Genomic DNA, 72,089 nt, shown 5'->3' with positions numbered 1-72,089 from the left:
ATGTTTTGAAAACATTTATAATTTTGCTTGTATCCCCCACCCCTGAAAACATTGAAAAACACGAAAAAAGGCGTAGGGGTATGAACTCACCGGACGAGGAATGTATCGGCTAGGATGCTAAACGTCAGTTCAAGGCTTGAAAATGCACGTTGTTCGTATGTAATGTGAATGATACACAATTGTATCTAATTAGACTTTGAACCACTACTTAGATAAGATTATACATTCCAAGACGCGAAAACACTTCAAACTAAGTGTTTGGAGTGACCCGGGTGACATCTAGGGACGTATATGACTTGGATATGGAGTTTACCCTTCAAGAGTAAACTCATAAAAGGGTTTACGGCCCTAATGAACCACTCCACATGATTTTACGGCCGTAAACTCATGGTGGGGTGTTTTATGGTGCTAAATGGTCTTATATCACTTGGGAAAATTGGCTAGAATCAAATCTAGGGCATAGGAATGGATTAAACCAACATATGGAGCACCTAATGGAGTTTACGGCAGTAAACTAAGAGTTTACGGCCGTAAACTCCCTCACACACATTCCATTGTTGTTTTGGTGGTCCTAGGTCCTTACATGTGTTTCTAGTTAATTCTACAAGCCATGGAATGAGTTTAAGGCACCATTTGACCATGTTTTAGGAGTTTACCGCCTAAGAACCCATTCTTGAGGGGTTTATGGCCGTAAACTTCTATGGGGGTATTTTTAGCATGTTTAAGGCTCTTAACTTGATTGTGGTTGCTTCTAGACTCATTTCTAAGCTTTTTGGAGGTGTTTAGGGGCAAACTAACACCTTAAAATGAGTTTACTCCCCATGAATAGGTGTTTACGGTCGAAGCATGTGCTTGGGCCTTAAATTTATGTTTATACCCTAAATCATGAGTTTAAGGTGTTCTAAGTCGATGCAAATAAGTCCTTAGGTCATATCTAAGCTCCAAATGAGGTTTGGAAGGGTTTTATGGCTCAAAAATCCCATTTATGTGAGTTCACAGCCTAGGGATGTTGTAGGACCGTAAACTCATGCTAATGGTCCTATTTCATAGATTAACCACGAATTTGAAGGCTAAGGATGTTATACTAGGAGCTAGGATAGTTACCTTGATGATTTGAAGCTTGTTTTGGATGATTTTGGCTCAATATCGGATTTTAGAGAAAGAGAGAAAGTAAAGAGAGAAAGTAGAGAGAGAGTGAAAAGGATTCAAATGAGGCTTTCTCAACTTTATACATGCTCAAAGTTTGGGACACGGTGGGATTCTACCCAATACTAACGTTAAGCGAGGCTTTTGGTCGTACCCGATTTAATTATTTTATAACTCGACGGAATAAAACAATTATGTTTCCAAATAATAATTTGGGGCGTTTCCATGCGTTTCTAACGTGTTTGGATACTAATTAAGTCATAATGGCAAACTCAAAATTAATGACGTAATTTAGAAACGAAATGGAAATAATTCAAGACGACAAATTTTTAATGACGGAATGGGTTACGAGGACGGAACGAACTTCGGGTTGTCACACGATCATCTTACTCATCCGTTTAGTTACTCGGTCTACTTAAGGACTGTTCAGTTATCCCAGGAAAAACCCTTATTTTTCTAAAATTTAAGTTTAGTTAAAGTTCTGAATTTCCGTTAAATACAACAGTGTATAGTTTAATACGTAAAACTATATTTTGAAAATCATGGGATTACTATCCCGTACTAGATATAAGATAGCCTTGATACAAAAAAACTATAGATTGAAAGTCATGGGATTGTCGTCCCGTACTAGATATAAAACCATGGGAATACTATCCCATACAAGGTATAAGATACTTTGATATAGACAAAACTATAGATAGATATAGATTGAAAACCATGGGACTACCATCCCGTACTAGATTTAGATTCAAAATCATGGGATTACCATCCCTTACTAGATATAGATTCAAAACATGGGATTACCATCCCGTACTAGATATAGATTCAAAACCATGGGATTACCATCCCGTAGTAGATATAGATTCAAAACCATGGGATTACCATCCCGTTCTAGATATAGATTCATAACCATGGGATTACCATCCGGTACTAGATATAGATACTATAGATAGAAAATAGATATAAAATCAAATTCGTGAATAAATTTATATTAATACGTATTGTGAGTCAGGTAACCATGGTAATGCGACATCGAGACCTCCTTGACGTTCGTCAGACGTCAGACGATTTCCAGAATCTGTTACCCCAGGCATGCCTGCCTAACTGTAGCTAGCAGTTAAGGTGTGGGATTGTCAGTCCCGAATAGATCTATTCACAAATTCCACGCTCTCCCTCCAGGAGACTCTGGTTACACTTCCGGGGAGGATTTACTGATAACCCAAAGGGTTTAGTAATGACGAATCTCACAAGCTAGTATCAAATTATTCACGGTGTTCTCAGACGTTATCAAACATACTAATCGTTTTGAAACATAATACAATATAAACAGTTTAACACAATGAAATTATCTGGCATACTACTCTAAATTAAATAGAGATAAACTGAATTAGACATAGTTTATCTATTTATTTTACATAAATATGTGCTCGTAAAACAAGAACTAAAGATCCCAAATTATACCCATAATAATTTGATTGATTTGATTATTTCCTTTACTGAAATCCATGTAGTTATAATCGATAAAACATCCCTTATGCTCAACATAATACATAAGGGTTAAAGATATCTAAAAGTTAGATAGATATTTATAGAAAATACATCACTTTTATGTTTTGAAAACATTTATAATTTTGCTTGTATCCCCCACCCCTGAAAACATTGAAAAACACGAAAAAAGGCGTAGGGGTATGAACTCACCGGACGAGGAATGTATCGGCTAGGATGCTAAACGTCAGTTCAAGGCTTGAAAATGCACGTTGTCTGTATGTAATGTGAATGATACACAATTGTATCTAATTAGACTTTGAACCACTACTTAGATAAGATTATACACTCCAAGACGCGAAAACACTTCAAACTAAGTGTTTGGAGTGACCCGGGTGTCATCTAGGGACGTATATGACTTGGATATGGAGTTTACCCTTCAAGAGTAAACTCATAAAAGGGTTTACGGCCCTAATGACCCACTCCACATGAGTTTACAGCCGTAAACTCATGGTGGGGTGTTTTATGGTGCTAAATGGTCTTATATCACTTGGGAAAATTGGCTAGAATCAAATCTAGGGCATAGGAATGGATTAAACCAACATATGGAGCATCTAATGGAGTTTACGGCAGTAAACTAAGAGTTTACGGCCGTAAACTCCCCCACACACATTCCATTGTTGTTTTGGTGGTCCTAGGTCCTTACATGTGTTTCTAGTTAATTCTACAAGCCATGGAATGAGTTTAAGGCACCATTTGACCATGTTTTAGGAGTTTACCGCGTAAGAACCCATTGTTGAGGGGTTTATGGCCGTAAACTTCTATGGGGGTAGTTTTAGCATGTTTAAGGCTCTTAACTTGATTGTGGTTGCTTCTAGACTCATTTCTAAGCTTTTTGGAGGTGTTTAGCGGAAAACTAACACCTTAAAATGAGTTTACTCCCCATGAATAGGTGCTTACGGTCCAAGCATGTGCTTGGGCCGTAAATTTATGTTTATACCCTAAATAATGAGTTTAAGGTGTTCTAAGTCCATGCAAATAAGTCCTTATGTCATATCTAAGCTCCAAATGAGGTTTGGAAGGGTTTTATGGCTCAAAAATCCCATTTATGTGAGTTCACAGCCTAGGGATGTTCTAGGACCGTAAACTCATGCTAATGGTCCTATTTCATAGATTAACCACGAATTTGAAGGCTAAGAATGTTATACTAGGAGCTAGGATAGTTACCTTGATGATTTGAAGCTTGTTTTGGATGATTTTGGCTCAATATCGGATTTTAGAGAGAGAGAGAGAGAGTAAAGAGAGAAAGTAGAGAGAGAGTGAAAAGGATTCAAATGAGGCTTTCTCAACTTTATACATGCTCAAAGTTTGGGACACGGTGGGATTCTACCCAATACTGACGTTAAGCGAGGCTTTTGGTCGTACCCGATTTAATTATTTGATAACTCGACGGAATAAAACAATTATGTTTCCAAATAATAATTTGGGGCGTTTCCATGAGTTTCTAACGTGTTTGGATACTAATTAAGTCATAATGGAAAACTCAAAATTAATGACGTAATTTAGAAACGAAACGGAAATAATTCAAGACGACAAATTTTTAATGACGGAATGGGTTACGAGGACGGAACAAACTTCGGGTTGTCACACGATCATCTTACTCATCCGTTTAGTTACTAGGTCTAGTTAAGGACTGTTCAGTTATCCCAGGAAAAACCCTTATTTTTCTAAAAGTTAAGTTTAGTTAAAGTTCTGAATTCCCGTTAAATACAACAGTGTATAGTTTAATACGTAAAACCATATTTTGAAAATCATGGGATTACTATCCCGTACTAGATATAAGATAGCCTTGATACAAAAAAACTATAGATTGAAAGTCATGGGATTGTCGTCCCGTACTAGATATAAAACCATGGGAATACTATCCCGTACTAGGTATAAGATACTTTGATATACACAAAACTATAGATAGATATAGATTGAAAACCATGGGACTACCATCCCATACTAGATTTAGATTCAAAATCATGGGATTACCATCCCTTACTAGATATAGATTCAAAAACATGGGATTACCATCCCGTACTAGATATACATTCAAAACCATGGGATTACCATCCCGTAGTAGATATAGATTCAAAACCATGGGATTACCATCCCGTTCTAGATATAGATTCATAACCATGGGATTACCATCCGGTACTAGATATAGATACTATAGATAGAAAATGGATATAAAATCAAATTCGTGAATAAATTTATATTAATACGTATTGTGAGTCGGGTAACCATGCTAATGCGACATCGAGACCTCCTTGACGTTCGTCAGACGTCAGACGATTTCCAGAATCTGTCACCCCAGGCGTGCCTGCCTAACTGTAGCTAGCAGTTAAGGTGTGGGATTGTCAGTCCCGAATAGATCTATTCACAAATTCCACGCTCTCCCTCCAGGAGACTCTGGTTACACTTCCGGGGAGGATTTACTGATAACCCAAAGGGTTTAGTAATGACGAATCTCACAAGCTAGTATATAATTATTCACGGTGTTCTCAGACGTTATCAAACATACTAATCGTTTTGAAACATAATACAATATAAACAGTTTAACACAATGAAATTATCTGGCATACTACTCTAAATTAAACAGAGATAAACTGAATTAGACATAGTTTATCTATTTATTTTACATAAATATGTGCTCGTAAAACAAGAACTAAAGATCCCAAATTATACCCATAATAATTTGATTGATTTGATTATTTCCTTTACTGAAATCCAAGTAGTTATAATCGATAAAACATCCCTTATGCTCAACATAATACATAAGGGGTAAATATATCTAAAAGTTATCCAGATATTTATAGAAAATACATCAATTTTATGTTTTGAAAATATTTGTAATTTTGCTTGTAACCCCCACCCCTGAAAACATTGAAAAACACGAAAAAAGGCGTAGGGCTAAGAACTCACCGGACGAGGAATGTATCGGCTAGGATGCTAAACGTTAGTTCAAGGCTTGAAAATGACGTGGTTCCTATGTAATGTGAATGATACACAATTGTATCTAATTAGATTTTGAACCACTAATTAGATAAGATTATACACTCCAAGACGCGGAAACACTTCAAACTAAGTGTTTAGAGTGACCCGGGTGACATCTAGGGACGTATATGACTTGGATATGGAGTTTACCCTTCAAGAGTAAATTCATAAGACGGTTTACGGCCCTAATGACCCACTCCACCTGAGTTTACGGCCGTCAACTCATGTGGGGATGTTCTATGGTGCTAAATGGTCTTATATCACTTGGGAAAATTGGCTAGGATCAAATCTAGGGCATAGGAATGGATTAAACCAACATATGGACCATCTAATGGAGTTTATGGCAGTAAACTAAGAGTTTACAGCCGTAAACTCCCCCACACACATTCCATTGATGTTTTGGTGGTCCTAGGTCCTTACATGTGTTTCTAGTTAATTCTACAAGCCATGAAATGAGTTTAAGGCACCATTTGACCATGTTTTAGGAGTTTACGGCCTAAGAACTCATTCTTGAGGGGTTTATGGCCGTAAACTTCTATGGGGGTAGTTTTAGCGTGTTTAAGGCTCTTAACTTGATTGTGGTTGCTTCTAGACTCATTTCTAAGCTTTTTGGAGGTGTTTAGCGGAAAACTAACACCTTAAAATGAGTTTACTCCCCATGAATAGGTGCTTACGGTCCAAGCATGTGCTTGGGCCGTAAATTTATGTTTATACCCTAAATAATGAGTTTAAGGTGTTCTAAGTCCATGCAAATAAGTCCTTATGTCATATCTAAGCTCCAAATGAGGTTTGGAAGGGTTTTATGGCTCAAAAATCCCATTTATGTGAGTTCACAGCCTAGGGATGTTCTAGGACCGTAAACTCATGCTAATGGTCCTATTTCATAGATTAACCACGAATTTGAAGGCTAAGAATGTTATACTAGGAGCTAGGATAGTTACCTTGATGATTTGAAGCTTGTTTTGCATGATTTTGGCTCAATATCGGATTTTAGAGAGAGAGAGAGAGAGAGTAAAGAGAGAAAGTAGAGAGAGAGTGAAAAGGATTCAAATGAGGCTTTCTCAACTTTATACATGCTCAAAGTTTGGGACACGGTGGGATTCTACCCAATACTGACGTTAAGCGAGGCTTTTGGTCGTACCCGATTTAATTATTTTATAACTCGACGGAATAAAACAATTATGTTTCCAAATAATAATTTGGGGCGTTTCCATGAGTTTCTAACGTGTTTGGATACTAATTAAGTCATAATGGAAAACTCAAAATTAATGACGTAATTTAGAAACGAAACGGAAATAATTCAAGACGACAAATTTTTAATGACGGAATGGGTTACGAGGACGGAACAAACTTCGGGTTGTCACACGATCATCTTACTCATCCGTTTAGTTACTAGGTCTAGTTAAGGACTGTTCAGTTATCCCAGGAAAAACCCTTATTTTTCTAAAAGTTAAGTTTAGTTAAAGTTCTGAATTCCCGTTAAATACAACAGTGTATAGTTTAATACGTAAAACCATATTTTGAAAATCATGGGATTACTATCCCGTACTAGATATAAGATAGCCTTGATACAAAAAAACTATAGATTGAAAGTCATGGGATTGTCGTCCCGTACTAGATATAAAACCATGGGAATACTATCCCGTACTAGGTATAAGATACTTTGATATACACAAAACTATAGATAGATATAGATTGAAAACCATGGGACTACCATCCCATACTAGATTTAGATTCAAAATCATGGGATTACCATCCCTTACTAGATATAGATTCAAAAACACGGGATTACCATCCCGTACTAGATATACATTCAAAACCATGGGATTACCATCCCGTAGTAGATATAGATTCAAAACCATGGGATTACCATCCCGTTCTAGATATAGATTCATAACCATGGGATTACCATCCGGTACTAGATATAGATACTATAGATAGAAAATGGATATAAAATCAAATTCGTGAATAAATTTATATTAATACGTATTGTGAGTCGGGTAACCATGCTAATGCGACATCGAGACCTCCTTGACGTTCGTCAGACGTCAGACGATTTCCAGAATCTGTCACCCCAGGCGTGCCTGCCTAACTGTAGCTAGCAGTTAAGGTGTGGGATTGTCAGTCCTGAATAGATCTATTCACAAATTCCACGCTCTCCCTCCAGGAGACTCTGGTTACACTTCCGGGGAGGATTTACTGATAACCCAAAGGGTTTAGTAATGACGAATCTCACAAGCTAGTATCAAATTATTCACGGTGTTCTCAGACGTTATCAAACATACTAATCGTTTTGAAACATAATACAATATAAACAGTTTAACACAATGAAATTATCTGGCATACTACTCTAAATTAAACAGAGATAAACTGAATTAGACATAGTTTATCTATTTATTTTACATAAATATGTGCTCGTAAAACAAGAACTAAAGATCCCAAATTATACCCATAATAATTTGATTGATTTGATTATTTCCTTTACTGAAATCCATGTAGTTATAATCGATAAAACATCCCTTATGCTCAACATAATACATAAGGGTTAAAGATATCTAAAAGTTAGATAGATATTTATAGAAAATACATCACTTTTATGTTTTGAAAACATTTATAATTTTGCTTGTATCCCCCACCCCTGAAAACATTGAAAAACACGAAAAAAGGCGTAGGGGTATGAACTCACCGGACGAGGAATGTATCGGCTAGGATGCTAAACGTCAGTTCAAGGCTTGAAAATGCACGTTGTCTGTATGTAATGTGAATGATACACAATTGTATCTAATTAGACTTTGAACCACTACTTAGATAAGATTATACACTCCAAGACGCGAAAACACTTCAAACTAAGTGTTTGGAGTGACCCGGGTGACATCTAGGGACGTATATGACTTGGATATGGAGTTTACCCTTCAAGAGTAAACTCATAAAAGGGTTTACGGCCCTAATGACCCACTCCACATGAGTTTATGGCCGTAAACTCATGGTGGGGTGTTTTATGGTGCTAAATGGTCTTATATCACTTGGGAAAATTGGCTAGAATCAAATCTAGGACATAGGAATGGATTAAACCAACATATGGAGCATCTAATGGAGTTTACGGCAGTAAACTAAGAGTTTACGACCGTAAACTCCCCCACACACATTCCATTGTTGTTTTGGTGGTCCTAGGTCCTTACATGTGTTTCTAGTTAATTCTACAAGCCATGGAATGAGTTTAAGGCACCATTTGACCATGTTTTAGGAGTTTACCGCCTAAGAACCCATTGTTGAGGGGTTTATGGCCGTAAACTTCTATGGGGGTAGTTTTAGCATGTTTAAGGCTCTTAACTTGATTGTGGTTGCTTCTAGACTCATTTCTAAGCTTTTTGGAGGTGTTTAGGGGCAAACTAACACCTTAAAATGAGTTTACTCCCCATGAATAGGTGTTTATGGTCGAAGCATGTGTTTGGGCCTTAAATTTATGTTTATACCCTAAATATTGAGTTTAAGGTGTTCTAAGTCGATGCAAATAAGTCCTTAGGTCATATCTAAGCTCCAAATGAGGTTTGGAAGGGTTTTATGGCTCAAAAATCCCATTTATGTGAGTTCACAGCCTAGGGATGTTGTAGGACCGTAAACTCATGCTAATGGTCCTATTTCATAGATTAACCACGAATTTGAAGGCTAAGGATGTTATACTAGGAGCTAGGATAGTTACCTTGATGATTTGAAGCTTGTTTTGGATGATTTTGGCTCAATATAGGATTTTAGAGAGAGAGAGAGAGAGTAAAGAGAGAAAGTAGAGAGAGAGTGAAAAGGATTCAAATGAGGCTTTCTCAACTTTATACATGCTCAAAGTTTGGGACACGGTGGGATTCTACCCAATACTGACGTTAAGCGAGGCTTTTGGTCGTACCCGATTTAATTATTTTATAACTCGACGGAATAAAACAATTATGTTTCCAAATAATAATTTGGGGCGTTTCCATGAGTTTCTAACGTGTTTGGATACTAATTAAGTCATAATAGCAAACTCAAAATTAATGACATAATTTAGAAAAGAAATGGAAATAATTCAAGATGACAAATTTTTAATGATGGAATGGGTTACGAGGACGGAACGAACTTCGGGTTGTCACACGATCATCTTACTCATCCGTTTAGTTACTCGGTCTAGTTAAGGACTGTTCAGTTATCCCAGGAAAAACCCTTATTTTTCTCAAAGTTAAGTTTAGTTAAAGTTCTGAATTTCCGTTAAATACAACAGTGTATAGTTTAATACATAAAACTATATTTTGAAAATCATGGGATTACTATCCCGTACTAGATATAAGATAGCCTTGATACAAACAAACTATAGATTGAAAGTCATGGGATTGTCGTCCCGTACTAGATATAAAACCATGGGAATACTATCCCGTACAAGGTATAAGATACTTTGATATACACAAAACTATAGATAGATATAGATTGAAAACCATGGGACTACCATCCCGTACTAGATTTAGATTCAAAATCATGGGATTACCATCCATTTACTAGATATAGATTCAAAACATGGGATTACCATCCCGTACTAGATATAGATTCAAAACCATGGGATTACCATCCCGTAGTAGATATAGATTCAAAACCATGGGATTACCATCCCGTTCTAGATATAGATTCATAACCATGGGATTACCATCCGGTACAAGATATAGATACTATAGATAGAAAATAGATATAAAATCAAATTCGTGAATAAATTTATATTAATACGTATTGTGAGTTGGGTAACCATGCTAATGCGACATCGAGACCTCCTTGACGTTCGTCAGACGTCAAACGATTTCCAGAATCTGTCACCCCAGGCGTGCCTGCCTAACTGTAGCTAGCAGTTAAGGTGTGGGATTGTCAGTCCCGAATAGATCTATTCACAAATTCCACGCTCTCCCTCCAGGAGACTCTGGTTACACTTCCGGGGAGGATTTACTGATAACCCAAAGGGTTTAGTAATGACGAATCTCACAAGCTAGTATCAAATTATTCACGGTGTTCTCAGACGTTACCAAAAATACTAATCGTTTTGAAACATAATACAATATAAATAGTTTAATACAATGAAATTATCTGGCATAGTACTCTAAATTAAACAGAGATAAACTGAATTAGACATAGTTTATCTATTTATTTTACACAAATATGTGCTCGTAAAACAAGAACTAAAGATCCCAAATTATTCCCATAATAATTTGATTGATTTGATTATTTCCTTTACTGAAATCCAAGTAGTTATAATCGATAAAACATCCCTTATGCTCAACATAATACATAAGGGGTAAATATATCTAAAAGTTATCCAGATATTTATAGAAAATACATCAATTTTATGTTTTGAAAATATTTGTAATTTTGCATGTATCCCCCACCCCTGAAAACATTGAAAAACACGAAAAAAGGCGTAGGGGTAAGAACTCACCGGACGTGGAATGTATCGGCTAGGATGCTAAACGTTAGTTCAAGGCTTGAAAATGACGTGGTTCCTATGTAATGTGAATGATACACAATTGTATCTAATTAGATTTTGAACCACTAATTAGATAAGATTATACACTCCAAGACGCGGAAACACTTCAAACTAAGTGTTTAGAGTGACCCGGGTGACATCTAGGGACGTATATGACTTGGATATGGAGTTTACCCTTCAAGAGTAAATTCATAAGACGGTTTACGGCCCTAATGACCCACTCCACCTGAGTTTACAGCCGTCAACTCATGTGGGGATGTTCTATGGTGCTAAATGGTCTTATATCACTTGGGAAAATTGGCTAGGATCAAATCTAGGGCATAGGAATGGATTAAACCAACATATGGACCATCTAATGGAGTTTATGGCAGTAAACTAAGAGTTTACAGCCGTAAACTCCCCCACACACATTCCATTGATGTTTTGGTGGTCCTAGGTCCTTACATGTGTTTCTAGTTAATTCTACAAGCCATGAAATGAGTTTAAGGCACCATTTGACCATGTTTTAGGAGTTTACGGCCTAAGAACTCATTCTTGAGGGGTTTATGGCCGTAAACTTCTATGGGGGTAGTTTTAGCGTGTTTAAGGCTCTTAACTTGATTGTGGTTGCTTCTAGACTCATTTCTAAGCTTTTTGGAGGTGTTTAGCGGAAAACTAACACCTTAAAATGAGTTTACTCCCCATGAATAGGTGCTTACGGTCCAAGCATGTGCTTGGGCCGTAAATTTATGTTTATACCCTAAATAATGAGTTTAAGGTGTTCTAAGTCTATGCAAATAAGTCCTTATGTCATATCTAAGCTCCAAATGAGGTTTGGAAGGGTTTTATGGCTCAAAAATCCCATTTATGTGAGTTCACAGCCTAGGGATGTTCTAGGACCGTAAACTCATGCTAATGGTCCTATTTCATAGATTAACCACGAATTTGAAGGCTAAGAATGTTATACTAGGAGCTAGGATAGTTACCTTGATGATTTGAAGCTTGTTTTGGATGATTTTGGCTCAATATCGGATTTTAGAGAGAGAGAGAGAGAGAGAGTAAAGAGAGAAAGTAGAGAGAGAGTGAAAAGGATTCAAATGAGGCTTTCTCAACTTTATACATGCTCAAAGTTTGGGACACGGTGGGATTCTACCCAATACTGACGTTAAGCGAGGCTTTTGGTCGTACCCGATTTAATTATTTTATAACTCGACGGAATAAAACAATTATGTTTCCAAATAATAATTTGGGGCGTTTCCATGAGTTTCTAACGTGTTTGGATACTAATTAAGTCATAATGGCAAACTCAAAATTAATGACGTAATTTAGAAACGAAACGGAAATAATTCAAGACGACAAATTTTTAATGACGGAATGGGTTACGAGGACGGAACAAACTTCGGGTTGTCACACGATCATCTTACTCATCCGTTTAGTTACTAGGTCTAGTTAAGGACTGTTCAGTTATCCCAGGAAAAACCCTTATTTTTCTAAAAGTTAAGTTTAGTTAAAGTTCTGAATTCCCGTTAAATACAACAGTGTATAGTTTAATACGTAAAACCATATTTTGAAAATCATGGGATTACTATCCCGTACTAGATATAAGATAGCCTTGATACAAAAAAAACTATAGATTGAAAGTCATGGGATTGTCGTCCTGTACTAGATATAAAACCATGGGAATACTATCCCGTACTAGGTATAAGATACTTTGATATACACAAAACTATAGATAGATATAGATTGAAAACCATGGGACTACTATCCCATACTAGATTTAGATTCAAAATCATGGGATTACCATCCCTTACTAGATATAGATTCAAAAACATGGGATTACCATCCCGTACTAGATATAGATTCAAAACCATGGGATTACCATCCCGTAGTAGATATAGATTCAAAACCATGGGATTACCATCCCGTTCTAGATATAGATTCATAACCATGGGATTACCATCCGGTACTAGATATAGATACTATAGATAGAAAATGGATATAAAATCAAATTCGTGAATAAATTTATATTAATACGTATTGTGAGTCGGGTAACCATGCTAATGCGACATCGAGACCTCCTTGACGTTCGTCAGACGTCAGACGATTTCCAGAATCTGTCACCCCAGGCGTGCCTGCCTAACTGTAGCTAGCAGTTAAGGTGTGGGATTGTCAGTCCCGAATAGATCTATTCACAAATTCCACGCTCTCCCTCCAGGAGACTCTGGTTACACTTCCGGGGAGGATTTACTGATAACCCAAAGGGTTTAGTAATGACGAATCTCACAAGCTAGTATCAAATTATTCACGGTGTTCTCAGACGTTATCAAACATACTAATCGTTTTGAAACATAATACAATATAAACAGTTTAACACAATGAAATTATCTGGCATACTACTCTAAATTAAACAGAGATAAACTGAATTAGACATAGTTTATCTATTTATTTTACATAAATATGTGCTCGTAAAACAAGAACTAAAGATCCCAAATTATACCCATAATAATTTGATTGATTTGATTATTTCCTTTACTGAAATCCATGTAGTTATAATCGATAAAACATCCCTTATGCTCAACATAATACATAAGGGTTAAAGATATCTAAAAGTTAGATAGATATTTATAGAAAATACATCACTTTTATGTTTTGAAAACATTTATAATTTTGCTTGTATCCCCCACCCCTGAAAACATTGAAAAACACGAAAAAAGGCGTAGGGGTATGAACTCACCGGACGAGGAATGTATCGGCTAGGATGCTAAACGTCAGTTCAAGGCTTGAAAATGCACGTTGTCTGTATGTAATGTGAATGATACACAATTGTATCTAATTAGACTTTGAACCACTACTTAGATAAGATTATACACTCCAAGACGCGAAAACACTTCAAACTAAGTGTTTGGAGTGACCCGGGTGTCATCTAGGGACGTATATGACTTGGATATGGAGTTTACCCTTCAAGAGTAAACTCATAAAAGGGTTTACGGCCCTAATGACCCACTCCACATGAGTTTACAGCCGTAAACTCATGGTGGGGTGTTTTATGGTGCTAAATGGTCTTATATCACTTGGGAAAATTGGCTAGAATCAAATCTAGGGCATAGGAATGGATTAAACCAACATATGGAGCATCTAATGGAGTTTACGGCAGTAAACTAAGAGTTTACGGCCGTAAACTCCCCCACACACATTCCATTGTTGTTTTGGTGGTCCTAGGTCCTTACATGTGTTTCTAGTTAATTCTACAAGCCATGGAATGAGTTTAAGGCACCATTTGACCATGTTTTAGGAGTTTACCGCCTAAGAACCCATTCTTGAGGGGTTTATGGCCGTAAACTTCTATGGGGGTAGTTTTAGCATGTTTAAGGCTCTTAACTTGATTGTGGTTGCTTCTAGACTGATTTCTAAGCTTTTTGGAGGTGTTTAGGGGCAAACTAACACCTTAAAATGAGTTTACTCCCCATGAATAGGTGTTTACGGTCGAAGCATGTGTTTGGGCCTTAAATTTATTTTTATACCCTAAATATTGAGTTTAAGGTGTTCTAAGTCGATGCAAATAAGTCCTTTGGTCATATCTAAGCTCCAAATGAGGTTTGGAAGGGTTTTATGGCTCAAAAATCCCATTTATGTGAGTTCACAGCCTAGGGATGTTGTAGGACCGTAAACTCATGCTAATGGTCCTATTTCATAGATTAACCACGAATTTGAAGGCTAAGGATGTTATACTAGGAGCTAGGATAGTTACCTTGATGATTTGAAGCTTGTTTTGGATGATTTTGGCTCAATATAGGATTTTAGAGAGAGAGAGAGAGAGTAAAGAGAGAAAGTAGAGAGAGAGTGAAAAGGATTCAAATGAGGCTTTCTCAACTTTATACATGCTCAAAGTTTGGGACACGGTGGGATTCTACCCAATATTGACGTTAAGCGAGGCTTTTGGTCGTACCCGATTTAATTATTTTATAACTCGACGGAATAAAACAATTATGTTTCCAAATAATAATTTGGGGCGTTTCCATGAGTTTCTAACGTGTTTGGATACTAATTAAGTCATAATGGCAAACTCAAAATTAATGACGTAATTTAGAAACGAAACGGAAATAATTCAAGACGACAAATTTTTAATGACGGAATGGGTTACGAGGACGGAACAAACTTCGGGTTGTCACACGATCATCTTACTCATCCGTTTAGTTACTAGGTCTAGTTAAGGACTGTTCAGTTATCCCAGGAAAAACCCTTATTTTTCTAAAAGTTAAGTTTAGTTAAAGTTCTGAATTCCCGTTAAATACAACAGTGTATAGTTTAATACGTAAAACCATATTTTGAAAATCATGGGATTACTATCCCGTACTAGATATAAGATAGCCTTGATACAAAAAAAACTATAGATTGAAAGTCATGGGATTGTCGTCCTGTACTAGATATAAAACCATGGGAATACTATCCCGTACTAGGTATAAGATACTTTGATATACACAAAACTATAGATAGATATATATTGAAAACCATGGGACTACTATCCCATACTAGATTTAGATTCAAAATCATGGGATTACCATCCCTTACTAGATATAGATTCAAAAACATGGGATTACCATCCCGTACTAGATATAGATTCAAAACCATGGGATTACCATCCCGTAGTAGATATAGATTCAAAACCATGGGATTACCATCCCGTTCTAGATATAGATTCATAACCATGGGATTACCATCTGGTACTAGATATAGATACTATAGATAGAAAATGGATATAAAATCAAATTCGTGAATAAATTTATATTAATACGTATTGTGAGTCGGGTAACCATGCTAATGCGACATCGAGACCTCCTTGACGTTCGTCAGACGTCAGACGATTTCCAGAATCTGTCACCCCAGGCGTGCCTGCCTAACTGTAGCTAGCAGTTAAGGTGTGGGATTGTCAGTCCCGAATAGATCTATTCACAAATTCCACGCTCTCCCTCCAGGAGACTCTGGTTACACTTCCGGGGAGGATTTACTGATAACCCAAAGGGTTTAGTAATGACGAATCTCACAAGCTAGTATCAAATTATTCACGGTGTTCTCAGACGTTATCAAACATACTAATCGTTTTGAAACATAATACAATATAAACAGTTTAACACAATGAAATTATCTGGCATACTACTCTAAATTAAACAGAGATAAACTGAATTAGACATAGTTTATCTATTTATTTTACATAAATATGTGCTCGTAAAACAAGAACTAAAGATCCCAAATTATACCCATAATAATTTGATTGATTTGATTATTTCCTTTACTGAAATCCATGTAGTTATAATCGATAAAACATCCCTTATGCTCAACATAATACATAAGGGTTAAAGATATCTAAAAGTTAGATAGATATTTATAGAAAATACATCACTTTTATGTTTTGAAAACATTTATAATTTTGCTTGTATCCCCCACCCCTGAAAACATTGAAAAACACGAAAAAAGGCGTAGGGGTATGAACTCACCGGACGAGGAATGTATCGGCTAGGATGCTAAACGTCAGTTCAAGGCTTGAAAATGCACGTTGTCTGTATGTAATGTGAATGATACACAATTGTATCTAATTAGACTTTGAACCACTACTTAGATAAGATTATACACTCCAAGACGCGAAAACACTTCAAACTAAGTGTTTGGAGTGACCCGGGTGTCATCTAGGGACGTATATGACTTGGATATGGAGTTTACCCTTCAAGAGTAAACTCATAAAAGGGTTTACGGCCCTAATGACCCACTCCACATGAGTTTACAGCCGTAAACTCATGGTGGGGTGTTTTATGGTGCTAAATGGTCTTATATCACTTGGGAAAATTGGCTAGAATCAAATCTAGGGCATAGGAATGGATTAAACCAACATATGGAGCATCTAATGGAGTTTACGGCAGTAAACTAAGAGTTTACGGCCGTAAACTCCCCCACACACATTCCATTGTTGTTTTGGTGGTCCTAGGTCCTTACATGTGTTTCTAGTTAATTCTACAAGCCATGGAATGAGTTTAAGGCACCATTTGACCATGTTTTAGGAGTTTACCGCCTAAGAACCCATTCTTGAGGGGTTTATGGCCGTAAACTTCTATGGGGGTAGTTTTAGCATGTTTAAGGCTCTTAACTTGATTGTGGTTGCTTCTAGACTGATTTCTAAGCTTTTTGGAGGTGTTTAGGGGCAAACTAACACCTTAAAATGAGTTTACTCCCCATGAATAGGTGTTTACGGTCGAAGCATGTGTTTGGGCCTTAAATTTATTTTTATACCCTAAATATTGAGTTTAAGGTGTTCTAAGTCGATGCAAATAAGTCCTTAGGTCATATCTAAGCTCCAAATGAGGTTTGGAAGGGTTTTATGGCTCAAAAATCCCATTTATGTGAGTTCACAGCCTAGGGATGTTGTAGGACCGTAAACTCATGCTAATGGTCCTATTTCATAGATTAACCACGAATTTGAAGGCTAAGGATGTTATACTAGGAGCTAGGATAGTTACCTTGATGATTTGAAGCTTGTTTTGGATGATTTTGGCTCAATATAGGATTTTAGAGAGAGAGAGAGAGAGTAAAGAGAGAAAGTAGAGAGAGAGTGAAAAGGATTCAAATGAGGCTTTCTCAACTTTATACATGCTCAAAGTTTGGGACACGGTGGGATTCTACCCAATATTGACGTTAAGCGAGGCTTTTGGTCGTACCCGATTTAATTATTTTATAACTCGACGGAATAAAACAATTATGTTTCCAAATAATAATTTGGGGCGTTTCCATGAGTTTCTAATGTGTTTGGATACTAATTAAGTCATAATAGCAAACTCAAAATTAATGACATAATTTAGAAACGAAATGGAAATAATTCAAGACGACAAATTTTTAATGATGGAATGGGTTACGAGGACGGAACGAACTTCGGGTTGTCACACGATCATCTTACTCATCCGTTTAGTTACTCGGTCTAGTTAAGGACTGTTCAGTTATCCCAGGAAAAACCCTTATTTTTCTAAAAGTTAAGTTTAGTTAAGGTTCTGAATTTCCGTTAAATACAACAGTGTATAGTTTAATACATAAAACTATATTTTGAAAATCATGGGATTACTATCCCGTACTAGATATAAGATAGCCTTGATACAAAAAAACTATAGATTGAAAGTCATGGGATTGTCGTCCCGTACTAGATATAAAACCATGGGAATACTATCCCGTACAAGGTATAAGATACTTTGATATACACAAAACTATAGATAGATATAGATTGAAAACCATGGGACTACCATCCCGTACTAGATTTAGATTCAAAATCATGGGATTACCATCCATTTACTAGATATAGATTCAAAACATGGGATTACCATCCCGTACTAGATATACATTCAAAACCATGGGATTACCATCCCGTAGTAGATATAGATTCAAAACCATGGGATTACCATCCCGTTCTAGATATAGATTCATAACCATGGGATTACCATCCGGTACAAGATATAGATACTATAGATAGAAAATAGATATAAAATCAAATTCGTGAATAAATTTATATTAATACGTATTGTGAGTTGGGTAACCATGCTAATGCGACATCGAGACCTCCTTGACGTTCGTCAGACGTCAAACGATTTCCAGAATCTGTCACCCCAGGCGTGCCTGCCTAACTGTAGCTAGCAGTTAAGGTGTGGGATTGTCAGTCCCGAATAGATCTATTCACAAATTCCACGCTCTCCCTCCAGGAGACTCTGGTTACACTTCCGGGGAGGATTTACTGATAACCCAAAGGGTTTAGTAATGACGAATCTCACAAGCTAGTATCAAATTATTCACGGTGTTCTCAGACGTTACCAAAAATACTAATCGTTTTGAAACATAATACAATATAAATAGTTTAATACAATGAAATTATCTGGCATAGTACTCTAAATTAAACAGAGATAAACTGAATTAGACATAGTTTATCTATTTATTTTACACAAATATGTGCTCGTAAAACAAGAACTAAAGATCCCAAATTATTCCCATAATAATTTGATTGATTTGATTATTTCCTTTACTGAAATCCAAGTAGTTATAATCGATAAAACATCCCTTATGCTCAACATAATACATAAGGGGTAAATATATCTAAAAGTTATCCAGATATTTATAGAAAATACATCAATTTTATGTTTTGAAAATATTTGTAATTTTGCATGTATCCCCCACCCCTGAAAACATTGAAAAACACGAAAAAAGGCGTAGGGGTAAGAACTCACCGGACGTGGAATGTATCGGCTAGGATGCTAAACGTTAGTTCAAGGCTTGAAAATGACGTGGTTCCTATGTAATGTGAATGATACACAATTGTATCTAATTAGATTTTGAACCACTAATTAGATAAGATTATACACTCCAAGACGCGGAAACACTTCAAACTAAGTGTTTAGAGTGACCCGGGTGACATCTAGGGACGTATATGACTTGGATATGGAGTTTACCCTTCAAGAGTAAATTCATAAGACGGTTTACGGCCCTAATGACCCACTCCACCTGAGTTTACAGCCGTCAACTCATGTGGGGATGTTCTATGGTGCTAAATGGTCTTATATCACTTGGGAAAATTGGCTAGGATCAAATCTAGGGCATAGGAATGGATTAAACCAACATATGGACCATCTAATGGAGTTTATGGCAGTAAACTAAGAGTTTACAGCCGTAAACTCCCCCACACACATTCCATTGATGTTTTGGTGGTCCTAGGTCCTTACATGTGTTTCTAGTTAATTCTACAAGCCATGAAATGAGTTTAAGGCACCATTTGACCATGTTTTAGGAGTTTACGGCCTAAGAACTCATTCTTGAGGGGTTTATGGCCGTAAACTTCTATGGGGGTAGTTTTAGCGTGTTTAAGGCTCTTAACTTGATTGTGGTTGCTTCTAGACTCATTTCTAAGCTTTTTGGAGGTGTTTAGCGGAAAACTAACACCTTAAAATGAGTTTACTCCCCATGAATAGGTGTTTACGGTCCAAGCATGTGCTTGGGCCGTAAATTTATGTTTATACCCTAAATAATGAGTTTAAGGTGTTCTAAGTCCATGCAAATAAGTCCTTATGTCATATCTAAGCTCCAAATGAGGTTTGGAAGGGTTTTATGGCTCAAAAATCCCATTTATGTGAGTTCACAGCCTAGGGATGTTCTAGGACTGTAAACTCATGCTAATGGTCCTATTTCATAGATTAACCATGAATTTGAAGGCTAAGGATGTTATACTAGGAGCTAGGATAGTTACCTTGATGATTTGAAGCTTGTTTTGGATGATTTTGGCTCAATATCGGATTTTAGAGAGAGAGAGAGAGTAAAGAGAGAAAGTAGAGAGAGAGTGAAAAGGATTCAAATGAGGCTTTCTCAACTTTATACATGCTCAAAGTTTGGGACACGGTGGGATTCTACCCAATACTGACGTTAAGCGAGGCTTTTGGTCGTACCCGATTTAATTATTTTATAACTCGACGGAATAAAACAATTATGTTTCCAAATAATAATTTGGGGCGTTTCCATGAGTTTCTAACGTGTTTGGATACTAATTAATTCATAATGGCAAACTCAAAATTAATGACATAATTTAGAAATGAAACGGAAATAATTCAAGACGACGAATTTTTAATGACGGAATGGGTTACGACGACGGAACCAACTTCGGGTTGTCACACGACCGTCTTACTCATCCTAATTATATACGACTTGTATACATGAGGTAATGATAGATGGAATGAGTATGAGTCCCATCATGAACACTAGGGCAGAATTTCCAGGTCTTCGAGTGAGTATTCTACAAATCAGAGGAGCGCAACACCAGTAGTACTTCTAAGAAAGCTAATTTTGGGACGAAATTCCATCTAACGGGGGGATGATGTGACAACCCAAAAATTTTTTGCCTTATAAATCCAACAGTCAACTCAACTGAGTGTCTGACTCATTTCTGCTATCATTTAGCCTTGTTTAGAGTCTGTTCAAAGGTTCAAAGCTCAGTACATTCAAGCATTGAGTAAAGGATTGGATCGCGTACACGTAAAGCGCCAAAATTAAGCCTTACACTCCAAGATGAGGAGTGTACGGCCGCACACATGTGTGTGCGGCCGCACACCCCTCTCCTGGTAGCACACCTCTCCCTTGGCATCATACTCACGTGTATAAGTATAGACTTCAACCTTCTTTCATTCTTTTTTCACTCTCCCAAGTCCAGAACTTGATTTATGTCTCAACTTGCATCCGATTTTCAGCCTAGATCTTCAAGAACGTAAGTACTCTTTCCCTTTTGCTTTAATCTTTTTTAGAACACTTAATTTAATCTTAGAAAAGGCCCAGAACTCATAATCATATATTGTATGCGGCCACACACACAGGTGTGGCCGTACACCCCTCAATACACCCTCAAAACACCCTAAAAGGCTTCCATATCGTGAGTACCATCCCCTAAGCTTGTTACTCACTAGATATGAACCTTAGACCCCGTTTGATACGCATCTTTCCAGGTTCAAACAGATCTTTCTGGCTGAATGGACCGGAAAGACTGTTTCATTTGAACAAAAGAAAGGGTCTTTCCCGGTAAGATATGACTTTCCTAGAAAGCCCCAAAATCATGTCTTTCTGGCTTAATGGGCTGGAAAGACAATTATACACCAAACCCTGCCTCTTTCTTTCTTTATTGGATTATTAATTTTTTAACTAACTTTTTTAAAATTTATTTTTTATTGAATTATTATTTTTTTTTCATCATTCAGCACAGTCAATCAGATGTCAATTCTAAGACAACTGAGTACTTATATTTTCCCATTACTTTCAAAAAGTGACAGTTCCACTTGAAATTTAATGGAAACTATTTTCGAGTCAAGATAGTTATAAACTAGGGAAAAACTTATATCTTTTCAAACGACAAACAGACAGTCGGGTCTAGTACATTCAGTAGAAAGGGACCATAATGCTAAACTTATGATTCCTTAATGTATACATCAAGAGATATATATTAATAATATCTGATAGGTAATAGGATGTATGCTTTCTGCTTTATTTCCTGTTCCTTGTTTGGTTGTGGGCTTAGAGCGGATTCACCCAGCGTATTATCCATTCGATATTGGTTATATGTATGTTCCATATACATTAAGTCATCATAAGGGGCACCAGGTATGGGTCAGGTCATAGGACACTAACTCAATGCATAGTTTACTAGTACAAAACATACTTTTAAAATCAGAACTTTGGATATACAAAACTAGAAACTTAACAGTAAAGGGTTTAATCCATTTTATTAAACCATCATCTTAAAGGACCTTAAGTAGTTAACTCTATAATACCTTAGTTTATACATCGAAGGTTATATATAATTAATATCCAATAGGTAGTTGGATGTGCGCCTTCCGCCTCATTCCCTGTTCCTTGTTTAGTTGTGGGCTTAGGGCAGATTCACACAATTAACTATCTGTTCGATATTAGATTATATATAGCCAGAATAAACTAAGTGATTATAAAAGGAACCACTGTGGTTACAATATTATTATAAGAAATAAGGGTTTTTTTAAAGAATCCTTTCATAAATTATAAAAGGAACTATTACAATTAACTCTATGAGTACCAAGGGAATATACCACGGTTATATACAAGAAGGATCTAACAACCAATGAGATGTGTGTCATCTGCCTCATTCCATGTTCCTTATTTGGTTGTGGGATTAGGGTAGATACACATAATTGATTGCTTGTTTACTATGAGTTTTATATAACTTGTATCCATTTAGTACTCATAGAAAGGATTGTAGAGTAATTTTTACTTATCTTTCATCAAAGCAGGAAATATAGGATTTTCTGGAGGAACAGGCGAACTTTTCTAAACATAACTTACAACTTACTACATGTTTCAACTACATTTTACAACAACTTTCAACAACGTACTTACATCACTAAAATCTTATGAACTCACATGCTTAATTGCTGATAAACTCTTTCAAATAACTTGTATTCTCAGGGAACTAGTAGACAGGTACTCGCATGGGAATTCAGAAGATGGAGCAATATAGCTCCAAGTCTTGTTTTGTTATTTGCTTATGTATTCTATGTTTTGTGAACACACACATTCTAAACACTTTCTTTCTAATGAAATGGTTGTTCATTACTTTTATTACTATGATGCATGTCTTGTGATACTAAACACGACGTCCTCCACCCTAGAACGTTTCCATCGTTCCGGTTTTGGGGTGTGACATTGATTCCTTTGAAATCTGGTGTGTTCAAACACTTAAGGAAGTTTTATTTTACCAAACGAACTTCAAAAGATCAATATCCTATTATTCGTAAACCACAACTTAATAGAAAAGGAGTTAATGTTCGTGAGATTCCTACACCTGTTTCCCCAACTTCCAATAAGCGAAGAGCGGAGGATGTGGTGAACCATATCAAAAAGAAGAGGAAGAAGCAAAACTTGGTTATTAAAGATGAGTCCTCAGAAGAAGAGATTATTCCAGAATCCCCTTTGGGTTCAAATTACCCAAATTTCTCACAACCTATTATCATCGAAATTGTTTCATTTCCAATCAAAACAATTCCACTTGAAGTTGTTGTTACCAACCCAATTTCTGAGGAAGTTCTAATTACTCCCATTGTTGCAAATGTATCTGATACGGATGCATCTATTGTGGTGAGTATTCCTCAATCTTCTCAAGTTATTCATGAACCTATTTATAGTACCTTTGTTTCATTTCCACCATTTATTACACCTGTTTCAACTACAAATCCTTCACCAACTTTTGACCAAGTTTTAAACCAACCCTTCACTACACTCTTTCCATCACGATCCACCGAACCACCCAAACCAAGTTTTAAGCCAACCCTTCACTATGTTTGATGATCTTCATTTCGGTTCAGATACTAGATCACATGTTGATGTCTGGTAAGCAGTTCAAGATCCTACATCGCTGACTCAATGCTATTCTTCAATCACAAGCTGATTCCGGAGCAAAAAACTCAGTGTCTGGGATTAAAGTGGATGTGATGCTCAAATCTATGGAGCTTCGCATGCAAAAAAAAATGAATGTTATGGATAAAAATCACGAATTCAGGGTCAAAGCTCAAAACAATTCGTTTAATTCTACACTCAAAGATATTCACTTGACAACAAAAGAACGACATGTTCTTTGTGTTAAAGATGTCCAGACAGTTCGCAAAGATGTGAATCGAAAATTGGATGAGCTAAAGGTAGAAGTATCCAAAGAACTGAATGTGCTAAATTCCAGTTATTTGACAATCCCGTCGAATGTTGACACTATTGCAGCTGCTGTCCGAACAGCTTGTCACACCCCGAAAACCGAAGGCGAAAACATTTTCGGGGTTTACTCCACGTTGAGTATCAAATCCAATGCACATAGTAAGTAAAGTAGAACAACCATTACATTACATATAGAAAGTTTTACATTTGTTTCAAAAGTAAAGTTATATAGTTCTGATACATAGTATATGATAACAAAACGAACTGGTCTTCTGCGCACTCCAACCTGGAACAAAATGATCTTCGGGTACCTGTTTTAACGCCGACCTGAGAACACAAGCGGTTTGAAAATCAGCATAACGCTGGTGAGTTCATAAGCGGTTTTTATTTTGTGAAAATGTTCGAGTTTCCTTTCTGTTTTCTTAAAATGTTACATACACCAAGAAAATCCCATATTTTCTTAAAAAGGTTGGTTGTTGTTTCTCAACATGAAATGTAAAGTTGTACACTGAAAACACTTTTACTCTTGTGAAATGTACAGTTAGGTTATCTAGTTTGTTATACTATTCTGGTTATGTACAAATGTATTCCCAGGAAAGTCCCATACCTTCCTGATTATTGGTTATCAAGTGTAAAAGATGTATTCTAAAAAACATGTTTACCCTTCTCAGATGTAAACTTACTCGGTTTGTTACCCTTTTCTAGTTATGTACAACGTTCCCCAGGAAAGTCCCATACTTTCCTGACTATTGGTTACCAATGTGAAAGATGTATACTGAAACCTGGTTATCTTGTGAAATATGTTAACTTATTCATTATTACTATTAAGTAAATTTCTGTTATCCTAATTGCGAGTTCCATAACCATACAATAGACTAGATGTGGCAATAAGTAGTCCACATCACCTTATGACTTTCGTCACCCTTGAACCATTTCTGTTCGGGTGTAGCTAGCAGCCAGGTGTGGGGTAGTCAGTCCCGTATAGATCTATATACTCAAGTCATGCTCTGTAAACCCAGAGATTCTGGTTACGGGTGCACTCCTCCACTCGTGTATCTCTGTGGAGTGTTCACCGAGGACGTGTCTCCAATCATACAGGACTAACAAATTTGCTAGTAATAATATGATAATCCTCCACTCGCGTATCTCTATGGAGTGTTACCGAGGATATACAGTGTACAAGTTTGTGTTTCAAAAGTTCTAATGTCATGCTTTTAACTAATAAAATATGGAAACCATTTGTGAAATATATAAAACATAACAATTTATAAACCCATTTCACAAATATATGTTTACATGATCTGCATGTTCAAACGGTTATCAGTTGCATCAATCCATGTTAAAAGCATAGAAAATGTGAAACACACACATGAAAACAAGTTTTGAGTACAATAAATCCCTTGTACTTTGCTTGTGTTCCCCCTGAAAACAGTGAAAAACAGTGAAAAAGGGTAGGGGTATGAACTCAGCAGACGAGGAAATGCGACGGTTTCGGACACTAAACGTTGGTTCGGGGCTTGATTACACGCGAGGATCCTGTGTAAAATGGAATAATGACCAAATGTATCTAATTAGATTTACAATCACTAATTAGATGGAACATTACACTCCAATGAGGTAAAACACCTCAATACAAGTGTTTGGAGTGACCCGGGTGACATCTACGGACTTGAAATGAAGCGAGGGACATGGGATTTGATTTTACTCCCCAAGAGTCAACTCCCTAATGGAGTTTGCGACCATATACCCCTATATACATGAGTTCATGGCCATGAACTCACGTTTGGGTGATTTTGAGTGCTAAATGGCTTGAATGGACATGGGGAATGCTAGAATAGATTTTTCAAATGCCTTGGAATGAATTAAATGGACTTATACCATATTTAAGGGAGTTCACGGCGGTAAACTTGGTGTTTACGGCCGTATACTCTCCCATGCTCAAATATATTCATTTTGTGGTACTTAGAACAATCACATGTGATCCTAGTTAATTTTGCAAGGCATGATATCACTTTAGGGCATCAATTAACACCTAATAAGCAGTTTACGGCCCATAAGCATGTTCTATGGCCGTAAACTCTCATATGTAAGGTTTTATTATGTTTAAGACCCCCAAACTATTTTTAGATGGTTCTAGGATTTACCACAAGGCTATTGGTTAAGTTTCAAGGCATTCTAACATGTCTAAAGGAGTTTACTCCCCATGTTTGAGGGGTTTACGGCCCAAGCACATGTCTTGGCAGTAAACTCATGTTTACCCCTCAAAATCCATGATTAAGGTGTTTCAAGTCTAGGTTTGCAAGCCTCAAGGTCGTATCTATGTCCCAACAATGATTTGGAAGGGTTAAATTGCTCAAAAACCCCATTTTTATGTGTTTACGGCCCAAGCATGCTCCTTGGCCGTAAACACATGTTCCAGGTCCTAATTCACACTTTAAACATAGATTTGAAGGCTTATGAGGTTGAATAACAAGCTAGGGAGGTTACCTCTATGATTTGGAGCCTTAAATCTTTGATTTTGGACCGTAATCTAAGATGAGGAGAGAGGTTAGAGAGAGTAGTGAGATGAAGCAAAATCTTCAGATGAAAGCTTAGAACACTTTAAATAGTGTTCGGGAATTGGACACAGCGGAATTCTACCCGATACCGGCGTTAGACGGGGCTTTTGGTCGCACCCGACCAAGTTGCCGTAACCCGATATGGTTGATTCTAGAAACGTTCCGATCACTAGAATGGGGTGTTAGAATAATTTCTAAATGCATTAAGACACCCATTAAGTCATTTTAGATGAATACGAATTAATGACTTAATTAAATGATTAAATCGGAAACGTAATTGAAAAATGACGAATGGTTGATCGAATTGGATTACGAAAAGAGTTACAAGAATGATACGAAATTTCGGGTTGTTACATTATCCCCCGTTAGAGGGAATTTCGTCCCGAAATTCTAAATTAAGATACAAGACAAGATACAAATCATGGATCTAGAAAGAGATGCGGATACTATCATTTCATTGAGTCTTCACGCTCCCAAGTGAACTCCAATCCCCGCTTGGCATTCCAGCGGACCTTCACTAACAGGATGCGGCTTTGCTTAGTATGTTTGACTTCTCGATCCATGATTTCGATCGGTTCCTCCATGAAGTTGAGGTTTTCATTGATCTCGATCTCATCTAAAGGAATCACTAGGGTTTCATCGGATAGACACTTCTTGAGATTTGAAACATGGAAGACGGGATGGATGTTACTGAGCACATGAGGTAAACGAAGTTTATAGGCTACCGGACCGATCCTGGCGAGGATCTCAAAGGGCCAATGTACCTCAGGTTAAGTTTCCCACGCTTTCCAAAGCATACCGTGCCTTTCCAGGGCGAGACTTTCAACAGGACACGGTCTCCGACCTGGAATTCCAGAGGTTTCCGACGATTATCAGCGTAACTCTTTTGGCGATCTCGTGAAGCTTTCAATCGTTCCCGGATTTGGATGATCCTCTCGGTGGTTTCGCGGATGATTTCAGGACCAGTGAGAGCACTGTCGGGGACTCGACCCTTGGCTAACTGTGTATCCCCCACCTCGGCCTAGCACAGAGGGGATCTGCACTTGCGACCGTAAAGGGCTTCGAATGGGGCAGCCCTGATGCTGGTGTGGTAACTATTGTTGTACGAGAACTCGATCAAAGGTAGATGTGTGTCCCACGACTTTCCAAAGTCAATGACACATGCTCTAAGCCTGTCCTCCAGGGTTTGGATTGTCCTCTCACTTTATCCATCGGTCTGAGGATGATACGCCGTACTCATGTCTAGCTTGGTTCCAAGAGCCTTCTGGAGAGACTGCCAGAATCTGGAGGTAAAACTGTTATCTCGATCAGAGATAATGGATGCAGGTACACCGTTCAGTCGAACTACCTCTTGGATGTAAATTTGCGCGAGTCTTTCCATCTTAAATGATTCTTTAATTGGGATGAGGTGAGCAGACTTTGTCAAACGATCGATAATTACCCAAATGGTGTCGTACCCACTCGGACACTTGGGTAGTTTGGTGATGAAGTACATGGTGATCATCTCCCATTTCCATTCGGGTATCTCGGGCTGATGGAGCAGACCCGAGGGTTTCTGGTGCTCAACTTTAACTTTGGCGCAAGTCAGACACTTGCCCACGAACATAGCTATCTCAGCTTTCATGTTTGGCCACCAGTATTGTTTCTTGAGATCCAGGTACATCTTGTCCGAACCCGGGTGAACAGAGTATCTGGTCTTGTGTGCTTCCTCCATGACAATCTCCCTGAATCCTCTGGACTTTGGAATCCAAATCCGATCCATGAAGCAATAGACTCTGTCACCTCTGATCTCAAGTTTCTTTTCCATTCCTCTTAAAGCTTCGATCGACACGTTCTCGGGTTTGAGGGCTTCTAACTAGGCTTCTCGGATTTGTATGGGTAAGTTGGAATGGATGGTCATCGTCAGGGTCTTCACCTTTCGGCTCAAACTCTCCTTTCAGCTAAGGGAATCTGCTACCACATTGGCCTTGCCGGGATGGTAACGGATTTCACACTCATAATCACTGAGTAGTTCTACCCATCGCCGTTGTCTCATGTTCAAGTCTTTCTGATCAAAGATGTGTTGCAGGCTCTTGTGATCAGTGAAGATCGTACACTTGGTTCCGTAGAGGTAATGTCTCCAAATTTTCAATGCAAAGACTAGGGCTCCTAATTCCAAATCATGTGTGGTATAATTGAACTCGTGTGCTTTCAGTTTTCTAGAAGCATAAGCAATTACTTTTCCTCTTTGCATAAGCACACAGCCTAAGCCTTGATTAGACGCATCGCAGTAGACAACGAAGTCCTCTGTCCCTTTGGGTAGGGACAGAACACGCGCTGCACATGGCTTTCTTCAACGTCTGGAATGCAGTTTCTTGCTTATCACTCCAACAAAAGGGTACACGTTTCTGTGTTAGACTGGTTAAGGGTTTGGCGATTCTGGAAAAGTTCTGGATAAATCTCCGATAATAGCCGGCAAGACCCAAGAATTGTCGGATTTTTGTAGGTGTCTTCGGTGCCGACCAATTCTCTATCACTTTAATCTTGGAAGGATCTACATGAATACCCTCCTCGCTTACCACGTGACCAAGGAAAGTTACTTTCCGAATCCAGAACTCACACTTGGAAAATTTGGCGTACAACTTCTCGGATCTAAGGGTTTCCAGCACTAACCTCAAGTGTTGTTTGTGATCTTCTTCGCTTCTAGAGTAGACAAGTATGTCATCAATGAATACAATGAAAAACTTGTCCAGATAAGGACGACACACCCGGTTCATCAGGTCCATGAACACTGCCGGTGCATTGGTTAGACCGAAGGGCATCACTACGAACTCGTAGTGTCCATATCGAGTCCTGAAAGTTGTTTTGGACACATCACTTTTATGAACTCGTGGCTGATGGTACCCTGACCGAAGGTCTATCTTGGAGAAGTAACTGGATCCCTGGAGTTGATCGAAGACGTCACCTATTCGCGGAAGAGGATATCGGTTTTTGACGGTCAACTTATTCAGCTCGCGATAGTCGATACACATCCGAAAGGATCCATCTTTCTTCTTGACAAACAATACCGGAGCTCCCCAGGGTGAGGAACTCGGTCTAATGAATCCTTTATTGAGCAATTCATTGAGTTGGCTGGATAACTCCTGCATTTCTGTTGGAGCTAAGCGATATGGAGATTTCGCTACGGGAGTAGCTCCAGGAATTAGGTCAATACGGAACTCGACTTGACGTTCGGGAGGAATTCCTGGAAGCTCTTCGGGAAACACATCAGGAAAGTTACAGACTTCGGGGATGCTCGTGAGGTCTTTAACTTCCTGTTTCTCATTGACTACATGGGCCAAAATGCAACGCACTCCTTTCGCAGGAGCTTTTGAGCTTTGATGCAGGAAACGATACGAAGATTGGAACTGAGTTTATCGCCAAAAATTACGAGAGTCTGACCCGAAGGAAGGTTGATACGGACGGCTTTTTCGAAACAGAGGATATCAGCATGATTGGGACTCAACCAATCCATGCCAATGATGACATCAAAGCTCTTTATGGAAACCGGCATGAGATCGATACGAAATGAATGGTCATTCAGAGTAAGGATACAACCTACGAATATCTCGTTAGCGCTTTCTTTCTCACCGTTAGCCATCTCGACGGTAAACGTTTCAGTTAAAGGTTGGGGATTATGTTTTAGGTTATGCTTGAACGAATGACTAACAAAGCTTGTTTCAGCACCCGAATCAAAAAGAATACTAGCATATGAGTTGTCGAGAAGGAACGTACCCGAGACTACAGTGGGATCGGGGACCGTTTCCTCCCGTCCTATGGCTAGGACTCTCCTGGTGTTATCGGCTGTTGACTTCTTGGCGCAGTTCCTTTTAAAGTGCCCAACCTCTCCACAGTTATAGCAGGCTTGACCAACGCCCGCTCTAGATGATTGATTGGCTGATTGGGCCGGAGCTTTGCAGAATCGAACCGTGTGCCCTTTCTTACCACAATTGGTGCAGGATAGTTCTCGACAGGGGCCGGGGTTGTGGTGATATTTGCACTTGTCACATAGAGGAAGATTACCAGCATACTTGCTGGTAGGAGTTGGGGCTGCGGATCCCACAACAGAAGCAGCAGCAATGGGGGTAGTAGCAGCATGGACTGCTACAATTTGCTATCTCTTGGAGGATTCTTCGGAAGATTGACCCTTCTTCTTCTTCCAAAATTTTCTCTTCTCATCACTCCGTTTAGTCGACTCAGAAGCGGTGGTGGTTTCCTCGACATTATGACTATGATCAATTAGGGTTTGGGCTAAACTCCTGGCACTATCATAGGTATCCGGACGTGCAGGTAAAACATTTCCCTTTGTTGGTTGGGTTAGCCCCCAGATGAACTTTTCTATCTTTTTACTTTCAGGAGTGACTAATCCCGGGCAAAGAAGTGCGAGATCATCGAATCGAGAGGTGTATGCTGCAATATCGAAACCCTTCATCTTCAGGTTCCAGAGCTTGTGCTCTAGATTCTTCATTTCACCACGGGGACAGTATTCGGCTATCAGGAGTTCTTTCATGGCTTCCCAGCCCATGGCGTTGGCTACAGGTAGGGTCAGAGATTTGACTCGGCCATTCCACCAAGTCAAGGCTTTATCAATGAAGGTACAAGCTGCGAACTTGACCTTATCAGATTCCGCACAGGCACAGATTTCAAAGACGGATTCGATTTCTCAAACCATCAGGATAAGGAAATGACACCTCCAGTGCCATCGAAGGATGTTGGTTTTGCATTCATGAAATCCATATAGGAACCCTCCTTTCAATATCCATGATTGCTTTCTTGATCTTGAGTTTGAGTACCACCTCCCGAACCACCGGAACCACCGGTGTTAGATTGAGACATAGCAGCTGCCACCGCGGTGGTAACAGCTGCCTGAAATACCACGGGATCAAATTCAGGAGGAGGTGGTGGCGGAGGGTTGTTGGTCTTTGAGTTGGGTCTCTTTCTGGGAGGCATCTTGATCTAATAAGATCAAGAAAGAGAGGATGATAAGTCCTCTGAATCGAATCGAGAGATACGACAGATATATATTCCAAATAAGGGATAAAGCAAGAAAGAGTTATCGAAGCAGGTAAACTATCGCTAACGGAATGATCGAGGATCTATACGTGAACGAGGATTTCTACAAAGGATTGGTTCGAGATATACTCCCATAGTATTTCATGATTCGCTACTACACTGGCTTGATGTTTGTGGTATTAGGGTAAGTTTTAGGCATGCCGCATACCACAGTCACTCCCAAGCACATGTTGGCCGTGTCTCGAATGAATATAGTTGGCGAGGCTATATTGATCCTAGACACGACTACATAACTGCCCAGGTTTCACCACAGCACACAACACCCATTTACTTATGTTTTGTTCTACTTGTAGTTACGGATCTCGACGATTCGGTATACTTGTATACTTTTGAAAATACTTATAGTTTGAAGATACTTTTAATTCAGAGCACTTAGGCCCTTTAGTGTTTATAGTTTTATACCATGTAAGGTTTGGTATACTTTATTCACTATAAACAAGGGCTCTGATACCAATCTGTCACACCCCGAAAACCGAAGGCGGAAACATTTACGGGGTTGACTCCACATTGAGTATCAAATCCAATGCACATAGTAAGTAAAGTAGAACAACCATTACATTACATATAGAAAGTTTTACATTTGTTTCAAAAGTAAAGTTATACAGTTGTTATACATAGTATATGATAACAAAACGAACTGGTCTTCTGCGCACTCCAACCTAGCACAAAATGATCTTCGGGTACCTGTTCTAACGCTGACCTGAGAACACAAGCGGTTTGAAAATCAGCATAACGCTGGTGAGTTCATAAGCGGTTTTTGTTTTGTGAAAATGTTCGGGTTTCCTTTCTGTTTTCTGAAAATGTTACATACACCAAGAAAATCCCATATTTTCTTAAAAAGGTTGTTATTGTTTCTCAACATGAAATGTAAAGTTGTACACTGAAAACACCTTTACTCTTGTGAAATGTACAGTTAGGTTATCTAGTTTGTTATACTATTCTGGTTATGTACAAATGTATTCCCAGGAAAGTCCCATACCTTCCTGATTATTGGTTATCAAGTGTAAAAGATGTATTCTGAAAAACATGTTTACCCTTCTGAGATGTAAAGTTACTCAGTTTGTTACCCTTTTCTAGTTATGTACAATGTTCCCCAGGAAAGTCCCATACTTTCCTGACTGTTCGTTACCAATGTGAAAGATGTATACTGAAACCTGGTTATCTTGTGAAATATGTTAAGTTATTCATTATTACTATTAAGTAAATTTATGTTATCCTAATTGCGAGTTCCATAACCATACAATAGACTAGATGTGGCAATAAGTAGTCCACATCACCTTATGAATTTCGTCACCCTTGAACCATTTCGGTTCGGCTGTAACTAGCAACCAGGTGTGGGGTAGTCAGCCCCGTATATATCTATACACTCAAGTCATGCTCTCTAAACCCAGAGATTCTGGTTACGGGTGCAGTCCTCCACTCGCGTATCTCTGTGGAGTGTTCGCTGAGGACGTGTCTCCAATCATACAGGACTAACAAATTTACTAGTAATAATATGATAATCCTCCACTCGCGTATCCCTGTGGAGTGTTACCGAGGATATACAGTGTACAAGTTTTATGTTTCAAAAGTTCTAATGTCATGCTTTTAACTGATAAAATGTGGAAACCATTTGTGAAATATATAAAACATAACAGTTTATAAACCCATTTCACAAATATATGTTTACGTGATCTGCATGTTCAAACGGTTATCAGTTGTATCAATCCATGTTAAAAGCATATAAAATGTGAAACACACACATGAAAACAAGTTTTGAGTACAAGAAATCCCTTGTACTTTGCTTGTGTTCCCCCCTGAAAACAGTGAAAAACAGTGAAAAGGGTAGGGGTATGAACTCACCAGACAAGGAAATGCGACGGTTTCAGACACTAAACGTTGGTTCGGGGCTTGATTACACGCGAGGTTCCTATGTAAAATGGAATAATGACCAAATGTATCTAATTAGATTTACAATCACTAATTAGATGGAACATTACACTCCAATGAGGTAAAACACCTCAATACAACTGTTTGGAGTGACCCGGGTGACATCTACGGACTTGAAATGAAGCGAGGGACTTGGGATTTGAGTTTACTCCCCAAGAGTAAACTCCCTAATGGAGTTTGCGGCCATATACCCCTATATACATGAGTTCACGGCCGTGAACTCATGTTTAGGTGATTTTGAGTGCTAAATGGCTTGAATGGACATAGGGAATGCTATAATGGATTTTTCAAATGCCTTGGAATGAATTAAATGGACTTATACCATATTTAAGGGAGTTCACGAGTGTAAACTTGGAGTTTACAGCCGTAAACTCTCCCATGCTCAAATATATTCATTTTGTGGTACTTAGAACAATCACATGTGATTCTAGTTAATTTTCCAAGGCTTGGTATCACTTTAGGGCATCAATTAACACCTAATTAGGAGTTTACGGCCCATGAGCATGTTCTATGGCCGTAAACTCTCATATGTAAGGTTTTATTATGTTTAAGAGCCCCAAACTATTTTTAGATGGTTCTAGGATTTACCACAAGGCTATTGGTTAAGTTTCAAGGCATTCTAACATGTCTAAAGGAGTTTACTCCCCATGTTTGAGGGGTTTACGGCCCAAGCACATGTCTTGGCCGTAAAATCATGTTTACCCCCTCAAAATCCATGATTAAGGTGTTTCAAGTCCATGTTTGCAAGCCTCAAGGTCGTATCTAAGTCCCAATAATGATTTGGAAGGGTTAAATTGCTCAAAAACCCCATTTTTATGTGTTTACGGCCCAAGCATGCTCCTTGGCCGTAAACACATGTTCCAGGTCCTAATTCACACTTTAAACATAGATTTGAAGGCTTATGAGGTTGAATAACAAGCTAGGGAGGTTACCTCTATGATTTGGAGCCTTAAATCTTTGATTTTGGACCTTAATCTAGGATGAGGAGAGAGGTTAGAGAGAGAGAGTAGTGAGATGAAGCAAAAGCTTCAAATGAAAGCTTAGAACACTTTAAATAGTGTTCGGGAATTAGACCCGGCGGAATTCTACCCTATACCAGCATTAGATGGGGATTTTGGTCGCACCCGACCAATTTGCTGTAACCCGATATGGTTGATTCTAGAAACGTTCCGATCACTAGAATGGGGTGTTAGAATAAATTATAAATGCATTAATACACCCATTAAGTCATTTTAGATGAATACAAATTAATGACTTAATTAAATGATTAAATCGGAAACGAAATTGAAAAATGACGATTGGTTGATCGAATTGGATTACGAAAAGAGTTACAAGAATGATACGAAATTTTGGGTTGTTACATAGTTATTGAATGGTATCAAGCTTTAACTCCAAAGTTTGATGCAAAGGATAAAGCGGATGCCCAGAAATTCGAAAAGATAGGTGTATTGCTTGGGGAATTAAAAGAGTTAGTGTCGAAGCCAGCTCCTAGTTCATTCTTAACTCCTAAGTTTTTAACTCAGAAGTTACATTCGTCGGATCCAGCTATTCAGAAGGTTGTTGCTCCAATTTTCGAAGTTTGCACATATGTTACCAATTGGTGCCCCACTTGTTGTCACAGGGGTGCAAGGGGGAGAAAAGAAAACTCAAGAAAGCAAACCTGCGATAGTTACAAAAGTGGTGGAAAAGCCGAAAAAGATTGAGAAGATTATTACTACTACTGGTGAAATAACAAAAGTTGTATCTAATCAAGTCACAATTCCTATAGTTCCAAAGACGAATACAATTGAGGTCATCAAGACAACAACAAGACCCATTCTGAAGGAAATTGTTATTGATTCCTCTACTGAAGGAAGAAGCTCAAGCTCATCTAAACCAAAACCTTCCGAATATGATGATAAAGGGAAGGGAATTTTGATTGAAAATTCAAAGGAAGAGAGGAAGGCTGAGATAGAGGCCGAAATGGAAAGACAAAGACAAATTCTAAGCATTATGAGACTTCATGAAAGTGACCCACCTGATACGGATAAGGAAGATCCAAAGAAGTTGCATAGCTATGAAAACATTGAAGCCAGAGTGTCATACAATCAGATGTATGCATTTGAGAAGAAACCACGAAAGAGTTATTCTATCAAAAATTCAGAGATGAATCAACTCGACTTTCCTGTTAATGAAATGATGTTCATTAATGCTCAGTATAAGGTGATAGAGAGGTTCAAGAACGAAGATGATTTTCTTCATATGAAACATAGGTTTCATGTTGTTGTGGGAAAAGATCAAGAAGAAGTGTGGTCACTCATCAAGATCAAAAAGGTGTTGAGTATCACAAGGGATGTAATGTTTTGGAACATGATACAAAATTTTCGTTATCCTGTTGTTAGAGCAAACAATGTTGCATGTGACTTCTCGATAGCAGATTCTCCTCTCATGAACTTGAATGATCTGATTCAAGTTGCATTAATTTTGAAAGATATGGAGGCTTCGCAAGTTCAAGGAACTAACAAGGAAATTTTGAGACTAGGTCTTGGTCATATCAATATTTTCATAGACAATTATTATGATTGGTAAAGAAGTTAAAGTTGGTATGGAATTATTGAAGACTCAAGAAGAACTGAAGAAATATGCAGATGGGGAAATTTGCTTAAAACCTTTTGGGATGGTCTTTGCTAGAAAAGACAAGAATGGCAAAGCAAAGAAGTTTTTGTTCCAAACTGTTGACATAGAAAGATATACCACTTCGCAATATACGAACTTTATTGTTCGTATGAGTAGTTGCAAGAAGAATAACGATGGAGACAAGAAGGAGTTCAGAAAGATAATTAGTTGGTACTCGGAGATACGAAGGATGATGCATTTTGTTGCATAGATTCTCACGAATTGAGAAGTTCGACATGAATACAAAGGGGGAGATTGTAAAGTCAAATTTTGTTGTAATATGTTGAAATCTGTGTAATTGTCTTTTTCGTATGTTCATTATGTATTTACTAAGGCATCTGTTTTTATAAAGCTTAAATGTTTAGCCTTAGTATTTTTTGTACTTTCAGTCTCCTATAAATGGGAGCTGAACATAGAGTTGATGATAGAGTTTTTCTAGTTTTCTATTATCGTTTTGTACTCGTGTTCATTGGAAGTAATGAGAGCTTAAACCAGAACTTACTTACTTTTCGTATTCATCTTTACTCAAATTTTTTTCAAAAACTCCATTAAACTCTTCTACGGTAGACCATTCATGAGTTTGAAATGTTCAAAAATCGTTTTTGAAAGAAAACTTTGGATGCATGTGGTGTTTTTCCACCAAAAAGTGAAGAAAAGTGTATTTCCATGATTTTGACTTAGGTTTAGGTCATAGGACATCACCTTCTACAACATGCATGTTGTTTTTGGATGAAATCCTACCACCATCATCATCAAAACCGTGAGTGTGTGTGTAAGTGTATGTTTATGTATTCACAATCCTCACATTTTAAGATTTTGATTTCTGGGATACTTTGATGTGAAACTATTTTGAAAACATTTTGTACTAAATAATGGTTTTTGAATGCTTGAAAAAGTTCTAAATTTTCATGAATTTCATGGATGTTACAGATCTATTGATCTCTCCATTACATCCGGGGCAAGTTAATGTTCTGTTAACTCTATCAATCCATACATGCAGTTTAATTCAATTTTTTATTGATAAATTTGATTGAATGAGTTTATTGCATTTGATGCGAATTGTGGATTTTGATGCAATGATTGACAATCTGACATGATCTAATAAGTTTCTATGTGGCCTTTATATTCTCGTTATATATTGAATTACTAGATTATAACCCGCGTAAAACGTGGGGGGGGCATATATATATATATATATATATATATATATATATATATATATACACACACACACACACACACATCTATATATAAAGGTATAAAAAGCCGACACAATATCAAGATGATTTTCAAAAGACAGATAAATGGTCGATACAATTAAATGAATATGGTCACCTGTAGTGCAACAAACAATGTTTCTACTTATTGAATGCAAACATGTGGCCAACGATTAAAAAGATCCATAATATGCACTATAATTGTCCTTCATTTGCTAACTATTAGATGCACGATGAAAGAAAAATCATTCATTTCATATGTATAAACTTTTTTATAATAATCATTAATAATGTCAATACATAGGTAATTGCAATAAGTTTAAGTAAAAATGGTAAATTGATGATTCTATATCAATCAATTAGGTTGATATAAAAACTACATCCCTATTACTAGAAAAAAAAAAGGAATAGAACATTGCTATTTTTCAAAAACAACAATTACAATCAACACATATTGCTAAATAAAATAACATTCACTACCACTAAAAATCGAAACACATATATTAAAAAAATTAATATCATAAAACAAAATAAAACATGACGTGACAATTAAAACTATAAATTAAACAAAAAAAAAAACAAAGTAGTCAATCACAAACAAATATAAAATAGTAAAAATCATCATGAGAAAAAACAATGGTTTTTAAATGCAATTTAAAATATATACAGTCACATATTCATACTTGGCATAGTCACTATCTCAAAATCTGAACGAAATGAAAATACTTCATGAGAAAGATATGCCGGAATAGCATACTTAATCGTATTTCCTTTAAAGAAATAAAGGAGATTTTTTGATAATCCAACCATTCATTTGCACATGCACTGTAATTACTAATATCTACTTTAAACCATCAATTCTAAATGAAAACCCAAATAACCCACAAACGATTTCCACTTATAGAAAAATATCTCTCAATTTTCCGCCAAACTCTATAAGTCTCGATGCATACAAGTTGAAATAATTAATAACAGAAGGTGTATATATCACTAAATATTCTTCAGAATATATATCAAATCTATATTAGAAGGTGTTAATATGATGAATAGTCTCTTTTCAAGTATGTTTACCAGAATGGTCACTGATATAGTAAATCTACAGTAATGGTCTCTGCTATAATATTTTTACAAAAATGGTCTTTGTTTAAGTAGATTTACAAGATTGGTCCTTGTTATAGTAAGCATAAACTAAATTTACTATGTAAATTGTTTTAATAAATGGTCAATATTTAAAGTAAATATTGGAAGTTGATATTTCGAGATAATTTATAAAAGTAGTTTTTAGAGTAAAGGCAAAATATGCAAAACTCAATTTTATTTTGAAAATACAATGTTATTTATTGCATAGTTTTGAAGTTTTTTTTTTCTTTTTTTCATTTTATCTATAAAAGATGTAGAATTTCAGGGGAAAATCAATCACACACAACAAACCAATATACTTTCTTATGGAAAAATTGTTAAAATCAGTTTTTATAAAGTAGAATGCTATTTAATATGGTATCATGTCATATATAACATAATCCGATGATCACTAACCCATTTGTTTTTTTAATTTCTTTCTTGAAAGAACATTACCATAATGGACATGTAAGGTTCTTGTTTGTTTTTTCTGGATTAAAAATTTGAAAAAAATTTAAAAAATGTCATATTTTACGAACATAGTTTGAGAATATAAATTGTAATTTAGGTTATAATGTATTATAGAATCGGTACTTTTCCTCATTCCATGTGTAATGTTGTATACACAGAGCCATGGTTAATTTATCGTCATTTTAAGAATATTGATGCGTTTCAAAGTTCCTATAGTAATAGTTTAAATCTAATGTAGGACACCATTATTGGATTTTTACTTGCTGGAGTAGGGAACGTTCACATAAGGAGTAAGGAAAGTAAGATGTTTAAATAATGTTGACTACTTGTTTTTCATGAATTCTCAACATGAATATAAAGTGATAACATGTAATAAGAACATAGTAAATGCAAGAAATTGGAGAAGAAGAAAGAGATCCAGAGTAAAGAAAGAACTTGGAAATTTTTTTGGAGAAGAAGACTGCTGAAGAAGACCACTGGAAATCTTATGCCTCAATCGAAAATCATGAGAACAACAACTTCAATGTAATCATATATATAGGTGTTTTTGAATTAGGAAACCATTATTTCCAAAAAAAAGCAGGGATCCTAAGACATCATATAGGAGATTTTCAGATACTTAGCTAGAAAAAAGAAAGATATCAATTATATTGATTCAATATTTCAAATTAATTGATAATTTTCTTATTTACAGGACATTACTATTATAAAAACTTAAATGATTTAGAATACTAGTTAATGGGGGATCTGAATATATGCAGAAATGATTAAAAATATATGATTTCAATTATAGAAGAAGAAGAAGCTTATGAGCTGGCTCATTTCACCTTTTAAACGGTTTATCCTATTTGCATTACAATCGTTCGATTAGTACTCTATTTTTTGGTTAAGAACCCTTGAAAATTCATCATTCATGTCATAAGCTTCGGCTGATAATACTGCTTGACGATAAGTCCTCACAAACTTTTGTTGAATGTCTTCAAGAAAAGCAAAAAGAATCCTTCCTGCAAAAAATAATGTATCATCTACTTTGTCCATATTCTACAAGTCATCAAGTGACTTGTTCAATCAAAAAGATAACAATTACATTGAAAAAAAAACAATAATATGCTTGAATATCTATAATCGGTTAGGGACCTCTTTGTAAACAACACTTTTTGTTTTATTAATTGGAAAACAATAATTGTTACATATTAGTACCTTTAATCCTTTTTTACTTGTGACGTGATAAACGACATATAACTGACCATGAGTGAAGACGAGTTTATGCAAATAGGATATCCAACATTTGATAATGTTTGTCCTTGACTTTCGTTAATGACAAAGACCGATCAATGTTTCAGCATTATAACATTGTACTATAACAAATCTACTAATTATAGTTATAGCAACATACTTTCATTTTTAAATAGCAAAAAAAAAATCCCACCATTAGTAACCAGTTATGTAATATTTTTCTTGACACATGATATATTACTATAATGTTTTTCTGGGTTACGGAGTGTGGGTCCAATTTCATCTTTTTCAGCCTAGAGACCAATTATATAGTTATTTTCCACCACAAGGACCAATAATGTAATCTATTTTTTCCACATGCATCGTTTCTGTAATTTTTTCTTGCATTGTTATTATTGGTAAAGAGCTATAAGTATGATGCTTTTATGGGTCAAACTGAGCTTCATTTTAAAACGGTATAAACTACTCTAAAAAAAACCTTGAAAAACAAACAAAAATCAATGACACTATTTTGGAAAAGCTAGGTTGGGCTTCATTGGTAACAGGTTATTTGTTAGTGTAGGGATTTAGAATGCGTAAAAAAGATCAGTGACTATTTAAAACAATAGATGAAAAAAACGCTGACTCAGATAATATTGCCTAGATTTGCCTCTCGTTCTCAAAGCCTTGACGTGATTTCTTTCTCTCCTTGTCCCAGTCGCAATTTCTTCCACAACTCCTACCACCTCCAACATCTATGTCGGTTCCTCTCACCTCCGACCAACGCCTTGGTCGCCTCAACTAAGCTCCGGCCTCCTTCCAGCAGTAAGAAAAACCCCATCTTTTTCCTCCTTTTTTATTTTATTTTTTTCCAGGTATATATTTATTTTTTCGATTTTTCTGCCATGTATTATCTTAGATGTTGTTCTTGTCTTCATATCATCTACTATGGAGCTGTATATGATTTTATGTACATGTTTGAAGCATCAAAGTGTAATGTTTTGGTGTGCACGTTAACTATTTGATAAAATGCCTGAACAAAATCAGATGAATTTCTTTGTTTGTGAAATCAGATTATGTATGTATACGTGAAATAAGATTCTATATGAATTTCTCTGTTTCTTTTTTCTCCAAGTGGGGTAGAAATCTGAAGAATTTCCATGTTCTTCTCCATGTTGGTAGAAATCTTATTTATGTATGAAATCTGATCCATGTTGGTACTTCTTTATGCTTCTCTATGTTGGTACTTCTCCATGCTCATCCTTGTAAGGTTGTTTTTCATGCTCATGCTTGTGATGATGTTTATGTGAAGGTTCTGGGATATGAGTAAGTTCTGGTGCATTTGATGGTGAAAGGGAATCCTCAAAGAGACGAAAAGTTTCATCATATTTTCCTAGATTGACGATCACTTGGTCATCAGCAAGAAGTTTGTGCTCATGTGCAGATTCTGGTTCAATAATGCTCGTAATATCACAATTCATTTATTAACTATGGACCTATGGCATCAAACTTGCAAATCTGAGATTTGCGATTAAATAAAATCTGTAATCGGTCGATTTCACTTTTTATTTTTCTTCTTGTTCATCCATGGTGCTCAATAGTGAACGATGGTAGTGGTTGAAAGATGTTCATGAACAGGAACTCCATCATAGAACATGAATAAAGCCTGAATATTATAAAGTATTTATAATTTTGAGTTTATATAATTTTACAACAACAATTATATTAATAATAATTTAAAAACAATTAATTTATTTACCGAAAAATCCATGGATGATGTGTCACTGACATGTGTATTAGTCATAACAGAAGGGTAAAACAGTCATTTTAAGCAATCAGCATACTCAGATGCATAATCAAACAATATTGTTTCAGTCAGAGACAGATGCGTTTAACCTAGTCAGACCCTAACTCTGTCAAATCTGACTCAGTCAACAAGTATCAAATAGCCCCTAAGTATTTTTTATGTTGTTATTAAGAATGTACAAAGCCACGATTCGAAGAATGATAAATCACACTTATAAGGATATAGCTTCTAAATGATTAATCATAGTTATATGAATATTGTTTCTAAAATGCTTGGCACTTCAGAGACGGAACAACCAACAACTATGTCATTCAAATTCACAACACAAATCTTGAGACACATAGTTAGATTTCGCCCTCACATTTATACAAAAAAAAATGCATAATCGAATTTGGAATAACTTTCATTTATTGGAAGGCTTTTTCTTGTGTTTAGTACAAACAACAATGTCAAAGCTTTATTTAGGTGATATACATATACTTTTTCAACATACAACAATATTCAGTCCAGCATAAGGTACATAGCTATGCATGAGAAATTTCTATGGTTTTAGAAACTTGTCAAGCCAATCACTCACTTGGTCAAGCATAAATTGATTCACATCATGCGCAATTCCTTCTTCGATATGCACCTAAATTTCATTAACAATAAATCAAATTATTACCTCATATAAAAGACAATATTACATCATATAACATTATACTTTACTTTTTTTTTTACCAATGTAGACAATCTACTCAGTTTATTACCCATAATAGCAACATACTAATATTCTCTGGTAGTAAAGTACGTAGCTATTCCATGCAATTTGCTCATTTAGAAAAAGCAAGAAACATTGGTGAAAAGTGAAGAGTCAAAAGTCAAGACCTGGAAATGATTCAAACATTGGGCATCTTCGAAGGCTTTATTTGTTTTACATATGGTACCATCGATACCATTGATTGGGCAACGGGGATCGTCTTGACCTGATAGTTTTTTCCATGTTATTATTTCATCAGAAAAAAATGGATCAAGAATAGGAGAGAGGATCGGTCATTTCACCATTTACAATCAACAAAGGGCGTGGTGCAATGAGTGGCACCGTATAAGGTGAGTCAAACTCAGATGCTAAACCAGGAGCTATTCTTTTCCAAACCTGGTCAAAATAGTAGCAGAACAACAACAGTTAGACGCCAGCAGAATGCCACGTCAGCAACGCATTTAGCAATCTTTATGGAACATACCTTTTCCACAACCTCTTTGTCAATGGCTACCTTCCCTAAATCAATCCTTGCTACTGAAGGAAAAGAATATAAATGCACCATCACAAAATCATGGAAAAAAAATTATAATTTAGAAAGAGTGCATGTGCTAGCTATAGCTGTAAGATTTTAATAAAAACAAATATATATATATATATATATATATATATATATATATATATAGACACACACACACATTTTAAGAGAACATTTAAACAATTTTTATAAATATATTTGAGGAAATAAATGAGAGAAATTTATACAAATTTATAGTTCGAAGTCGTTAAACACCAATATATAACTTAACTTACATGTTTTATTAAACATAGAAATAATAACATATAAAAAATAAATATTTTATATTTCTTTTGTAAAGTTGCGTCTTAATTAATTACCTTCAAACACAGGCCATATACTCTCAACTCGAGCTTGCCATTGATCATTATCTATGGCCCACCGAAATCCCTACAGATTCGTATTAATTAAGCCCATTATGTGTTAAATTAAGCCCATAAGTCAAAAATAAACAATACCTGAACAGCAATTACAGGGGCAGCAACTGAATAACGTGTATCAATAAAAGCAGCAAACCATGCATGCATTCCTGCATCACATATCAGAAATGAGTTATGGAATTAAAGGCATAATAACTCATAACAAAAGAATATATATATATATATATATATATATATATATATATACTCATGTTATTTCAAGATGATGTGTTTAATAAAATATTAAAATTCAACCTCCAAGCGAATTCCCAGTTATTCCTATCTTGGAATGGTCTATATCATCTCTTTCAGTTAGATAATCTGCCAACTTTATAAGGTCCCAGACCTAAAACATAATAAATGTTAAACATTTGGGCATTAAAAGTATATAATGAATGTCATTTGAAAAATTCAAGAGTGAAGAAGTATAACCGTGTCAAATATAAATGGCATTGTATCACCTCTTTTCCATGATGAAACAAGAGCCTGGATCCAGAATATATGAAATTGAGGTTATATTTATGCTTTGAGATCATGAAAGATGATTTGTATATTATCCATTGTACTCTCAAATATCTGCTCAACTATAGCAATGAGAAATTGGCTTCTATGTGAATCACATTGCGATAACTGGATAGATTTTTTTCAATGTATGTATGTTGCTATTTCTTATGTTCTTGCATTTAGCCATATTCTTTTTTGGCATAAACCCAAAAAACTAAAGAAAAGTTTCGGTGCTCACTTCTTGATAGGTGTTGGGGGTTTTGGCACGTTCTCCATGGTAACGAGCATCAATGGCAATTGCAATATATCCACGTGAAGCATAATCCTGAATTGAAAGGAAGAACTCGTTAGATGAAAATCTTTTGTCAAATGAAGAAATGACCAGTCTACCCTTGTAATTTTATATTATACCTTAAGTAAATCGCTTAGATACTCTTTGTTGGCATTTGATGGATGCAGATAAACAACAGCTGGTCTTTTCGATTGTGTTCTTTGTTTCATGCTGAAAATGAGCACAGGCAGTAACCCTTGATCTCCTTCCTAATTTTAATAAAATAATAAGTTTCACATATTAAACTTTATGCATAATATATTGGTATTACCAATTTGCTCTTGTTTTCCATATTCCAAAGTATGTAGTTATTTTCTTAGATATCTTTTAAGCATCATATATTCATATTAAACTTTATCCGGTCAACATCCAATGAGACAAAAGAAACATGGTATAAGTTACCTCAATGGTTAAGTAAAAGTTTTCTTCATTTAGCGGTTCCTCGGAGGTAGAAATGAGTAGTTTCGCGGTTTGTATCCGGTAGGACATCATTGCCTGATAGTGTTAAATAAGATAACTTCTAACAAAGATTAACAGAAAGGTAAAGTATATGTCAAGTAATATCCACCTTATAGTCCGGCAATTCAGGAGGCGGTTTCTGAAATAAGGGATGCTCCACGGGCTTTGCAGGTAGTGTCTGAAGTGGAACTGAAAAAAAGAATGTAGCAGAAATATAATATGAATCCAGATTTTGACAAATAAAGAGATGAACTCAAATTTCAATGAAATTATTGATAAACATAATAGTGGTTGGATAAGAGTGATAACAGTAGTTATTGATGAAAAAAGTTAAACTTAATTCCTCTCTTAACAAGACGATGAGAGATAAAGAACAAAGTTTGGTGTTGTTTCTTTTTTACATAATGGGGTCATGACTTAATATGCTAAGCTAGTTATGTTTCTTTTTGAGTAGATGCAAGAGAACAACTTAATTGAAAAAGTTAAGGAAATGAGGCTTTCCCAATTAGGTCCTAACATTTTACAAATTTACGCCATCTTAGTTTTTCTTTCTCAATTACTTTATTTAGACAACAATTAATGGACAACAAAGAAACATGGTGCTACATAGAAACAGAGAAGTCTGGCACTTTGACTCTGGACAATCAAATGATTTATTTTATAATAAAAGCAACTGGCCTTATGCTACTCTTACTAGATTGAGGAAACTGTTGATATTCATAAACCAATTTAGATACATAAAACTGCCACTTTCTGTGAGCTATCTGTACAAGTTCTGCAATGGAGGTCACTACATTTAACCACACATTCCCAGATGCCGAGTTTCCGATTTGAAACAAAACTGGTGCTCTTGTTAGACTCAGCTATGGAATCGGTTAGTTTCCATTTGTTTTCCCTATTTCATTGTGTGTTGAAACTTGAATGAGGACATTAATTGGTATAGCCAATCCGAGATGGCAATTCCCCAATAAGAACACAAAGAAGAAAAGGATTTGGGACAATTTTCTGCTTCTTTTCCAATGCAAACTTACATCATAATTTAAAAGGGAAAATGCAACAACTATCTAAAAACTAGGATCATGAAATAGCTACCGGAGATGACTAACATTACATGCCTAAGAAAAAGGGAAACATGAATGCAATTAGATGGTAATGGAGGAGAAGACAGTGGCAACCGTAGAGGAATGGAATGATGTTTTTGGCTAAGGGCGTCAGCCACTTTGTTTTCCCGACTCGATTCATAGTGGAGCTCGAATTCATAACCCAAGAGCTTAGTGATCCACTTATGTTGTGCAGGTGTTTGAATCGTTTGGTGTAAAACCAAAACAAGAGATGATTGCATCAAAAAACTAGATTACTGATTCCTACCCTAATTATGTGGAAGTACCAAGATCATTAAGCATAAGAATTAGATAATTGACCGTAAATAAAGGTTAAAGTTCATCCCTGAATATTGTAACAAAAGGATTAAAGTGTAAATGCAAATAAACCATCATATGCTTTTTATCAAAAAATATCCAATTTTACAAACTATAATGTTTCTTTCTTGTATTTATGCAAGAACCTTTGTTTGTAACAAAAATTAAATTATATTTTTTGTTTCTTAATTTATAAATAAAAATCTTGAGTGTCATATATGCAATGGTGTCAGGTTATTGAAGGTTTATGGCTGGTTTGTACCAGTAGCGCTATTTCAAGGTACATACTTTGTTTTGATGTGTTCTTTTTTGAAATTGACACCGGGATCTACTAGGGTGTCAGGATGTAACTGAACCTGCATTTGATGATATTACACCTCGAAACAACTTTTTGTAGATATTTCGATTAAGGTATGGATGTCAGATGAAGTATCTTCTAGTTTAAACAACTTTTTGTAACTTAAATAGAGAAACTTATAATATTATATACCTATTAATTAGAATTATGACGAAAAGAATATTTTGAAACCAAGTGGCAGCCCAGCCAAATAAAGTTTGAACCGAAGAAACAAAACTTATATACAAATTTACAACGTCTTAGTTTTTTTGCTTACTAGATTGAGGAAATTATCGATATTCATAAACATATCTAGATACATAAAACGCACAGAATTAAGCTCGGATCTCCATAGCCACTATTTTTGCTAAAAAGAAATCTTATACTACTACTGGCAATCTAGCTGCAATGTCTATCCTAGAACAACTCCTTATTTTTGTATATTGTATCGTATGTGAATAGAGGAGAGCATGATATGAGCCCAAAGATTCGCAACAAATCAAAATTAAAATTGACCAAATCTATGAAAGAAGCTTACCTGGAGGACAACGGCGACTACGAAGAACTTCAAGGTATTGTGAACGGAGGATGGCTGCTGATTCGACGGGCTCCATCTTCTCAAAATTTCGACGAGTAATGGTGACATGAACATGTTGAGATAATATGTTGTGTTTATATTTATAGTAGAGTAATTGCGATATGGGAGCAGGTGAGAGTGATGGAACACCTCGGATATGTGGTGGTTGTATTTTTACCTAATAGAGTGTGAATAGAGAGAACAAATTACTGAAATGGTCCCTGTCGTTTGCAAAAATTTCACGTTTGTTTCCTATGTTTTCTTTTGCACTTGGGCGGTCTCTAAGTATTGATTTTATTGTGTTTTTCATCCCTCATAGAGCTAAAAAAGACTATATCTCCCTTTATCTTTAAATTTTTTCATTTTTTATATTATTAGTTTATTATTAAATAATATAAATTATTAAATAAACTTGAAATTGGACCCACCCAAAACCCTACACCCCTCATGTCCTCTCTCGTTTCAATTCATCTGTGTTACAAACCACCGGCCACTGTCGAAAAACACCAAACACTACCAGAAAATACTAGATGTCATCATTGGAAAACACCAGACGCATGAGGAAACCACAAGACACCACCGATGTAAACTCTAAATCGGTAAACACCAGCCAGACGAGGAAACCACAAGACACCACTGATCTAAACTCTAAATTTACTGATTTTGCTCCATCAACCACCGATCTTCATCACTGGACGCCACTAGAACCATCCTGCAACCAACATTTGTCATTTTTAGAAGGAGATATGAAGTAGTGAGGGATGGAAATCTGGTTCATGAGTCACTTCTCTTCTTCTCAACGCCCCTGGACATCCGACCATCGACTGCATCTGCTCCCCCTTGCTCTTCCCTCTTCGCCATTGATTGCATCTGTCCTTCCTCGCTCATCCTCTCTGCTATCAGTTTTGTAAAGGGTTTAGGGGTGGTGGTGGTTCACCTTACTTGTCTTCCTCCTTTCTTGTCACTATGGCGGGGGTTAGCTTCCTGACACCGTAGTGGATCCCGGTGGTCATTGTTTCATGGTACTATGACGGTGGTAGCTTCATGGCGATGATGGCAGGAGATCTAGAAGCTTTTGGTTTTTAGTAGCGGTTTTCAGGAAACAAAGGGATAGATGTTTTCAAGGGAGGAGGTGTTTTCGGAAATATAAGAGACAAGGATGGTGGTGGTACTGATTATTTTTTATTTGTCAGATGAAGCTTCCTCCGGTGGGAGGGCTTCAGAAGTGGCGGTGAGTTAAAATGAGAAAGAAGTACATGAGAAGTGTGGGGTGTAGGGTTTTGGGTGGGTTCCATTTTAAGGTTATTTAATCATTATCATTAATAATAAACTAATGATAGTAAAAAAGCTAAAACAAATAAAGTCAAAGGACAATCTGGTCTTTTCATCTCTACTAGGGGATGAAATACACATTAAAAACCAAAACCTAGGGGCCATTCGAGTGCGAACGAAAACATAGGGACCAAATGTGAAATTTTTGCAAACCACATAGACCATTCAATAATTTGTACTTTAGGATATGCATCAAGCAAATTATGAAAATTGTTTGTTTCATTTAGGATATGCATTATATAAATTACAAAAATTGTTTGTTTCATTTAGGATATTCATCAAGTAAATCACCAAAATTGTTTGTTTCTTTCAGGATATGCATCGAGAAAATTACGAAAACCGTTTGTTTCATTTAGGATATGCATTATGTAGATAACGAAAATTGTATGTTTCATTTAGGATATGCATTATGTAAATTACGAAAAATCATTTGTTTCATTTAGGATATGTGTCGAGTTACTTACAAAAACCGTTTGCTTCATTTAGGATATGCATCGAGTAAATTACAAAAATTGTTTGTTTCATTTAGATATGTATTATGTAAATTACGAAAATCATTGGTTCATTTAGGACATACATTATGTAAATTACGAAAATTATTTGTTTCATTTACGATATACATCGAGTAAATTAGGAATATCGTTTGTTTCACTAGGATATGCATTATGTTAATTACGAAAATTGTTTGTTTCATGTAGGATATTCATTATGTAAATTACGAAAATCGTTTGTTCCATTTAGGATAAGCATTATGTAAATTACGAAAATCATTTGTTTCATTTAGGATATGCGTCGAGTAAATTACGAAAATCATTTGTTTCATTTAGGATATGCATCGAGTAAACTACAAATATTGTTTGTTTCATTTAGGATATGCATTGTGTAAATTATGAAAATCGTTTGTTCCATTTAGGATATGCATTGAGTAAATTACAAAAATCATTTTTTTTTCATTTAGTATATTTTGTTTTGATGTGTGTGTTTTTTTAAATTGTATTAAAGTTAATATTTTTACTTTTTTTGTATAGAAATCGAGAATGTAGTTGAACCTGTATTTTATGATATTACACCTTAAGATCCCGATTTTCTGAGGGGCTGAAGTTGGGGCAATATATGTCAAATTGAGTTAATACTATTGTAAAGGAAGTGCTTCACATTTTTCAGCCCTAATTTCATGCAGTAACGTTTATGCTGATGCAGGTCACTTCTAGAAGAAAACAAACAACATAGGTTTTATCTTTTCAACTTCCATATACTAGTGTGATGTTGCTTTACAAATAAACCATATGTATTTGACACCAATTCTTTATGTTTATGTTTTTGTAAGTATACATAATCACATGAAATCTTTTCTTGTTTGTCCTCCTAATTTGAATGCAACTTCTATCAGAATCTAAAAAAACTCTATTTTCATATTGTTGCAAACTTAGCAGAGTGCATAAAATACATAGAGCAATCATTAGCTATATTCATGGAATTTGGGAGGCCCGACACTTTAAGTGATTGCAAGTGTTAAAGTGGCAGTCGATAGATGTATTGACTTATTTCTTGTGTATTTTACATTCCATTACAATATGAGTTACATGAAGATAACATGTATGAATTTTATACACTTGAAGTTGCACATGTGATTTATAGTTGTAAATTTGGAATGCGTGAGTATCAATCTTTTTGTAGATATTTCGATGAAGGTAGGGATGTCAGATGATGTTTTATCTACATGCACCCATCTAGTTTAAAAAACTTTTTGTCACTTAAATAGAGAAACTTGTAATATTATATACCTACTAATTAGAATTATGAAGAAAAAATAATTATATTTTGAAACCAAGTGGCATTTAAGTTTAAAAGCACCAGGGTTCCATTTTAAGTTTATTTAATCATTTATATTCATTAATAACAAATAAAAAAATTAAAAAATAACATAAAGATAACGGGCAATATTATCTTTTCATCTCTACGAGCACATGAAAAACTCAATAAAACCAAAACCTAGGGACATTCTGAGTGCAAATGAAAACATAAGGACCAAACGTTAAATTTTTGTGAACCATAGGGCCATTTCGGTAATTTCTTCTTTCGAATACGCATTGAGTAATTACAAAAAACCTCTCTTTCATTTAGAACATGCATTACATAAATTAGGAATAACATTTGTTTCATTTACATTATGCATCGAGTTAACCACGTTAATCATTTGTGAGGCAAACAGTACACTCTAAAGTCGAAACAAAACATTTGGTCTTCTTTTGTTCCAAACAAGTGACAAAGGCACCAAATATCATTTAGGCTATGTGGTATGGTTTTAACATAAATTACTTTATGCTTACATGGCATCTCTTAACAAATGTAATAATATGTGAAAATTGCTATGTTTTCATGTGGTGTTAGGCCATTTTGTCTTCTCAAGATTTTCCAACGTCAGTTCAAAAAATAATCAAAATTTTGTATTCTCTTTTCAGTGTTGTGATGGTGTGCTGCACATTTTCTAGAAACAATTGAGTCGTATGGAGAATAACCCAACACATGATCATTCCTACAAGTTATATGAAATAAATTTGTAAATTTTTTTATTAGATAAATAGAACATTCCTTACTAATGATTTGTTAGGGTTTTACAAACTTTTTTAATTTGAAAACATTAGCTGTCCTAAAAATTAAAAAAAATAAAAATAAAAAATTCAATTGAATATTCAAAACGATGCTGATCTGCACAAGGGTGGTGCTTTCATTGATAACTCTTAATTGTGGAAAATATTTTTTTAGAATATATATATATATATATATATATATATATATATATATATATATATATATATATATATATATACTAGCCGTTTACCCGCGCAAAGCGGCGGGCGCCGAATAGTTTATTTAGAAAGATAGTTTTAACGTGGCGATTCGTTTCCTTTTAGGCGTGAGCTACTTCATTGCAACCTTTTGACAATCAATTTTGTGTCAGTTACTTCATGTCAAAAAATAGTTTCTAGCTAGGTGCATAGTCAGACAATACGAAAGAAGTTGGGTATATTATGTCTAATTAAGCGGGTCAAAATAGGGTCAGTCCTCTTTACTCGTTAAATGTTTCAACCCGATATGAACTCGACATTACATAACAATTTATTATGTCTAATTTTATTTTGAGTTGAAATTAGAAGTACATTTTCCATTTTGGTTTAAAAATATTAGTATATGGTTATTTTGGGTTAAAGGTTATTTATATCGTTGTTTTAGAAGAACCGTCTATTTCAACCCGAATTTTGAAGAAACTGCATGGTTCGATCAAATCTAAAATTGATATAAAACCAATGATTGTTGAACTACCTTCGTCCCGTTCAATTGGTTCTACCAGCCAGTTTAAACATATTTTTAGAAATTTGGTATTACTTAGAAAAAAGGTTCAATAGTCTTATAAGAAAAGTAAGATCACAATTTGTACTTATTTGTATAGATGGTCTAGATTGGGGGTTTGTTTCTAGTGAATAGTGCGTGGTGTTGGCGGTATCTGGTGGCAATGGTAGGCGTTGATGGTGTTGGCGGAGATTGGGTGACGCCACGCTGCTGGTGCGTTAGTGGAGTGAGCACCGGTTCGTGATGTGGGTTTGTTTCCGGTGACGACAACGTTCTGATTAGGGTTTTTGGCTATTTGACAGAGAAACAGTGAGTCTAAAGAATAAGTGAGAAATGAAATTAGTGTTTAATATGAAAGGCTAGAAAAATCAAAGGGATGATAACTGTAGGAAAATCAGATTATACATATTATGGGAGATAAAATAAAAGTTTAGAAAGTAAAAGGGGTGAAATTGATATTTTCTAAAGTTCAAATATAGGGATGAATATGATTAAAGAGTGAAAATGAAATATAAAAAAATCTGCTAAAAGCAATAGAAACTTAGTAGGAGGACTTAAATTGCCAAAAGCTAAAAATGATTAAAGTGTGAAAATGAAAAATAAGAAAATTTGAAAGGAGTAAAAACAAAAGAAACTTAATAGGCAGACCTAAATTTTCAAAAATTAAAATAAAGAGTTAAAATGAAAAATAGGTAAAAGTTGAAGGGAGTAAAAGCAAAAAAAGTGCCACCGACTTTGGACTTTGGTATCCTCCTTAATAAATGAAGGTTTTTTTTGCCACATGTCAATCTCTCATGAGTTTTGACACTTGTCATTTTATGGAATTTTTGAAATAAATATTATCCACTTGTTAAATTTTGGTTTGTTTCATTTTTTAAAATTAAAGTCATATACTTATATATGTAAAGTATTAAATATCATATATAAGATATTGAATTGTAATTAATATGTTTTTCCTTATTTTAAAGTTGTACAATAAAAAATATTTTTTATTTACACTTTAATGTTTAATCTTTTTTAAATCAACCCGTGTAATATACGGGTTTCACACCTAGTCCTCTTTAATAAATGAAAGTTTTTTTTGCCACATATCAATCTCTCATGAGTTTTGACACTTGTCATGTTGTAGTATTTTTGAAATATATATTATCCACTTGTCAATTTGTGATTTGTTTCAATTTTTAAAATTAAAATTATATATATGTAAAGCATTAAATACGTTAATTCTTTTTTTATTTTAAAGTTGTATATTAAAAAATATTTTCAGTTTACACTTTAGTTTAATATTTCATTTTTTTTTAAATTAACTCATTTCTAAACTAATACATTAATTCCTAAATTAACTACCTCTAAACGTATACATCATACATAGTAGGTTTATTGCATAATAATTTGTACATGACGTATGTTTTATATAATAATAAAGATACTTTATATAAGAATATAAATAGTTCCATACAATTATTAATACATTTCGGTTAGTAAAGGATGCAGCGAAAAATAGTACATTTCAACAAATAGTTTCCGAGAGAAATTAGTTTTACTGCAACATGTTATTTTAGATTAAAATAAAAATACGTTATGATTGACAATTGTAAAATGATATGGCCGAGAATGGATTGTTGAGATAGCACTAAGGAATCGATTTCACTAACTTTTATATAATAACGCTGAAAATGTTTAGAGATCACAAATATTTTTTTTGACATTATATTTTTAAACTCTCAACTTTTTATATAATAACGCTGAAAATGTTTTTGAAAAAAAAACCAAAAATTAAAAAATTGAAAAAAATATAAGTAAAAAATAAAAAAATGATTTTTAAATTTTTTTGTTGCGAATTTATAAAAAAGCTACGATTTTGAAGAATATAAAGTCAAAAAAAAAAAAAAAAGATTTCTGATCGCTAGTTTTTTTTGTCCATTTATATGATTTTTGGGGTTTGTTTTGTTTTCATATAGCCCTTCCCTTATATATATATATATATATATATATATATATATATATATATATATATATATATATATATATATATATATATATCTATATCTATAAAAGGGAACTCGACGAGTAGGGAGGCTTCAACTTGTCGTGTAGATTTATAGTGGTCACGTGATTTTCAAACCCTACTCGACTTTTGGAAGACCCCAACTCGACGAGTTGAAGGCAGAATATGAAACCCTAAATTTTATGGTTTTTGCACACTATTTAATGATATTAAGTCCCATTGTTTGCCTCTTTATTTGCCCCCTTGTCAAGAGAAACCCTAATTTAAGCATCATATCTCATTGTATGTGTGTGTGAGCTTGGAAAGTGACTTTTGGTGCTTTTTAGGAAGGAACTTGAAGTATGAAGAGGTTGAACTAGGAGGAAGGCTATAGATCTGGCATTTTCTTTGTCTTGGCAACCATATTGAGGTATAAAGTTGATACTTCGGCCTTTTATTGCTTACACCTTCTCATATGGAAGTATGTTGTCGTTCTTGGTCCATATTGAAGTCATTTTTGGGATTTGAGCATGTCATGAAGCTATAACTTCATATCTAGACATCTCTGGGACTTTCTGGACTTACAATTGCCAATTTTATTAAGTCTTAGCCCTCCTTCATGCCCTAGGTCCTTTACAAAGCTTAGTTTTAGTGTTTTAGCCTCTTGATGCCATGCATGGACGTAAAGTTAGCAACTTTATGTAGTATTCGAGTCCCAGGGGACTAGATCTACAGTTTGGGGCTTCGGATTCAAGAAAAAAGGGCTTGAATATGTTGAGACTGGGAAAACTCAACGAGTTGCCTTGCCAACTCGACAAGTTGGTTCGGGATTTCCCGTTTTCTATATTCTGTAGGAACCCGATGAGTTGTTCTGCTAACTCGGCTAGGGTTTTTCCCGGTTTCCTGAGTTCTGAAGGAACTCGACGATTCAGTAGATGCACTCGACAAGTTGGGTCAACATGGACTGTTGACTTTGACTTTGACCTGGTATATTTTCAGTATGGTGGTTACAAGACGATTTGAAACCGGATTCGGGTCAAGAACGGGAGTTGGCAGTCAGGATAGGCCTGCATTGACAGAGGACTATGTCAGGGAGATCATCCATGAGGAGGTGGTTGAGATTTTCCGGAGTCAGATTCTGGAGATGCTAGATTTTATCAAGACCGTGATGATGGGGTATTTGGATGACAGATACGCAACCATTGCTGAGACTGCTGCTACTGCGGCCTCTGCACCTGTGGCGGCTGTAGGCGTTGGGCCAGTATGGGTGTTTCATTATTGGGACTTTGATAACACGAAGCCCCAGACCTTCGATGGAGTTCAGGTGTGGCACCCAATTCCTGGTACGCATTTAATTCAAGCATTTTTATGTTTTTCCCTGGGACTCGACGAGTCGGAGGACCCACTCGTCGAGTAGAGACGAGTCCGCAGACATCTTAAGTGACCTACCTGAGGAGTCGGAAGACGGACTTGGTGAGTAGGCGCTATGCGAGAAAAACCCTAAATCTGAGGGTTTGCACCATATATAAACACCTTAACTCAGCCTCCCTTGTCCCTAACACTCCCTTAGATCTGGATATCGAAACCTATCCGTTTATGTGTGTGTTAAGGCCATTTTGGTGTTCTTGGTTGGTTTGTCAAGCTTGAAAGGAGAGAGGAAGCTTGGTATTTCGATTTGGGACTTGTAGATCCAGAGATCTTACTTCATCTTTAGCTCAAGCAAGGTAAATGCCCCTGTTTTGGTCTTCCTTTTTGGTTGTTCATTTTTAGGGCTTAGGGTCATGGTGCATTTAAGGCTTCTTAAGCCATTTTTGGATTTGTAAGGTGATTCATGGGGTTCTACTTACAGATCTAAGTCATTGGAGGGGTCTCATGGCATAAAGGTGCCAACTTGATGGCCATAAGAGTCCCATGTACATTGTAGAGCACCTTTTATGGACTTTTGAGCTAAAAACCCCATGCATGTGCATCAAGTTTGGAACTTTACGTATAAAATGGATAATAGGAGGCCAGATCTATGGTTTTGGTGTGTTAAATCCATTTTAGATCGACTTTTAGAAATGGTCAAGGTTGGACTCGGCGAGTCGGTGTGCTTTCAGCCATCTTAAACCCTTCTGCGATGGTCAGTTGTTAGAAAAGGGAGTCCCATAGCTGTTTAGACGTATTTGACATAGCCTTAGACCTGGAGTTCATGGGACTCAGCGAGTACATGAACAGACTCGGCGAGTCCAAGGCAATCTGCCAGCACATGAAGATGAACTCGACGAGTTGTTCATATAACTCGGCAAGTCAAGGACAAGGCTTGTTCTTCAGATGAAGACGAACTCGGCGAGTTGTTCATACAAATCGGCGAGTCGGATGAAGGATCATTCGATGTTCGAATGGGAGGAGAACTCGTCGATTTATTGCCTAACTCGACGAGTAGGGACGGGAATGAGGACAATTAGATGGTTAAGGACTCGACGAGTTGGCGGCTCAACTCGACGAGTCAGGTCAGCTGGAAGTTGACTTTGGCTTGACTTTGACTAGGTTAGTGGTAGAATAGTCATTCCCCCATAAGAGTAGTTATCAACCTCTGATTGGGTGTTTTATGGGAATTATAGCCGGAGGATTTCCGGAGCAGCAGCAGCAGATAGAGTTCCCGCACAGATCGGCAACTACTACTACGAGGTGAGTTACCTTCCAGTAGAGGTGGATCTAAGGCACCAATTCCGACCCACCAGTAAGTAGTTATCTATGAGATGATTGTCTTTGTGATAATTATCTTGGTATATTAATGTGTTATGGTCACGAGACATGCCTGTATGATATGCTATGTGTGTAGATGGGATTAGTTGTCCCTACCCAGTTATGCCTGACTATATGATTATCTCTCGTTACGATATGCTAGTGCTAGGGGGTGAAATAGTCCCCAGTTACCGGTTGAAAGACACCGATGGCGAGTACCGCTTGAAAGATACCGATGATTGTTACCGGTTGAAAGATACCGATGGCAGTTACCGGTTGAAAGATACTGATGGTGTTATGTGGTGTGTTGTATGATAGGGAAACTCACTAAGGTTTGTGCTTACAGTGTCAGTTTTGGTTTCAGGTACCTCTACGTCCAAGGGGAAAGAGCCAGCGGCGTAGCAGTGCATCACACACATGGTTTCCGCATCAGATTTTATGGGATTTTACTCTGATTTCATTATTCCTGACGATATGGTTTTCTAGACGATTTGAAACCAGATCCGGGTCAAGAGCGGGAGTTGGTAGTCAGCATAGGCCTGCACTGACAGAGGACTGTGTCAGGGAGATCATCCGTGAGGAGGTGGTTGAGATTTTCCGGAGTCAGATTCTGGAGATGCTCGGGTTTATCAAGACCACGATGATGGAGTATTTTGATGACAGATACACAACCGTTGCTGAGACTGTTGCTACTACAGCCTCTGCACCTGTGGCGGCTGTAGGCGTTGGGCCAGTGCGGGTGTTTCATTATTGTGACTTTGATAACACGAAGCCCCAGACCTTCGATGGTGTTCAGGTGTGGCACCCAATTCCTGGTACGCATTTAATTCAAGCATTTTTATGTTTTTCCCTGGGACTCGACGAGTCGGAGGACCCACTCGTCGAGTAGAGACGAGTCCGCAGACATCTTAAGTGACCTACCTGATGAGTCGGAAGACGGACTCGGTGAGTAGGCGCTGTGTGAGAAAAACCCTAAATCTGAGGGTTAGCACCATATATAAACACCTTCACTCAGCCTCCCTTGTCCCTAACACTCCCTTAGATCTGGATATCGAAACCTAGCTGTTTATGTGTGTGTTAAGGCCATTTTGGTGTTCTTGGTTTGTTTCTCAAGCTTGAAAGGAGAGAGGAAGCTTGGGATTTCGATTTCGGACTTGTAGATCCAGAGATCTTACTTCATCTTTAGCTCAAGCAAGGTAAATGCCCCTGTTTTGGTCTTCCTTTTTGGTTGTTCATTTTTAGGGCTTAGGGTCATGGTGCATTTAAGGCTTCTTAAGCCATTTTTGGATTTGTAAGGTGATTCATGGGGTTCTACTTACAGATCTAAGTCATTGGAGGGGTCTCATGGCATAAAGGTGCCAACTTGATGGCCATAAGAGTCCCATGTACATTGTAGAGCACCTTTTATGGACTTTTGAGCTAAAAACCCCATGCATGTGCATCAAGTTTGGAACTTTACGTATAAAATGGATAATAGGAGGCCAGATCTATGGTTTTGGTGTGTTAAATCCATTTTAGATCGACTTTTAGAAATGGTCAAGGTTGGACTCGGCGAGTCGGTGTGCTTTCAGCCATCTTAAACCCTTCTGCGATGGTCAGTTGTTAGAAAAGGGAGTCCCATAGCTGTTTAGACGTATTTGACATAGCCTTAGACCTGGAGTTCATGGGACTCAGCGAGTACATGAACAGACTCGGCGAGTCCAAGGCAATCTGCCAGCACATGAAGATGAACTCGACGAGTTGTTCATATAACTCGGCAAGTCAAGGACAAGGCTTGTTCTTCAGATGAAGACGAACTCGGCGAGTTGTTCATACAAATCGGCGAGTCGGATGAAGGATCATTCGATGTTCGAATGGGAGGAGAACTCGTCGATTTATTGCCTAACTCGACGAGTAGGGACGGGAATGAGGACAATTAGATGGTTAAGGACTCGACGAGTTGGCGGCTCAACTCGACGAGTCAGGTCAGCTGGAAGTTGACTTTGGCTTGACTTTGACTAGGTTAGTGGTAGAATAGTCATTCCCCCATAAGAGTAGTTATCAACCTCTGATTGGGTGTTTTATGGGAATTATAGCCGGAGGATTTCCGGAGCAGCAGCAGCAGATAGAGTTCCCGCACAGATCGGCAACTACTACTACGAGGTGAGTTACCTTCCAGTAGAGGTGGATCTAAGGCACCAATTCCGACCCACCAGTAAGTAGTTATCTATGAGATGATTGTCTTTGTGATAATTATCTTGGTATATTAATGTGTTATGGTCACGAGACATGCCTGTATGATATGCTATGTGTGTAGATGGGATTAGTTGTCCCTACCCAGTTATGCCTGACTATATGATTATCTCTCGTTACGATATGCTAGTGCTAGGGGGTGAAATAGTCCCCAGTTACCGGTTGAAAGACACCGATGGCGAGTACCGCTTGAAAGATACCGATGATTGTTACCGGTTGAAAGATACCGATGGCAGTTACCGGTTGAAAGATACTGATGGTGTTATGTGGTGTGTTGTATGATAGGGAAACTCACTAAGGTTTGTGCTTACAGTGTCAGTTTTGGTTTCAGGTACCTCTACGTCCAAGGGGAAAGAGCCAGCGGCGTAGCAGTGCATCACACACATGGTTTCCGCATCAGATTTTATGGGATTTTACTCTGATTTCATTATTCCTGACGATATGGTTTTCTAGACGATTTGAAACCAGATCCGGGTCAAGAGCGGGAGTTGGTAGTCAGCATAGGCCTGCACTGACAAAGGACTGTGTCAGGGAGATCATCCGTGAGGAGGTGGTTGAGATTTTCCGGAGTCAGATTCTGGAGATGCTCGGGTTTATCAAGACCACGATGATGGAGTATTTTGATGACAGATACACAACCGTTGCTGAGACTGTTGCTACTACAGCCTCTGCACCTGTGGCGGCTGTAGGCGTTGGGCCAGTGCGGGTGTTTCATTATTGTGACTTTGATAACACGAAGCCCCAGACCTTCGATGGTGTTCAGGTGTGGCACCCAATTCCTGGTACGCATTTAATTCAAGCATTGTTATGTTTTTCCCTGGGACTCGACGAGTCGGAGGACCCACTCGTCGAGTAGAGACGAGTCCGCAGACATCTTAAGTGACCTACCTGATGAGTCGGAAGACGGACTCGGTGAGTAGGCGCTGTGTGAGAAAAACCCTAAATCTGAGGGTTAGCACCATATATAAACACCTTCACTCAGCCTCCCTTGTCCCTAACACTCCCTTAGATCTGGATATCGAAACCTAGCTGTTTATGTGTGTGTTAAGGCCATTTTGGTGTTCTTGGTTGGTTTCTCAAGCTTGAAAGGAGAGAGGAAGCTTGGGATTTCGATTTCGGACTTGTAGATCCAGAGATCTTACTTCATCTTTAGCTCAAGCAAGGTAAATGCCCCTGTTTTGGTCTTCCTTTTTGGTTGTTCATTTTTAGGGCTTAGGGTCATGGTGCATTTAAGGCTTCTTAAGCCATTTTTGGATTTGTAAGGTGATTCATGGGGTTCTACTTACAGATCTAAGTCATTGGAGGGGTCTCATGGCATAAAGGTGCCAACTTTATGGCCATAAGAGTCCCATGTACATTGTAGAGCACCATCTATGGACTTTTGAGCTAAAAACCCCATGCATGTGCATCAAGTTTGGAACTTTACATATAAAATGGATAATAGGAGGCCAGATCTATGGTTTTGGTGTGTTAAATCCATTTTAGATCGACTTTTAGAAATGGTCAATGTTGGACTCGGCGAGTCGGTGTGCTTTCAGCCATCTTAAACCCTTCTGCGATGGTCAGTTGTTAGAAAAGGGAGTCCCATAGCTGTTTAGACGTATTGGACATAGCCTTAGACCTGGAGTTCATTGGACTCAGCGAGTACATGAACAGACTCGGCGAGTCCAAGGCAATCTGCCAGCACATGAAGATGAACTCGACGAGTTGTTCATATAACTCGGCAAGTCAAGGACAAGGCTTGTTCTTCAGATGAAGACGAACTCGGCGAGTTGTTCATACAAATCGGCGAGTCGGATGAAGGATCATTCGATGTTCGAATGGGAGGAGAACTCGTCGATTTATTGCCTAACTCGACGAGTAGGGACGGGAATGAGGACAATTAGATGGTTAAGGACTCGATGAGTTGGCGGCTCAACTCGACGAGTCAGGTCAGCTGGAAGTTGACTTTGGCTTGACTTTGACTAGGTTAGTGGTAGAATAGTCATTCCCCCATAAGAGTAGTTATCAACCTCTGATTGGGTGTTTTATGGGAATTATAGCCGGAGGATTTCCGGAGCAGCAGCAGCAGATAGAGTTCCCGCACAGATCGGCAACTACTACTACGAGGTGAGTTACCTTCCAGTAGAGGTGGATCTAAGGCACCAATTCCGGCCCACCAGTAAGTAGTTATCTATGAGATGATTGTCTTTGTGATAATTATCTTGGTATATTAATGTGTTATGGTCACGAGACATGCCTGTATGATATGCTATGTGTGTAGATGGGATTAGTTGTCCCTACCCAGTTATGCCTGACTGTATGATTATCTCTCGTTACGATATGCTAGTGCTAGGGGGTGAAATAGTCCCCAGTTACCGGTTGAAAGACACCGATGGCGAGTACCGCTTGAAAGATACCGATGATTGTTACTGGTTGAAAGATACCGATGGCAGTTACCGGTTGAAAGATACTGATGGTGTTATGTGGTGTGTTGTATGATAGGGAAACTCACTAAGCTTTGTGCTTACAGTGTCAGTTTTGGTTTCAGGTACCTCTACGTCCAAGGGGAAAGAGCCAGCGGCGTAGCAGTGCATCACACACATGGTTTCCGCATCGGATTTTATGGGATTTTACTCTGATTTCATTATTCCTGACGATATGGTTTTCTAGATGATTTGAAACCAGATCCGGGTCAAGAGCGGGAGTTGGTAGTCAGCATAGGCCTGCACTGACAGAGGACTGTGTCAGGGAGATCATCCGTGAGGAGGTGGTTGAGATTTTCCGGAGTCAGATTCTGGAGATGCTCGGGTTTATCAAGACCACGATAATGGAGTATTTTGATGACAGATACACAACCGTTGCTGAGACTGTTGCTACTACAGCCTCTGCACCTGTGGCGGCTGTAGGCGTTGGGCCAGTGCGGGTGTTTCATTATTGTGACTTTGATAACACGAAGCCCCAGACCTTCGATCGTGTTCAGGTGTGGCACCCAATTCCTGGTACGCATTTAATTCAAGCATTTTTATGTTTTTCCCTGGGACTCGACGAGTCGGAGGACCCACTCGTCGAGTAGAGACGAGTCCGCAGACATCTTAAGTGACCTACCTGATGAGTCGGAAGACGGACTCGGTGAGTAGGCGCTGTGTGAGAAAAACCCTAAATCTGAGGGTTTGCACCATATATAAACACCTTCACTCAGCCTCCCTTGTCCCTAACACCCCCTTAGATCTGGATATCGAAACCTAGCCGTTTATGTGTGTGTTAAGGCCATTTTGGTGTTCTTGGTTGGTTTCTCAAGCTTGAAAGGAGAGAGGAAGCTTGGGATTTCGATTTGGGACTTGTAGATCCAGAGATCTTACTTCATCTTTAGCTCAAGCAAGGTAAATGCCCCTGTTTTGGTCTTCCTTTTTGGTTGTTCATTTTTAGGGCTTAGGGTCATGGTGCATTTAAGGCTTCTTAAGCCATTTTTGGATTTGTAAGGTGATTCATGGGGTTCTACTTACAGATCTAAGTCATTGGAGGGGTCTCATGGCATAAAGGTGCCAACTTTATGGCCATAAGAGTCCCATGTACATTGTAGAGCACCATCTATGGACTTTTGAGCTAAAAACCCCATGCATGTGCATCAAGTTTGGAACTTTACGTATAAAATGGATAATAGGAGGCCAGATCTATGGTTTTGGTGTGTTAAATCCATTTTAGATCGACTTTTAGAAATGGTCAAGGTTGGACTCGGCGAGTCGGTGTGCTTTCAGCCATCTTAAACCCTTCTGCGATGGTCAGTTGTTAGAAAAGGGAGTCCCATAGCTGTTTAGACGTATTGGACATAGCCTTAGACCTGGAGTTCATGGGACTCAGCGAGTACATGAACAGACTCGGCGAGTCCAAGGCAATCTGCCAGCACATGAAGATGAACTCGACGAGTTGTTCATATAACTCGGCAAGTCAAGGACAAGGCTTGTTCTTCAGATGAAGATGAACTCGGCGAGTTGTTCATACAAATTGGCGACTCGGATGAAGGATCATTCGATGTTCGAATGGGAGGAGAACTCGTCGATTTATTGCCTAACTCGACGAGTAGGGACGGGAATGAGGACAATTAGATGGTTAAGGACTCGACGAGTTGGCGGCTCAACTCGACGAGTCAGGTTAGCTGGAAGTTGACTTTGGCTTGACTTTGACTAGGTTAGTGGTAGAATAGTCATTCCCCCATAAGAGTAGTTATCAACCTCTGATTGGGTGTTTTATGGGAATTATAGCCGGAGGATTTCCGGAGCAGCAGCAGCAGATAGAGTTCCCGCACAGATCGGCAACTACTACTACGAGGTGAGTTACCTTCCAGTAGAGGTGGATCTAAGGCACCAATTCCGGCCCACCAATAAGTAGTTATCTATGAGATGATTGTCTTTGTGATAATTATCTTGGTATATTAATGTGTTATGGTCACGAGACATGCCTGTATGATATGCTATGTGTGTAGATGGGATTAGTTGTCCCTACCCAGTTATGCCTGACTGTATGATTATCTCTCGTTACGATATGCTAGTGCTAGGGGGTGAAATAGTCCCCAGTTACCGGTTGAAAGACACCGATGGCGAGTACCGCTTGAAAGATACTGATGATTGTTACTGGTTGAAAGATACCGATGGCAGTTACCGGTTGAAAGATACTGATGGTGTTATGTGGTGTGTTGTATGATAGGGAAACTCACTAAGCTTTGTGCTTACAGTGTCAGTTTTGGTTTCAGGTACCTCTACGTCCAAGGGGAAAGAGCCAGCGGCGTAGCAGTGCATCACACACATGGTTTCCGCATCGGATTTTATGGGATTTTACTCTGATTTCATTATTCCTGACGATATGGTTTTCTAGACGATTTGAAACCAGATCCGGGTCAAGAGCGGGAGTTGGTAGTCAGCATAGGCCTGCACTGACAGAGGATTGTGTCAGGGAGATCATCCGTGTGGAGGTGGTTGAGATTTTCCGGAGTCAGATTCTGGAGATGCTCGGGTTTATCAAGACCACGATGATGGAGTATTTTGATGACAGATACACAACCGTTGCTGAGACTGTTGCTACTATAGCCTCTGCACCTGTGGCGGCTGTAGGCATTGGGCCAGTGCGGGTGTTTCATTATTGTGACTTTGATAACACGAAGCCCCAGACCTTCGATGGTGTTCAGGTGTGGCACCCAATTCCTGGTACGCATTCAAGCATTTTTATGTTTTTCCCTGGGACTCGACGAGTCGGAGGACCCACTCGTCGAGTAGAGACGAGTCCGCAGACATCTTAAGTGACCTACCTGATGAGTCGGAAGACGGACTCGGTGAGTAGGCGCTGTGTGAGAAAAACCCTAAATCTGAGGGTTTGCACCATATATAAACACCTTAACTCAGCCTCCCTTGTCCCTAACACTCCCTTAGATCTGGATATCGAAACCCAGCCGTTTATGTGTGTGTTAAGGCCATTTTGGTGTTCTTGGTTGGTTTCTCAAGCTTGAAAGGAGAGAGGAAGCTTTGGATTTCGATTTGGGACTTGTAGATCCAGAGATCTTACTTCATCTTTAGCTCAAGTAAGGTAAATGCCCCTGTTCTGGTCTTCCTTTTTGGTTGTTCATTTTTAGGGCTTAGGGTCATGGTGCATTTAAGGCTTCTTAAGCCATTTTTGGATTTGTAAGGTGATTCATGGGGTTCTACTTATAGATCTAAGTCATTGGAGGGGTCTCATGGCATAAAGGTGCCAACTTTATGGCCATAAGAGTCCCATGTACATTGTAGAGCACCTTCTATGGACTTTTGAGCTAAAAACCCCATGCATGTGCATCAAGTTTGGAACTTTATGTATAAAATGGATAATAGGAGGCCAGATCTATGGTTTTGGTGTGTAAAATCCATTTTAGATCGACTTTTAGAAATGGTCAAGGTTGGACACGGCGAGTCGGTGTGCTTTCAGCCATCTTAAACCCTTCTGCGATGGTCAGTTGTTATAAAAGGGAGTCCCATAGCTGTTTAGACGTATTTGACATAGCCTTAGACCTGGAGTTCATGGGACTCAGCGAGTACATGAACAGACTCGGCGAGTCCAAGGCAATCTGCCAGCACATGAAGATGAACTCGACGAGTTGTTCATATAACTCGGCAAGTCAAGGAAAAGGCTTGTTCTTCAGATGAAGATGAACTCGACGAGTTGTTCATACAACTCGGCGAGTCGGATGAAGGATCATTCGATGTTCAAATGGGAGGAGAACTCGTCGATTTATTGCCTAACTCGACGAGTAGTGACGGGAATGAGGACAATTAGATGGTTAAGGACTCGACGAGTTGGCGGCTCAACTCGGCGAGTCAGGTGAGCTGGAAATTGACTTTGGCTTGACTTTGACTAGGTTAGTGGTAGAATAGTCATTCCTCCATTAGATTAGTTATCAACCTCTGATTGGGTGTTTTATGGGAATTATAGCTGGAAGATTTCCGGAGCAGCAGCAGCAGATAGAGTTCCCGCACAGATCAGCAACTACTACTACGAGGTGAGTTACCTTCCAGTAGAGGTGGATCTAAGGCACCAATTCCGACCCACCAGTAAGTAGTTATCTATGAGATGATTGTCTTTGTGATAATTATCTTGGTATATTAATGTGTTATGGTCACGAGACATGCCTGTATGATATGCTATGTGTGTAGATGGGATTAGTTGTCCCTACCCAGTTATGCCTGACTATATGATTATCTCTCGTTACAATATGCTAGTGCTAGGGGGTGAAATAGTCCCCTGTTACCAGTTGAAAGACACCGATGGCGTGTACCGCTTGAAAGATACCGATGATTGTTACTGGTTGAAAGATACCGATGGCAGTTACCGGTTGAAAGATACTGATGGTGTTATGTGGTGTGTTGTATGAAAGGGAAACTCACTAAGGTTTGTGCTTACAGTGTCAGTTTTGGTTTCAGGTACCTCTTCGTCCAAGGGGAAAGAGCCAGCGGCGTAGCAGTGCATCACACACATGGTTTCCGCATCAGATTTTATGGGATTTTACTCTGATTTCATTATTCCTGACGATATGGTTTTCTAGACGATTTGAAACCAGATCCGGGTCAAGAGCGGGAGTTGGTAGTCAGCATAGGCCTGCACTGACAGAGGACTGTGTCAAGGAGATCATCCGTGAGGAGGTGGTTGAGATTTTCCGGAGTCAGATTCTGAAGATGCTCGGGTTTATCAAGACCACGATGATGGAGTATTTTGATGACAGATACACAACCGTTGCTGAGACTGTTGCTACTACAGCCTCTGCACCAGTGGCGGCTGTAGGCGTTGGGCCAGTGCGGGTGTTTCATTATTGTGACTTTGATAACACGAAGCCCCATACCTTCGATGGAGTTCAGGTGTGGCACCCAATTCCTGGTACGCATTTTATTCAAGCATTTTTATGTTTTTCCCTGGGACTCGACGAGTCGGAGGACCGACTCGTCGAGTAGAGACGAGTCCTCAGACATCTTAAGTGACCTACCTGATGAGTCGGAAGACGGACTCGGTGAGTAGGCGCTGTGTGAGAAAAACCCTAAATCTGAGGGTTTGCACCATATATAAACACCTTAACTCAGCCTCCCTTGTCCCTAACACTCCCTTAGATCTGGATATCGAAACCTAGCCGTTTATGTGTGTGTTAAGGCCATTTTGGTGTTCTTGGTTGGTTTCTCAAGCTTGAAAGGAGAGAGGAAGCTTGGTATTTCGATTTGGGACTTGTAGATCCAGAGATCTTACTTCATCTTTAGCTCAAGCAAGGTAAATGCCCCTGTTTTGGTCTTCCTTTTTGGTTGTTCATTTTTAGGGCTTAGGGTCATGGTGCATTTAAGGCTTCTTATGCCATTTTTGGATTTGTAAGGTGGTTCATGGGGTTCTACTTACAGATCTAAGTCATTGGAGGGGTCTCATGGCATAAAGGTGCCAACTTTATGGCCATAAGAGTCCCATGTACATTGTAGAGCACCTTCTATGGACTTTTGAGCTAAAAACCCCATGCATGTGCATCAAGTTTGGAACTTTACGTATAAAATGGATAATAGGAGGCCAGATCTATGGTTTTGGTGTGTTAAATCCATTTTAGATCAACTTTTAGAAATGGTCAAGGTTGGACTCGGCGAGTCGGTGTGCTTTCAGCCATCTTAAACCCTTCTGCGATGGTCAGTTGTTAGAAAAGGGAGTCCCATAGCTCTTTAGACGTATTGGACTTAGCCTTAGACCTGGAGTTAATGGGACTCAGCGAGTACATGAACAGACTCGGCGAGTCCAAGGCAATCTGCCATCACATGAAGATGAACTCGACGAGTTGTTCATATAACTCGGCAAGTCAAGGACAAGGCTTGTTCTTCAGATGACGATGAACTCGGCGAGTTGTTCATACAACTCGGCGAGTCGGATGAAGGATCATTCGATGTTCGAATGGGAGGAGAACTCGTCGATTTATTGCCTAACTCGATGAGTAGGGACGGGAATGAGGACAATTAGATGGTTAAGGACTCGACGAGTTGGCGGCTCAACTCAGCGAGTCAGGTCAGCTGGAAGTTGACTTTCGCTTGACTTTGACTAGGTTAGTGGTAGAATAGTCATTCCTCCATAAGAGTAGTTATCAACCTCTGATTGGGTGTTTTATGGGAATTATAGCCGGAGGATTTCCGGAGCAGCAACAGCAGATAGAGTTCCCGCACAGATCGGCAACTACTACTACGAGGTGAGTTACCTTCCAGTAGAGGTGGATCTAAGGCACCAATTCCGGCCCACCAGTAAGTAGTTATGTATGAGATGATTGTCTTTGTGATAATTATCTTGGTATATTAATGTGTTATGGTCATGAGACATGCCTGTATGATATGCTATGTGTGTAGATGTGATTAGTTGTCCCTACCCAGTTATGCCTGACTATATGATTATCTCTCGTTACGATATCCTAGTGCTAGGGGGTGAAATAGTCCCCTGTTACCGGTTGAAAGACACCGATGGCGTGTACCGCTTGAAAGATACTGATGATTGTTACTGGTTGAAAGCTACCGATGGCAGTTACCGGTTGAAAGATACTGATGGTGTTATGTGGTGTGTTGTATGATTGGGAAACTCACTAAGCTTTGTGCTTACAATGTCAGTTTTGGTTTCAGGTACCTCTACGTCCAAGGGGAAAGAGCCAGCGGCGTAGCAGTGCATCACACACATGGTTTCCGCATCGGATTTTATGGGATTTACTCTGATTTCATTATTCCTGACGATATGGTTTTCTAGACGATTTGAAACCAGATCCGGTTTAAGAGCGGGAGTTGGTAGTCAGCATAGGCCTGCACTGACAGAGGACTGTGTCAGGGAGATCATCCGTGAGGAGGTGGTTGAGATTTTCCGGAGTCAGATTTTGGAGATGCTCGGGTTTATCAAGACCGCGATGATGGAGTATTTTGATGACAGATACGCAACCATTGCTGAGACTGTTGCTACTGCAGCCTCTGCACCTGTGGCGGCTGTAGGCATTGGGCCAGTGCGGGTGTTTCATTATTGGGACTTTGATAACACGAAGCCCCAGACCTTCGATGGAGTTCAGGTCTGGCACCCAATTCGTGGTACGCATTTAATTCAAGAATTGTTATGTGTTTCCCTGGGACTCGACAAGTCGGAGGACCCACTCGTCGAGTAAAGACGAGTCCGCAGACATCTTAATTGACCTACTCGATGAGTCGGAAGATGGAATCGGCGAGTAGGCGCCGTGCGAGAAAAACCTTAAATCTGAGGGTCTACACCCTATATAAACACCTTATCTCAGCCTCCTTTGTCCCTAACACTCCTTTAGAGCTGGATATCGAAACCCTAGCCGTTTGGCGTGTGTATTTTAAGGCCATTTTTGGTGTTCTTGGTTGGTTTGTGAAGCTTGGAAGGAGAGCGGAAGCTTGGGATTTCGAGTTGGGACTTGTAGCTCCAGAGATCTTACTTCATCTTTAGCTCAAGCAAGGTAAATGCCCCTGTTTTTGTCTTCCTTTTTGGTTGTTCATCTTTAGGGCTTAGGGTCATGGTGCATTTAAGGCTTCTTAAGCCATTTTTGAAATTTGTAAGGTGATTCATGGGGTTCTACTTACAGATTTGAGTCATTGGAGGGGTCTCATGGCATAAAGGTGCCAACTTTATGTCCCTGAGAGCCCCATGTACATTGTAGAGCACCTTCTATGGACTTTTGAGCTAAAAACCCCATGCATGTGCATCAAGTTTGGAACTTTACGTATAAAATGGATAATAGGAGGCCAGATCTATGGTTTTGGTGTGTTAAATCCATTTTAGATCGACTTTTAGAAATGGTCAAGGTTGGACTCGGCGAGTCGATGCGCTTTCAGCCATCTTAAACCCTTCTGCGATGGTCAGATGTTAGAAAAGGGAGTCCCATAGCTGTTTAGACGTATTGGACTTAGACTTAGACCTTGAGTTCATGGGACTCAGCGAGTACATGAACAGAATCGGCGAGTCCAAGGCAATCTGCCAGCACATGAAGATGAACTCGACGAGTTGTTCATATAACTCGGCAAGTCAAGGACAAGGCTTGTTCTTTAGATGAAGATGAACTCGGCGAGTTGTTCATACAACTCGGAGAGTCGGATGAAGGATCATTCGATGTTCGAATGGGAGGAGAACTCGTCGATTTATTGCCTAACTCGATGAGTAGGGACAGGAATGAGGACAATTAGATGGTTAAGGACTCGACGAGTTGGCGGCTCAACTCAGCGAGTCAGGTCAGCTGGAAGTTGACTTTCGCTTGACTTTGACTAGGTTAGTGGTAGAATAGTCATTCCTCCATAAGAGTAGTTATCAACCTCTGATTGGGTGTTTTATGGGAATTATAGCCAGAGGATTTGCAGAGCAGCAGCATGAGATAGAGTTCCCGCACAGATCGGAAACTACTACTACGAGGTGAGTTACCTTCTAGTAGAGGTGGGTCTAAGGCACCAATTCCGGCCCACTAGTAAGTAGTTATGTATGAGATGATTGTCTTTGTGATAATTATCTTGGTATATTAATGTGTTATGGTCACGAGACATGCCTGTATGATATGCTATGTGTGTAGATGGGATTAGTTGTCCCTACCCAGTTATGTCTGACTGTATGATTATCTCTCGTTACGATATGCTTGTGCTAGGGGGTGAAATAGTCCCCAGTTACCGATTGAAAGATACCGATGGTGTGTACCGGTTGAAAGATACCAATGATAGTTAACGGTTGAAAGATACCGATGGCAGTTACCGGTTGAAAGATACCGATGGTGTTATCTGGTGTGTGGTATGATGTGGAAACTCACTAAGGTTTGTGCTTACAGTGTTAGTTTTGGTTTCAGGTACCTCTTCGTCCAAGGGGAAAGAGCCAACGGCGTAGCAGTGCGTCACACACATGGTTTCGACATCGGATTTTATGGGATTTTACTCTGATTTCATTATTCCCGATGATATGGTTTTCTAAATGATTTGAAACCAGATCCGGGTCAAGAGTGGGAGTTGGTAGTCAGCATAGGCCTGCACTGACAGAGGACTGTGTCAGGGAGATCATCCGTGAGGAGGTGGTTGAGATTTTCCGGAGTTAGATTCTGGAGATGCTCGGGTTTATCAAGACCACGATGATGGAGTATTTTGATGACAGATACACAACCATTGCTGAGACTGCTGCTACTGCAGCGTCTGCACCTGTGGCGGCTGTAGGCGTTGGGCCAGTGCGGGTGTTTCATTATTGGGACTTTGATAACACGAAGCCCCAGACCTTTGATGGAGTTCAGGTGTGGCACCCAATTCCTGGTACGCATTTAATTCAAGCATTTTTATGTTTTTCACTAGGACTCGATGAGTCGGAGGACCCATCGTCGAGTAGAGACGAGTCCACAGACATCTTAAGTGACCTACTCGATGAGTCGGAAGACGAACTCGGCGATTAGGCGCCGTGCGAGAAAAACCCTAAATCTGAGGGTCTGCACCCTATATAAACACCTTAACTCAGCCTCCTTTGTCCCTAACACTCCTTTAGAGCTGGTTGTCGAAACCCTATTCGTTTGTGTGTGTGTGTGTGTTAAGGCCATTTTGGTGTTCTTGGTTGGTGTGTGAAGCTTGGAAGGAGAGAGGAACCTTGGGATTTCGAGTTGGGACTTGTAGATCCAAAGATCTTACTTCATCTTTAGCTCAACCAAGGTAAATGCCCCTATTTTGGTCTTCTTTCCTGGTTGTTCATCTTTATGGCTTAGGGTCATGGTGCATTTAGGGCTTCTTAAGCCATTTTCGGATTTGTAAGGTGATTCATGGGGTTCTACTTCCAGATATGAGTCATTGGAGTGGTCTCATTGCATAAAGGTGCCAACTTTATGGTCACGAGAGCCCCATGCACATTGTAGAGCACCTTCTATGGACTTTTGAGCTAAAAACCCCATGCATGTGCATCAAGTTTGGAACTTTACGTATAAAATGGACATTAGGAGCCCAGATCTATGGTTTTTGTGTGTTAAATCCCTTTTAGATCGACTATATAGAAATGATCAAGGTTGGACTCGGCGAGTCGTTCTTGGGACTCGGCGAGTCTGTGCGCTTTCAGCCATGTTAAACCCTTCTGTGATGGTCAGTTGTTAGAAAAGGGAGTCCCATAGCTGATTAGATGTATTGGACATAGCCTTAGTCTTGGAGTTCATGGGACTCGGCGA

At 38.0% G+C, this 72,089-nt stretch overlaps 1 protein-coding gene and 1 long non-coding RNA gene across 2 annotated transcripts; one reads left to right on the top strand and one right to left on the bottom strand.

Moving 5' to 3' along the window:
• Positions 1 to 41,111: 41,111 nt before the first annotated feature.
• On the top strand, positions 41,112 to 42,331 carry LOC145069861 (uncharacterized). The gene is made up of 2 exons (XR_013689701.1): positions 41,112 to 41,450; positions 41,938 to 42,331. It is a non-coding gene; the product is annotated as an uncharacterized LOC145069861 (long non-coding RNA).
• Positions 42,332 to 42,822: 491 nt separating this feature from the next.
• On the bottom strand, positions 42,823 to 47,881 carry LOC145068617 (uncharacterized). Its single transcript, XM_079015609.1, has 13 exons — positions 47,755 to 47,881; positions 45,571 to 45,650; positions 45,405 to 45,497; positions 45,083 to 45,211; positions 44,910 to 44,996; positions 44,600 to 44,653; positions 44,423 to 44,513; positions 44,207 to 44,277; positions 44,069 to 44,138; positions 43,656 to 43,708; positions 43,474 to 43,567; positions 43,300 to 43,397; positions 42,823 to 43,063 (listed from the first exon to the last, which is right to left on the bottom strand). The coding sequence occupies exons 1-13, from the start codon at positions 47,828 to 47,830 to the stop codon at positions 42,974 to 42,976; spliced, it is 1,086 nt and encodes a 361-aa protein (XP_078871735.1). The 5' UTR covers positions 47,831 to 47,881; the 3' UTR covers positions 42,823 to 42,973.
• Between the last annotated feature and the right edge of the window lie 24,208 nt (positions 47,882 to 72,089).

The sequence above is a fragment of the Lactuca serriola genome, chromosome 8 (genome assembly GCF_051521515.1).
Source record: "Lactuca serriola cultivar US96UC23 chromosome 8, Lser_US96UC23_V15, whole genome shotgun sequence".
NCBI lineage: Eukaryota > Viridiplantae > Streptophyta > Magnoliopsida > Asterales > Asteraceae > Lactuca > Lactuca serriola.
Note: the sequence above shows the minus strand (reverse complement) of the source record. Positions and strands in the feature narration are given on the sequence as shown.

Excerpts from the sequence above, each read along its gene's own strand:
- LOC145068617 (XM_079015609.1), bottom strand. The coding sequence starts at position 47,830 with ATGGAGCCCGTCGAATCAGCAGCCATCCTCCGTTCACAATACCTTGAA. Across the intron at positions 43,709-44,068 it reads TATATGGCCTGTGTTTGAAG|TAGCAAGGATTGATTTAGGG; the intron begins GTAATTAATTAA and ends CTTTTCCTTCAG. Across the intron at positions 43,398-43,473 it reads CCCTTTGTTGATTGTAAATG|GTCAAGACGATCCCCGTTGC; the intron begins GTGAAATGACCG and ends AAAAACTATCAG.